Raw genomic sequence first — 72,089 nt, 5'->3', positions numbered from 1 at the left:
GGAAAAAGGCCCAATAGGAAGTTATAAAGGAAGAAAGCAGGAGAATGGAAGACATGGATTAGGATCATTTCTCTTTGTATCTCGATTGAAGGCTCAGGTGACTTTTCAACTAGTGAGCGTTATGGGTGAGATCCTCAGCCTAGATTTGGTGGGAATCCTTCTCACCCTAGTTGGAAAAACAATTTCGATGGTCCTTGAGATCACCCTAGTTAGTCCAATTACTATCGTTCTTAGAAAATAAGGACTAATCATATTAATCAATTTAGGGTTGCAACACTAGCTATATACATGGACGAGTTTATTTACTAGTTGTATGGGTGATCTCAATACTTTGTTCAGATTTGGCGCAGGGATCATTGATTATGTCACGTAGGGAGTTGGTGGGGCAAAAGCTAAATCTATTAACGGTGGAATTAACAGTTGATATAGAGTTCATTGTCTACTAGTTACCGAGATCAGCTTATTGTTGAGGTCGACAGGCCAAATCAGCACCAATAAGCCATAGTCCTCCATGCATTAGCCCATTGAGCCAACAATGGTAATTTTTATCAAATGGGAAGGGCCACTGGGTTTGTGATAATTACAGGTGAGAATTTCATAGCATTGTGGATTGAAGTTCGACGCAACAATGAATATACAAGGTGTGTCCATATAAATAAAAGGGCACATAAGCTGCAGAGGATCATTCTTTTACACATCCATGAAGCACGAGAATCAAGTCTGAGAGGTCATTCAACTGCCAAGTCTCCAATCTATTGAGAAAGAGGTAGAATGAATCATATGTGGTTGACTCCATGGACCACCATGTTTAAATAATTCCTATGCCCATTCATTGAATTGCATGAACATTTCAATTTTATATATGGTTATTAAGGGATTTAAAATCAAATAAGGATATTGGGTTATTATATGCCAATCCAAGGCTTCATATGTATGACTTCAATCCTTGTGTAGAGAATGAATAAAGTGGAATGGGAATAAAATAATGATTGGGTGTTAAAGGATTTAAGAGTATATCTCTTCTTATTCCTTTTTATTTGCATTCAGGTTTCTTCTCTTTTATAATATTTACATTTAGGTCTCTTACAGTGGTATCAGAGCCACATTCTTAGCCAGCTGTGGGATGTGAAGCTAAGGAACAGGTAGGATACAGAAGTCTAAATCAGATCTATAGGTCGTTCCAGAAGAGCAAGGGGAAATAATGAAAGACCGAGAGAATTCCAAACTTGAAAATGTTCTTGATAGGATCACCTCAACCCAAGAAGAAATCATGCAGCTTCTCACCAAAAGGTCCCATACTCAGTTTGGAAATTCTAACCATCAGAGAAATAATAGAGACAATGGTTCACATTTCAGTAGGGGTGGCCATAGCCCACACATTTATGGTAGCAGGCCAACTATGCCAACATTTTTGGATGATTCCTCCTGGGAGCAGGAATCTCTCTCACCCATAGCAGAAATAGTCACAACTTGGATGAGGGAATACCAAACATTACCTCTTGAAGTAAAGGTGACCTTGACCATAAATGATTATTATTTTCTGAGAAAACAATAGAAAAATGTAGCACATGAAATGATGGAACAAACACATAGAGCTACCTTGAAGGAGGCAGAACCCATGGATGCATGGATAATGGTAAGAAAGAAAAAAAAGTGCAAATCTAAAGTCGAAGACCCAGGAGCACAGCAAAATAATATATATAAAGATATGGAAAAGGGATCAACTCAAACAAAAGAAACAATTATTGTGGTTGGAAGTGAAGTCCAAGATCAAAGTATCAAGAGAAAAATTGAAGAAGCTACATATAGGATGGACAACGACATAAATGGCCTTGCATTTTCAACAACAATGGAGTCACTGCCTACGGATGACTTCAGTCAGACAAATGCAAATGTTGATCTAGGAAAGCATAAGAATTATGTCTATTAGAAATTATTAGGGACAGAAAGGTTATTGCATCTTAAGTTGAGCTCACAATATGATACACCAGAATTACATGACAAGGTAGCTCGATGCATATGTTTGCAATTTCCTGTGTTGAAGGTTCCAACACCCTTTGATCATGGAAAATATCCTAGCCCCAATCGTGTTTATGACCAAGGAAGAGAGGTAAATACTAGACAAGATAATTTGCCTCCTTTTCCCAAGTTAAAAACTATGCAAGAATTGTGTTTCCCAATGAATCACTCTTTTATAATTTTTTAGGGACCTATAGTAGAAACATCATTTGGATAGGAGTATTTGTGCTTGGCTAGCCTATTCATGGAAGCAGGGGATTTACAAAAGACCCTTTTTTATTATAAGGGGGCGATCAGGTTGAAGCCTAATTTTTTGGATGCTCAATTGAGCCAAGGAAATGTATTAAAGGTTGTGTTAGAGCTTCAAGATGCAATTTTGCAATACCAATGAGAAATCCAATTGCGTCTTGACTATGTGATTTCCTTTTGGTATTTGTACAATGCTTTTTATGAACAATATTTAGCATTAGCACACAACAAACAATATATCATCTTAGACTCCATTTTTTTTAGGCATACAATAAACTGGGCAATGCACTTAAAGATGCTAGGAGATTTGACAAAGCAAATGCTTGTTACCCGACCTCCCTTCAAGTTCAGGAAAATCATCCTCAGGATCTTAAAAAATTTGGGGGTATTTATAGGGAATGGAACATGGTAAATATGGTTGTTTCTCCTTTTTGTATGATTCAACTAATATATAATGCAAGGGATGTCAAATATTCTCAAACAATTGCCTTCAATTTTCCAAATGATGAGAAAATAGTAAATGAGAGGGGAACTGCCATGGTCATGCTCAAAAATGTTGCAGAGGCTGACCTAAGGTCTAATACAAATACATGCATTTATGAGGAACAAAAGAAATGTGTGGATTTTGAATCCATGTTCACACATATGGTTTGCCATGAACGTTATGATAGGATTGCGCCTCACACCATTGAGCGTTCCAATAGCAATCAGACACTTAAGAATGGAATAGAAAGAGAAATGCTCATAGATCAAGATGAAGATGCACTGAATGATTTGGCAAGATTCATGGCTAAAAATCAATATGAACGACAATACCTGTAGAAATCCTACATACATACACCACATAACCAGATTATATTAACACAACGTTGGTAACTGTCTTTCAGAATTTTATAAGGGAGGCTTTTGGTGACATTATTGTCTTCTTAACTAGGCAAGAGGGAATTGGGAGACTCCTACAAGAGCATGTTGCACATTTGTTTAAGAACATACCAAAATTATTTGTTGTTGTTGGAGCAGAAAATTTCCCAGGGATAAATGGAGGTCCTGCCAGGGTGATGGTTGAACTCATTTCCACTAGTTATGCTGTGTTTACAGATATTACTCGAAGGAAACATAGGCTGGTCATTTTCCATCCAAAGTTAACAATCGTGCAAAAAGAATCTCCAGAGATAGCACTAGACTTTGGAAATCTGAGTTCTGAAGTAGTCTTGCTAGCCAATGAGATTGATCCAAGTAGAAGGTCAAATGGAACGTTTGATAATAAAGATACTCAGATAAATAATCTTTATGTAGAAATTCTACCACCCCCGGTGGATGAGAATTTTCTTCCAGGGAAATTTGATCGGCTCAGTCCTATTGTTAGTATTAAAAGAAGGTGGTAAAGAATAGAGGAAGAGCGAAAAAGAAATGGAACTGTGATTTCGTTGTTGTCATGACCAGAGAAAATGGTAAGGCAACAAAGGATGAAATGCAAGAGGTTAGTTGGGGTGAATTGGTTACACTCCCTTTCCAAGAGGATGAGCATCAAAGGAACATGATTGACACCATGGCAATGTGTGTGCTTGATTGTAGTTGTGCATTTAAACAAGAAATAATGGGAAGGGGACATGACAGTCCATTGATCAATTTCTTATTTGACCATGGATTAAAGGAGCATACATACTATGTTTGGAAACTCTATTCATTTGCTCAGGAAAATCCACTTCAAAGTCAATGGACAAGGCCTTTCACCATGGTAACTAAAAGTGGACAATGGATACCACCACTTTTATCCCAATGGATAGGCATGAGAATTTCAAAAAAGGAGAAATATTCTAGTGCAACTTATGTTACTAGGAGGTCCAAGAGTGTTGATCCATAAAACTCCTCAATTGACAAACAAAATTCGGATTTGAAGACAAGTTGCAAGCTTTGACCCTAGAAAGGAATAAAATAAAGGAAGCTATGAATTTTTCCTTGGACAATGTTGATGTACCAGAGTTTGGTAAGACCTATGAATTATTATGGGATATATATACTTCCGCAAAGGTGGGAAAATTTCCATATCTAAATATTTCCAGTGAAGTTGGACCAAACAACAAAGATGAGATTGTATTAAATGGATTTTGTAAGGGTCAAGTTGAGGATAATCAAAAGAAACCTAATTCTAGGAATGTGAAGGCTTCTCTTTCTGAAGAAACTGAACTAAAAGGGAATGTTAGTCCACTGTAAAATGACACAAATATGACTTTTGAGAATGCCCCTACTTATCCAGAAGTGAAAAATCTTAGGTTCAACAAATCATTGATGAACAAGAGGGAAGATTTTCATTTGTGCTAAATGTTAGATACACAACAGGAATAATATAATCCAAATATCTTTGTAGTTCGAAACTTCATAACAAATCCATTGGGATATATATTATGTTGTATGTTTGAAGTTCGTACAAATATAATTTGGGAAGGTGTACTTTCCTGTATGGTCTTTCCTCATGTTCCTAGGAAATTCAGACATCAAGAAGCTTGGAGTGAGACAAAAGAATTAGTGTGTAGTGTTAAGCCTCATTGTCATGTTAAGAGTATTCCTAGGTGGATAGATTCCAACCAAGGCAACAAGGAATTTCAATTGCAGGTTAAATATGCTTGCATGCTTCACTTTAGAATAAAATCAAGTTCAACTTTAGACAATGCTATGTATGAATGTGTTACAGTCAAAGATATTATTTTATGTTTGGAAACAGTAACCGAAGACCAGTGGGAATAAATTGAGTGTGTAGTCGATGATGTTGTTGTGGTTAAATTTCAATCTGCACATGGATGGACCTTGTTTCATTGGACCGCAGATCATTGGGGAAATTCTACTATTCAAAGGGCATTATGTGATCATCATGACCAAGAGTTAGCTAAAGCAACTGCTTCAATGTGATCCAGGTGGATATTGGTGGCCACCCACCTATTCCACCTAGACTTCTAGTTGGTTTCATATAGTTCCTTGTTTATTGTAGCATTTACTACTTTTAGCAGTTTTTCAGGTCCCGAACTTCTGGAGTAGTTTTGACCCCCTTGTTGGGCAACAAATCCCCCCATAGTATGTTTTTGGGGATTGAAGCCTGAATTTTGGTCAAGTGCAATGTAAAGACCCCACGAAATGCAGGTGTGGAGCACAAGAGTCTAGGGTTGTCCGCCCTAAAATAATATAAATTAATATGTTGTAAGGTCGGCCTACCCATGGTCCGCAAACCATGGGATTGTATAAATAGAGAAAGGCTCTAAGTGTAAAGTCAGTCTTAGTTTTGGAGAAATAACATGTTCTTTCGGAGGATGAATTAGCTCTGAGTCGGTAAGTCCAAGTCTTGGGTTGTAGTGGTAGGAAGAGGATCTGCAGCTGAGTGCACAGAGGCCTAGTAGAGTCCGCAGCTATGTTGGCGGACCCCTGCAGTTGAGTGTGTAGGGCGGAGTTGGGATTGTAATTGGACAGAGAATTAATAAATATAAGCTTGATTACAAATATTGTGCTTCTGTTCGTAGATCTATGTGTCTAAGCTTCTGTTATATTTATGCATTTCTTTGCAGTTTTATGATTGCGCGCACTTGTTATGAATGTTGAATGATTAATGAGAATATTGGGTACACATAATTAAGTTAAGATCTATAATAATAACATAGTAAGGATAAAAGATTTAGAGAGCACCTCTTCGCACTCGTTACAAAGCTACGCAGAAGTAGTTACACAAGTTGCGAAGGGCGGATGGCTGCATGGAGCAGCGCTAGCGCACAAGTTTGGTTTGCGAACATCCTAGACTTCATCAAGACATCCATAGGGTGCGGAAACCTGGTTCTAGCACCCTCCCATACTACCTCGGGTGAGACCTTAGTCCGCGCACTGCGAATTATTGCCGAAAGGGCTGGTAGTTTCGAGATTTGTTTGGCTAAATCACTTCTGAGCCTGGGTCAGGCCCCAACAAGCCAACAAATGGTTCCATTGCCGAGACCGGGCTCTGCCTAAGGGATGTCTGATGTTGTGCCATTGGACCCCAATAAAGAAAGAAATTGAAGAGTGGTTGGACAAGAAGCTTCACGAGTTCGTGACATAGGAAAACAGAACTCTGCAGATATCCGAGAAAAGGTGGTTGGATCACTACGTATATACGGAAATCCACGAGATCTTCTTTGCATTCTTTCCTTATGAACTGTATAAGTGGGTCGTTAGGTTAGCCGACAACCAGGGAAGGTATAAGCTCGACCAATCGATAGTGTGGACTCTGGAATTAGTGTGCAGACTAGAGGCACTAGAAGTTAAGGTCGCGCAAGCTGTGGACCATTGGCTCGATCGGATAATGGGGGGTTTATCACTGAATTTGTGATAGACACGACTGTGAGCTATAACGAAGCAGAAAGACTTTTCCTCAAGGGACTATGAGGTAAGTACATTAAATCTTTGAATACTTGGATTAAGATGCTGTTATGTGAAAACCGGGTGATGAAAATATATTAATGTTTGGAACTACGCGGAGTGGAAATATCTATAGAGGTAGTATGGAATTAGGAAACAAACCCTTCATTTCACCTTCCCGAGAGAGTGAGGAAGAGCTCGCTCGAGTCTGTCTAAGAAGTGCGGTCAGTTTGATAAGGCAGCACATTTCGCAGTTACCACCTCCACCCACGCCACCTCCCACGTCACCGTCTTCACCCCCATCTTCACCCACTCCACCCCCACTAACCCCACAGTTCAACATGGAAAGTGTGATCAACCTACCTGTATTCAGAGGAGTAGGGAATGAAGATCCGAACTAGTTCTAGTTCGTGGTAAGAGCAGTGTGGGAAGCACAAGGGGTTATGGACGACAACATTAATGAGGCTACATTGGTGAGCACATTGCAGGATCACGCGTTAACATGATATATCAAGCACTCTAATGATCACCCTAATGTAGGAATAACAGAGATCCAGAATGTGCTGAACAGAGAATTTAGCTGACCGAAATTAGAGACAAAGTCAATCATTGGGTTCAAAGAGATCGTGATGCTTCCAGGCAAGACCCCCTGGGATCTGGGTCAGCGGTTGAAGAGTACGATCCACGAGGCTAATATGACGCTAACAGATGCACATCACCGCGCACGGTTTGTGGCATATTTGACACCACACCTAAAGATGACACTGTCACAACAGAAGCTTTCAACCCAGGCCAAAGCGTTGGAAATGGCGATGAGGTTGCATGAAACTTCGATATAAGATTTGGGGTTGGGAGTTAAACCAATCCACGCGGAACTACAGAATCTCTGTCTGGAGATGCAGAGCTTGAAGTAGAATAAGGAACTGCGGCTAGAGGTGCGCGAGGAAGTATGGTGTATAAAATGCAAATACCAGGGCCACGACAAGGATCATTGTCCAATATTCGCAAACTACTTGGCGGGACGAGGGCCAATGCTGTTGAGACCAGAGGCACAAGTAGGGCCTAGTGTGACACCCATGTTATGGTGTGCAATCTGTTAGATAGGAGGGAAACACATGACATATAACTATCATTTGCTGCAAAAGTATACACAGACTCCCCAGTAGTTGTTTTATAATTTCTGCAGATCAATAGGCCACGACGAGTGTACTTGTTGCAGCTACGAGTTAATGATGGATTGGACCCCAGCCTATAGAATGCAGACAGAAATGTGAGGTCTCAACCCAGCTGCGGGGATGGCTTGCACTCAATTTTAGGGGCAAGGTCGAGGACGAGGAGAAATGGGGCCAATAAGGGGCCGCTGACAGTTAATTTGTTACAATTACGGAGGACCAGGGCATTACGCTCATGATTGTACCAACCCAATGAGAATATCTTGTTCATACTGTGCCTAATTCAATCATGAAGCAGTAGATTGTCCTACATTGATCACACAGATGTGCGAGAAAGGGGTTCTCCAGCCTCCTTCGACTCAAAATATCCAAATGATGAGATCTAAACTATGCAAATAAGACCCAAATGTGAACATGATGCTTAGAAGCAGTGTGACCACAGGGGAGGATAAGGGGAAGCAACCCGAGGAAGATACATGGGTTTGCAAGGCTCCTACAAAGGAACCTGAGTTTGACCTAGAATGTGTAAAGGAGACATTCATGGAAGCTAAGAAGAGCTTCACAGAGGCCTCTACTTCAGGTAGTAAGGATCAACCAGAGCCAGGAGTGGAACCTTATATGCTTACTACCTTTTTAGAGACCTGCATGAAACTGTTGTGTGACAATAAGGCAGTTAAGGGCCTACAGGAGTTGATCACTAAGTGCGCGGGGTCAGGGGAACTGTGCGTAGTCCGGAAATTGGGGAAGCATGCATTGCACACTAGGAGGGAAATGAGATTAACAGTGCAGATTAGCGAATATGAAATGGATTAGGTAATCCTAGACCTGGGTTCGAACACGAATGTATTACCGAAGCAGACATGGGAACGTATGGGCAGGCCCACATTACAGTGGTCTCCTATTCAATTACGAATGGCGAACCAAAAGAAGATTTTTCCCATGGGAAGCTTGTAAGGGGTAACAGTTGATATCAAAGGCGCGAGCACACAGACAGGCTTTGAAGTAATAGAGATTGTTGATTACAACAATCCTTATCCCACGTTGTTAGGGATAGACTAGGCCACCGATATGAATGGAGTTATCAACCTTAAGAAGCGGAAGATGATCTTCGAGAAAAAGTCCCTACGCGTAGTAGTTCCACTAGACCCAGTCGAGGGAGCATGTTACAATGAACCAGTGCACAACGATGAAAGTGACAATGGGCTAGATTGTATTTACCATATAACGGCGCAAGACCAGGATCGAGTGAACCTAACTACAGATGGGAGAATCTCATGGGAGAATGACAATTCCTATACTTAGGATTCAGATGAAGAAGTAGAATGCTAGCAGAACCGGTTGCATGAAGTGATAACACTGAATTGCAACATGATGATTAGATCACTGCGGTGCATGATGACATAAGTAAGGGAACTGCAAACATATGATGGGGTAATAGCAATGGATGAATTCTTAGACAAATTTGAAAGTGCAATACCGGAATAGTAGTGGTACTGTGCGCTGGAATGGGAATTGCGTGGAACACCCGCATGATGGTGGAGTACACATCAGAAGACCATTGGAAATTGGTGCGAATATAGAAGACAGATGCACTTACTATTTGGGAGTCCTCAGCGTCGAACGAGAGTTGGGAAGCTAGGACAAAGTAGCTTGGGCACCCACATGTGCTGATCGGTGTAGACGAGTGTTGTGCAAGCACATCCCAGACTAAGGATTGAAGATCAAAACCAGGCACGGCAGCAGGAAAAGTGACAAATATTCCATGTCATAGCATTCAAAGAGCTATGCGGAATCATGAACAGAGTTTACTGGGTGAGGCGAACTAGCTGGGACCTGCACATACCAGCGGTTCATTGGGCCTATAGGGCCATAAGCAAAAACTGAAATGTGGAAATGACCCCAACACTGACGAGCTGAGATGAAACCATAAGAGCAGCGAAGAATCCCCATACAACAGCTCCCACAGTTGGGATAGTATACGAGGACCAAAACGAAGGGATTATGCAACCGTGTGAAGATGAATATATGTACATTCAAGAAGCCATTCGGTGAGGGAACCTTGAGCTTCACTAACTCGAAGAAGATCGGGTACAACTAAAGCAGAAAAGCATGTTAATGGACGCAGATATCAGAAAACTGGAAACCAAAATCGTGCAAGCATTACGTGTCGATAGAAGGACAAGACAACGTATGAGTAGCTGTACCACCGCACTAGAAGATTGCCGTCAAGAATTTCTAGCTATTCTACCATGGCTACGATCGCACCTTATTAGACAAAGTAACCAGGGAGGTGCACTGCATAAGGAGGAATGTGAGATGCTGACTGGCACAAGGGTAACTAAGGGAGGTCCGCAGACCGAGTTGAAAGGTGACTTGAAGCCTCGCATCAGTAGTGCAACCACCTAACTATCCGTAGGAAGCACAGTCTCAGTGCTCCAAGCAGTCGATAGAGAGCATGGGACTATAAAAGAGTCTGTATGGGAGCTGCTTGACAAGGAAGTTGCGCGGAGGATCAATATGATGCACAGATCATGTACGCGCACAAAGGGATGCATTGCTGCATGGGTAGGCTAGGAAGTGACCTTTGGAGTCACTGTTCATGACATGATGTCCAATTTAAGGCAACGAGGAGCGGATGGCGAGTAATTAAGACACAAAGTCAGAACTAGATTTGGGACTATTTGCCGCCAATCCTGCATTAATGAGCCGAATATGGGGGGAATGATCAAATTTGAATTCAAAAGGGCCTATAAATCACAGGTGGCTCTCCACCGAACAACCCTTAGCATTTTGGGAGTTCAGTTGTTGCACTATCAATTGGGTATGAACATAACGAATTTGGAGGCTGTGAGAGCAAGTCCATGGTTTGAAACATTGTCGAAGGAGACATAGGATTCCCTGATCAAAATGATGTCAAAAACCAAGGGATTCGCACAGAGCTCTACGTTGCCAGTAGGGGATGCACCGAAAATCCCTAAATCACCCTGGACGTCGAGGCCCAAAAAGGATCCACAAGCAATAGGACCGGTTCGTATGTCTTCGCGAAATCCGTGGTTTGGTAAAATAACTATGGAAGATAAGGGCAAGATGGTTAATATTGAGATAGATGATGAGGAGGAGGATCTTTAGACCTTTGTAGAAGAGATTGAACCAGATGAAGAAGTGGAGGAAGACATTCAACCAGTGTGCGCTATAGCAAAACTGCCCAAATATGTCCCCTCATGGAAAGGGAAAGCAAAAGTGCCCAAGGACGTGGATATCGTTAAGAAGGCACTTGAAACCCCACTCCTCCTAGATGGAATTTTATTTGAGGGTTCAATCTTGGGCTACATACCCACGATGAAATTTGAAGATTGGGACCTTGCGAATAGCAAAAAGTTCCCACATTTGAGACTATCCAACTTATGAAACAAAGCAAGGAGGGGTAGTTACAGCGCTGCAGCCACGAAAATGGTTGTGCAGGGTGGAGGACACCGGGCTACTCCACCTACTATGGATTCTGCATTTTCACCGGGCACCAATCATGATATTCGTCATCAGGCAACTGCTTTGCCTAGTGCATGAGGGGTACTTGTGGTTGGAGGAGCCGATTCCCATTATGGTGGAGCTAATTCATAAGACTTCAAACCTTCCCTATACTAGAAAGGACCCCGTGGAAACAGCTAGCCAAAGCGAAGACTTGGTGCTCGCAAAAGCCATGAAGAAGAAATACAAGTTGGAGAAGAAGCAGAGGAGCTATGTGATTACTAGCATTCAAGACAAAGGGGTGCACGTAACCACTTAGTTGCTGTCAATAAAAGTGATGAGAGAATTTCGTGGTAATGAGGTACTAGCAATGGTCATCGCACTAGCCGAACAATGCACCGAGAGGGTACAGTTCAACTGGGTGTAGTTCCTCTGCAAGGAGGTCCTAACGAATTGCAAGGAGGCTCAAGAGCAGGGTAAGACCTTCCACTACATGTGGTTGCCCTTATCCATCTTGTTGATTGCAGGGGAATTGCCGGAGGACAATCAGTTTCCTCCCCTTGACCAAGACTTGCCAGAAGCATTGAAATATACATCACTCTGGGCGACAAGGCATGCCATGTGCAACCGTGAGATCAAGATCTTTTGGATACTCATGGAGGCGAGTCTACAGATATGGATCCATAAACGACCATGCCTATCCCCCATGGTATACGACAATCTGCGGAGCTTTGTAGACTTTAAGGTGAATATGCACAATGTGTATATCAAGGCGCGAAAGGATCCAGAGCAGAACTAGATCAAACTCTTGTTCATCGCAATTGATGATGTTGTTTTCATGGTGCTTGACTTATGACCACCCGAATGGCATGCCTCGGATCTAGCAGCGCACGATGAGGCAGCGATACAATGATAGAAGGATTCCGCCAAGCCACTAGCGCAACAGAAGCAAAATGAGTAGTTAGCTAAGGAGGTAAGGGCTTCCTGCGAGGCAGCAAAGGCCGCTGCAGAACAAACCAAGGCTGCCGAAAAAATAGCAGTAGTTGGGGCCACCATGACACAGGAGGAAAGACGACCGGACGTGACCACAAGACATGGGATAGACGATACGACGGAAGGAGTGAACCCAACCACCACCTCTACACAATTGAAATAGCCACACATGACAAAACAAACAGGGCAACAGAAGAAGACCAAGGCTTCCAAATTGGATGGGGAGCCTATTACATTGACAGAGGGTGATATATACGACATCGGCAACACAATTCGTGAGGTCACCAAGGAGGTGCTCTAAGAAGCAATGACAGAGCAGCAGAATGTGTTGGGGGCACTCAAGGCACAACTGTAGGGACTTTAGGTGCAACTCCCATAAGAAGGAACAATAGCCATCTACAGTGCCATGGGAGCATCAGCAACAGAGCAATTGTTGCGGGCCAAAATGGCCAACACCATCGCACTGCTGGAAGGAGCACTGAAAACGGACAGTGTGGAAGATAGAGTCATGGTAGGACGGATCAAGGGACTTGGCCTAAACTTGGCTGCCCTTCTGCGAGACATTCTAAACCAGCTACAGGATAGAGTGACGACAGAGGTCCGTGTTAGGGAGGGATGCACAGTACAAATTCTAAGTGAACAACAAATCATAATTGAACAACTTAGCCTACAATGTGATGAAGCAGTGGCTCAAAACTAGCAATTGGAGCAGATCGTAGAGGAAACATGTCGCCACATCCTAGAACTGGAAATTGTGATAGATCTGCCAGTAGGAATGCGGATCCACAAATTGGCCAGTGGATTCCGCAAGGTGAAGGAGGAAGCTACGAGGATCCAGCTGGACCTCAACCTGCAAATTACTGCACTACGATTAAATCCGCAGCCCTCCACACCCCCAGAAGTTCGAGATCAACACACCAGCAATATTCGAAAAGGATTGGAAGAAATTGAACAGGCAGTGCAGAGCTGCACCACGTTGTTGGAAGAATCCTTCGGGGTCCTCACAACCTTATAAGAGGACCCCACCATATAGCGGTTGGAAACAGAGGCGCGGGAGCTTCAAATGCAATATGATGAACGGGATGGCACAGACAGTGGTCCTAACTTAGCAGCTCGCAAGGTTGCAATAGGCAAAGGCATTGAAGGAGCAAGTGGATGTAGTGTGCCAAAAGGAGGCAGTACTTAAAGCACATGTCTAACCTTGGATTGATGAGGTCTTCCTCATCACAACCGACATCAAAGGAAAACTCGCACAAATGAAAGTGATGTGTGATCTGAGGTATGGATTTGACCCTGACAATGAGCATTCGGCTGAGTGAGCAGAACGGACCTAGCGAATGGCAGAGCAGTGCACTATGGATCTTCGTGCAGCACAGGCACAACTGAATGCACTTCGTGCGAAGATAACCGTGCCATTAGAGTGACTCGGGACGAGTCACGATGATTGTGTTGGGGGCCTATTGGGTAGCGTATCCCCCCGTAGTATTTTTGGGGCTTGAAGCCCGAATTTTGGTCAAGTGCAATTTAAACACCCTGCGAAATGTGGGCGTGGAGCGCGAGAGTCTAGGGTTTTCCACCCTAAAATAATATAAATTAATATGTTGTAAGGTCGGCCTACCCATGGTCTGCGGACCATGGGATTGTATAAATAGAGCGAGGCTCTAAGTGTAAAGTCAGTCTTAGTTTTGGAGAAATAACATGTTCTTTTGGAGGATGAATTAGCTCTGAGTCAGTAAGTGCGAGTCTGGGGTTGTAGTGGTAGGAAGAGACTCTGTAGCTGAGTGCACAGAGGCTTGGTAGATTCCATAGCTATGTGCGTAGACCCCTGTAGTTGAGTGCGCAGGGTGGAGTTGGGGTTGTACTTGGACAAAGAATTAATAAAGATAAGTTTGATTTGGAATATTGTGCTTCTGTTCATAGATCTGTGTGTCTATGCTTATGTTATATTTATGCATCTCTTTACAGTTTTATGATTGTGTGCACTTGTTATGAATGTTGAATGATTAATGAGAATATTGGGTACACAGAATTAAGTTAAGATCTATAATAATTGCATAGTAAGGATAAAAGATCTAGATAGCACCTCTTCGCACTTGTTACAGAGCTGCACGGAAGCAGTTACACAAGTTACAAAGGGCAGATGGCTGCACCGAGCAGTGCAAGCATGCAGGTTTGGTTTGAAAATGTCCTAGACTTCATCAAGACATCCCTAGGGTGCGAAAACCTGGTTCCAGCACCCTCCCATAATAACTTGGGTTAGACCTCAGTCCATGCACCGTGGACTGTTGCCGAAAAGGGTGGTAGTTTTGGGATTTATTTGGCTAAATCACTTCTGAACCTGGGTCAAGCCCCAACAAGCCAACACCCTAAATGACATTTTTTTGAGGTCTGTAGCAAGCTCGTAACCATAGGTATGGGCTTGCCAGAAAACCTATAATACTTGGAGAGACCTTTCCAACAAGGTACTGTACATGCCAAATAGATATAATATGACCATGTTATGACCCCAAGAAATTGGATGCCCAACTAACCCCAATGAGGCCCACAAACTCTCAGTGTTCCATCTCCTAGGGTTAGGGTTTTGGTTGTTTAGGTTTTTCCCTTGTTTTTTAATAATAAGTAGGACCTTGAGCCTCGTTGTAACATGGTTTAGAGCCATGTAGCCACCACATTTCTTCTTAGAGATAAGCTACCATCACTCGAGCTAGTTTATTTCCATTCCATTTGTAAGCATATTTCAATATTTTGATATTAATGAAATTAACTATTATTTTTGTTGCATCTTTGTATTTATGGTTATCTTTGTAATTAATTGCATTCCTATTTACGTTGAGATCAGTGATATCAGACTGGTCTTCTATTTCTTTTTTTTTCTTTGCATGTCCCTGACGATGTCATGGTATAACAGATTAGGGCTCGAACCGATTGAACCTTTGCAAGACCAACCTTGCAAACCCTGACGGCCTCCCATGGCGAAAGAAAAGAAAGATGAGGGGGTAGGAGATCCTTACAAAATATTTCTCGAGGAATCCCTCAAGCGACAGAGGAATGTGATGATGGATAGATTTGCCCAGAACCTTTGATAGCTACCCATAGGTGACACATCTTCTTCCAGCAACCACTTTGGAGGTGCCACTCCTTTTAAGGTACAATTTAACTTTGATATTCCTATATTTGAGGGCCAAATAGATGCAGCCACTGTAGATAAATGGTTAAATCTATTGGAAGGATATTTTTCAGTTCATGACTTTTCCAATAGGGAAAAGATTATGTTTGCATTTCTCAAAGTCTCCCCTCACATCAAGGATTGGTGGGAAACCTACTATGAACAAAAGGACGAGAGGGAATCCTCACTATTTTCAGTTGCACGCACTTGGAATTCTTTCTGAGACGCCATCAACGAACAATATTACCTTGTCACGAGCTATGAAGATAAATACATAAAGTGGACCATGCAACAGTAGGGAAGGGACGAATATGTGTCAGATTTCACAAAAGTTTTCCATACCCTTCGTACAAAGCTGGGTATCAAGGATTCTGAGTGGCATTTGGTACTCAAGTACTATGGTTTTCTACACAAGTAGATCCAGGATGATATGGAGTTCCTGGACATCTCCTTGCTCAGCATGACGTATCAATATGCTGCCAAGAATGAGTAGAAGTTTAAACAAAAGAAGCGATACTTTGGATCTGCAAATTCGAAGCAAGGAAAAGGTGCCCCAAAACCATAGAGAGAAGGACAAAGCCAAGGTGGGGTGACCCAGGACAACTAGTTGAAGTTGCAAGAAAAGAAAAAAATCACGAAGACAAAGAAAGACATGGGAAAATGGTGTGAGTTCCAGAAAATCTCCACTCATAACATAAGTGAGTGTTGAGCCAAGTAGTCATTGGTGGCTGAGCTGAAGGCTTATGAATCAGATGCATGTTCTAACTCTAAGTCACAACCCGACAAGGGGAATGACAAAGGGAAGTAGTTCATTAATGTGGAGGCCAATGCCATCGTGGCAGCCACCAAGATCTAGAAGAATGAGCCTGAAGATCCAGAGGTGGGGGAACGCCTCTTCCACTCATATATATGGGTGAAGGGTTCCCCACTGCAGTTCATTGTCGACAGTGGGAGCCAAAAGAACCTCATATCAGTAGAGGTCATGAAGCAACTGGGCCTACAAACTACATCACATATGCAGTCGTACACCATCGGGTGGCTTCAACAAGGACGAGATCATCATTTAAGCGAGCAGTGTCACCTTCCCTACAACATCAAGACCTTCACGAATGAGGTACTATGTGATGTTGATTCTCTTGAATTTTGTGATGTATTATTAGGACAACCATACTTGTAGAAGTGGCATGTTATATATGAGTCTAGACCTCTCTTTGTGATTATTACTTTGAGAAATAAGTTTTACAGGATACCAGAGGTAGCCCCACCTACTGCCGTCTCTTTGATCACTACAAAGCAATGCAGTAAGATCATTTCCCAGAATAGGAAATTTTTGTTCCTTATGATTCGTCCTCAAGGCAAGCAGAAGGTTGTGGCCACAGATTCCAGATAGGGCTCCTTCGCATAGTAGTAGTATATGGACAAGGTCATGGAGGATTACAAGGAAATTTTCACCTCACCTACATGGGTTCCTCTGCATTGACAGGTCAATAACTCCATCGATCTTACCCCAAGCACACTACTACCCAATGCACCGATATATCGATGCTCTCTTCTGGATAATGATTAGATCAAGATTTAGATTCAGGGGCTATTGTAGAAATGGCACATTAGGCGAAGCTACTCACCCTATGGGGGCCCTATTCTATTGGTACAGAAGAAGGACGGGACATAAAGGCTCTACATTGACTATCGAGCATTGAACAAGATCACTATCCAGAATAGTTACCCATTCCCATATATTGATGACCTTCTAGACTAGCTCAAGGAGGCCAAATATTTCAGCAAGATTGACTTGAAGTTTGGTCATCACCAGGTGCCTATCGAACCCTCTGATGTGTCCAAGGAGGGCCTTTTCAAATGGTTAGTCATGAATTTTAGGTTGACGAATTCCCCTGCAACTTTCATGAGATTGATGGATGACATCTTGTGGCCCTTCACCAATGCATTCGTGGTGATGTATTTAGAAGACATATTGTTCTTTAGCCAGAGTGGCGAAGATAACCTCCACCATATTCGACAGGTCCTTCAAACCTCTTGACAACACAAGTTATGTGCCAATTTGGAGAAATGAACTTTTGGCATGACCGAGGTTCAATATCTAGGGTACATCATTGATGAGTAAGGTGTGCATGTGGGCCCATCCAAGATACAAATCATTTGGGATTGGTCAGTCCTAACCACTCTAATAGTGCTCCACAATTTTCTGGGTCTTGCCAATTTCTACCGCAAGTTCATGTTGGGATTCTCTCATATCACTTGGCCTTTAAGTCAAGTCACCAAGGGCAGAGAAAACTTAAAGTTGTTTTGGTCCAATAACCAACAGAAGGGGTTTGTTGAGCTGAAGCATCACATATGCTATGCACTAGTTCTCACATTACCAGACTTGCAAAAACCATTTGAGATTGAGACAAATGCCTCTGACTATGCTATTGGTGAAATTCTTACTCAGCGGGTGCATCTAGTGGCTTACCAAAATGAGACACTTCCAAACATAGTCCAAATGTATCCTACTTATGAAAAATAAATTTATTCCATTGTGTAGGCCTACCCTCAATGGAAGCATTACATTCTAGGGAAAGAAACAATCATCCACACAGACCACCGAACTCTGCAGTACATACAGACATAAGGGAAGTTGCAGAATGATTGCCATCAGAAATGATCCACATACCTAAAACAGTTCCATTTGAACAATAAGTGCAAGAATGGAAACACCAATAATGTTGCATACTTCCTCAGTTGACCACCGGTCATGACGATGATCACTATGCTCAACTCATGTGGGCACCAAACTTTTGGGTGGCCTCATCTTTTCAAGAGTGATCTAGAATTTTATAGCACATACTACACACTCTTGGAAGGTAAGAAAGTTCCAAATTTTCACCTCCAGGAGGCACTGTTATGCCACCTGGGACACATCTGTGTTCGTTCAAGCAAGCGTGCCAAGATGATTTAGGAGGCACACTATAGTCAGGTTGCTAGACATTTCAGAGTAGAGAAAACAGTGGCAATAATACATAAGATTTTTTATTGGTTGAACTTTTGTCAGGATGTTGGGAAGTACACTAGATCTTGCATTACTTGTGTCATTTCCAAACCAAGAATCAAGAAGAAATTCCTATATGGTCCTCTACCTAATCCTAATCAACCTTGCAAATCCATCTCCATGGATTATATGTCGGGCTTTCCTTCTACTAAGCATGACAGTGACTGCATTTTCATGGTCGTCGACAGATTCTCTAAGAAGACCATTTGGTGGCTTGCAAGAAGAGTATCACAACAAAGGCTAGTGCTAAGCTCTTATTTGAGCAAGTGTGGGTACACATTGGGATCCCACAGTCCATTATCTCAAATTTGGATAGTAGTTTCCTAAGTGCATTTTGGTCAAATCTCTAGTCGATGCTGGATACCAAAATTACTAAGTCCACGATTTTCCACCCCCAAACTGATGGCCAAACAGAGATCGTCAACATGATGATTGTACACATTATGCGCATGTACAACTCGAAGCATCCATGCACATGGGATTAAAGCCTTCCCTATATCTAGCACAACTACAACAAATCTCTCCATAGCTCAACATGCCACAACCCCTTTCAAGTAGGGTTGGGATTTCAGCCATTATGTCCTATTGATGTGGCATACAATTTGTAGCTACTCAAGAATATTTGGCTCACGTCCAATTCGAAGCTGACAGGGCTAATAACTTCATTGAGTGAATTCAACACATCCACTAGCAGGTCCATGATATATTAGATAGAGCCAATGCTAAGTACAAGCAGCGTCATGATCAACATTCAGTGTCGCACAAGTTCCAGGTGCACAAAAAAGTTTGGCTACATTTGCAGAAGGAGTACCTTATTCGACCCCACTGCAAGCGTTTTCCGCTCCAATATAGGCCATACACCATCACCAAGGCTATAGAGGGGAATACCTTTGAGCTCACCATTCCAAAGTTCCTTGGTCTACACCGAGTGTTCAATGTAGACTACCTTCGACCATATTTTCCACCATTACTAGAGACATCTGACATTATAAAACAACTTACACTAACAGAGCTAAACCCAAATTGCATGGAATAGGCCAAAACGGATTAGATCATGGACAAATAGATCAAGAACACTCACCAACAGAGGATCTAGCTATATCGAGTTGTCAAAGTAGGCCAACTCCTTCACCGGGGGAAGTGGTTCACTAGGGACCATGTTGAACAAAAATTTCCTCACCTCATGGAGTCGCTGCACGCAATGGGGACCATTTCTTCCTAAGGAGGGAATTATCCAGGTGGATATTGGTGGAAACCCACCTATTCCACCTAGACCTCCAGTCAGTTTCATCTGTTCTTTATTGCAACATTTATTATTTTTAACAGCTTTTTGGGTCTTGAACATCCAGAGCAGTTTTGACCCCCTAAACAACATTTTTTTGAGGTCCGTAGCAAGCCCATTGCCATAGGAAAGGGACTACTTCAAATCATGTAGTACTCAGAGAGACCTTTCCCACAAGGTATCGTACATGCCAAACAAAGATAATATGACCAAGTTACGACCTCGGGAAGTTGGCTACCCAACTAACCCCAACAGGGCCCACATACTCTTTGTGTTCCATCTCTTGGGGTTAGGGTTTTGATTGTTTATGGTTTCCCTTGTTGTTCAATAATAAATAGGCCCTTAAGCCTAATTGTAACATAGTTCAGAGGCATGTAGCTGCCACATCTTTTCTCAAAGATAAGTTACCATCGCCCAAGCTAGTTTATTTCAATTATGTTTCTAAGCATATTTGAGTATTTTGATGTTAATGAAATGAAGTGTTACTTCTGCTACATCTCTGTATTTATGGTTGTATCTGTAATTTGTTGCATACATGTTTAAGTTTGAATCACAATGAGCAGAGGAGATTCATCAACACAAGAGATTATAGATCCTGATATAGTTTTGCAGACTCTAGATCATGTTCCTCAGAGGTTTTCTTTACTCATTTGGAACACACAATTACAATTGGATAGCTTGGGACAAACAATCTTAGGTGGGGAGTACTGTAATATCCTTGACCAACCGGTTGCTAGAAGATAGAACCTCTGTTGGTCCCCTGTTCCCTTAGGCTAGTAATAAGGAAAATTTTGGAAGAAGGGTCCCTGGATTTATAACAAAAGGAGCAAAAGATGAAATTTTTGTAAACAAACAAGGAAGAAGTAGTATTTTCTAGTGGTATTCTAGTCCATGGTTTTTGATAGTAAATTCCAAAAACTTGGGAAAAGGGCCAATTAAGAAGCTATAAAGGAAGAAAGGAGGAGAAAGGAAGACATGGATTTGGATAATTTCTCTTTGCATCTCGATTGAAGGCCTAGGCGAGCTTTCATCCAATGAGGGTTTTGGGTGAGATCATCAACCTAGCTTTGGTGGGAATCCTTCTCACCCTAGTTGGAAACCCAATTTCGGTGGTCCTTCAAATCACCCTAGTTGATCCAGTAACTCTCTTTCTTAGAAAATATGGACTAATCGTATTAATTAGTTTGGGGTTGTGACAATGGCTATATGCAGGCACGAGTTGATTAACTGGTTATATGGGCAAACTCAACATTATGTTCAATTTTGGCGCAAGGATCACTGATTCCATCACATAAGGAGTTGGTGGGGCAAAGGATAAATATATTAACAGTGGAATTAACAATTGATACAAATTTCACTATCTACTACTTGCTGAGATCAACCTATTTTTGAGGCTAACAAGATAGATCAACACTGATATGCCATAGTCCTCCATGCAGTAGCCCATTGAGCCAACAATGGTGATTTGTATCACCTGGGCAAGGCCCCTGGGCTTGTGAGAATTGCAAGTGAGTAGGTCAGAGTGATGTGTATTGGAGTTTGAGGTAGCAATGACTATACAAAGTGTGTCCATACAAAGAAAAGGTTTCAGAAGTTGCAATGGATCATTCTTCTACTCAGTAGTGAAGCACTAGAATCAAGGGTAGAGAGGTCATTCAACTGCCAAGTCTCCAATTTGTTGTGAAAGAGGTAGAATGACTCATGTGTTGTTGACTCCATCGACTGACATGGTTAAATAAGTCTCATTCCCATTCATTGAATCACATGGCCATTTGAATTTAATATACGATTATTAAGGGTTCTTTAAAATAAAATAAGGATCTTGGGTTATTATATGCCACTCCAAGGCTTCATATGTATGATTTCAATCCATGTGTAGAGAATGAATAAAGTGGAATGGAAATAAAATAATGGTAGGGTGTTAAAGGATTTAAGAGTATATCTCTACTTTTTATATATATTTTCATTTAGGTTTATTCTCTTTTATCATATTTGCATACAAGTCTTTTACAGGAAGTATAATGCTGAGGGAAACAAACCAGATAGCATAACAATTTCTTAAATTATTTATCAAGCTAATAAAAGTAAGTCGTTGATTCTCTTTAGCAGTAATCAAACAGAGACAACACACAAAATAAAAAAATACACCACATGAGTAAACTACACTAATTGAAAGTTATAGAACATGAGATCAGGTCAGTGCAGCAAGTGCAATCATATCTCTTTAAAAAAAATTTAAGACTCTTTCACCTTAAACCCCTCAAAATGAGAAATGAGGTTTTTATACAAAATTAAGTTAATTGTTTTTGAGTAATTGTCTTTAAACTAAAATTAATGAATAATAAAATAAAGTAAACAAAGTCATCTCCTTGAAACATTTTTCCTTTAGCGGATTGCTTGGTCGCTTTAGTCAACTTCTTAGATGTGGTGGTTGGTGATACGCTCTAGGGAATCCTTTGCAGTTTTCTTCTTTGAGTTAGGAAAAATCGCCATGATAGCATATTCTTCTCCCCATTCTTTAAAGTCTTGCACTATGAACTATAATGCGGGGAATGTATATGTCACTGCACTGGCTGGTGCTAAAATAACATGTGGGTTGAGCCATTTCTTCAGCTAGCAATATGATCCCATTCTACTAGTGAATGCCATAGTACTTTATTAAACTTGTAGATAACCATAATCAATTGAGATTTCAGTTGGTAACCTGCAATAGGTAGGCATTTTATCAATTTGTCTAATATTGCTAATGTGTTGAAATATCTACACAAATAGTTTATCACTAATGGCACAAAAATAACTACTTCTTTAATGGATGAAAGGCATCCTATCTTGTTGGGTTACTTTCAATTCGTCCTGGAAGGCTTCTTCTCCAACTAGCCAACCTTCATGTCCCCCGAAATAAGGGATACTAAACCTTCTCAAATAATTCCATTCTACTCTAGAATCATCAATAGTATTTATGGCTTTTTGAAATTTTTCTTTCATTTCCAAGATACATTTATGTTTCTCGTTTACCATGGAGAGCGTGAAAATGCATTCATCTATGGAGGTGTTGAGGACTGAAAATGTCTTAGCTCAACACATGAGGAATTTCCTGGTCAAAGTCCTGATTAAACACTTTTCCATTGCTAGCAACCCTGACTGGTATTGTTGGGACTAGCGAACCCTTCACAAGATGGTGCTCCAAAGGATGGAGACTTGGATTTTAAAGAAAGAGAGTATTTTAAAATGGATTATAGAGCAAAAGACTTTAATCTAAATTGACTTGAATGCAGCTACATATTCCTACTTGTTTACAAATTTAGATACAAGTCTAGGCATAAATTTATGTTCATTGGTAACAAACATGGGTAACACATTCGATAACTAAAGGTGAATCGAAAGATTGCTATGAAAATCATGGCTGAAAATAAGACAAACTTTACAATTAGTTGAAAAAATTATGTTAATTAAAAAAATTTAATGAACATAATACATGGATCCAAAAGAAATGATAATTAAATAAGAGATTGTTAAACTTCCCCTGCGAGATGGTAAACTCTAGTCAAATGAGTTGAAAAAGAGTTAATGACCACTTGCGATATCCATGCACATATCACAAACAACATGTAAGTATGAAGAATAAAAATGAATAAAATTATTAATATATTTAAATCGATTAAAATTTCATCCATTTATTTAAATTTGACATGTACGTATATAAAAGAAATAAACGAAAGAAAATTTAAGTGATTAAAATTATTTCGCAAAGAAATTGCAATACCATATACATATGATAAAAATGTATAACAATATAAACGTATAACAAAATATATAAGCATATAATATTTCAACACACCGAGTTACAAATGAAAATTTAAAACAATCGACAACGACTTGCAAACATAAAATGTAACACAACTATGGTGAACCAACTATTGATCTCAGAGATGGGATTCTCGACTTTGATGCATGCAAATATTTGGATCTGGTGCTTTGGCCTATGCTTGGAATTTAAAGTTGACAACGTGGCAGACGACTCATACCAAATATAATGTGGAGGTCTCGCGAAACATTGGCATGGCACACGGTTGACTTTTTTTTATTTTTTTTTAATGCTTAGCGTATTATCCCATATGCACAGCGAATACGAATAAATACATTTTATATGTGCAGTGGGTTTCAATTTGTATCTCGTAAAAAAGAAAAATAAGGCCCGTGTTTGCACGGTCGTCCGTTTTGATTCGTGGTACTGTCAGAAATTTTTTTGGAACATGGCAGGTTGCGTAAGAGCGGGTCCCACTAGTGACATGTCATTGGGTGAGGTGTTGTTGACATTCGGGCCATGGACGCGTTTAGGCGTGATTGGGATTCAAGCATTCTTGTTTAAATAACAAGACTTTTAAATTATTTGCAAACATATAATGGCTGCAATATTTTGATATTATTTGCAAACATATAATGGCTACAATATTTCCATATGTATTTTTTATTGTATTTTATATATTTACCAAAATATATATATATACTTTACAATACAATATATTATCATGTACAATATTTATAACAACTATTTTAATATATAAAATATTCCTACATTATATTTGTTTAATATAATTATTTAAAATATAGGATCATAAACCAATCGTCCTTTCCAATGTAGAAATATACCAAGTAATAATGAGCAAATGCTAATAAACCAAACCAAACGCAAAAGAAAACAAAACATGAAGGAATGTGGCAATCGAAGGCGCCATACCACATTCTTAAGACAATTGTCATAAATGTCACATATGGAACAAGAGAGTAACCGTGACAACGTAATTGAAAATGAAAGAAAAACCTTATACAAAAGTAGCTAAACAAAGACAACACTATAGAAGGGTCTCCATTTATTATGAGACCAAAAATTAGGGGAGGGGTGTTATAGCTACATCAGGAGGGCAAGTTCATATCTGCGATCGTTTCTTCTTCTAATGAGTTCAAATAGTTTATGATTGGATCAATGTCTTTCAATCTTTTCTCAAGTAGAGGAGTGATATCTTTAATTTCAAGTTTAGCAATTTTTATTATTATTTTCTCACACTCTGAGAAGATCTTAACTTATGGCTTGATTTGTGAGATTTTTTCACTGATCTGCTCCCATATCTCGCTCTTAGCTTCTATCATAACTTGTTTACCTGTTAAAGTAATCTTTATAATTTCCTAGAGGGATTTAATCTCCTCTTTCTCCTATTTAATTGTGTTCTACATTTCCTCAATAACTTCAATCTTTATCTCTACTCGGCGTGACCACTGCTTTTCAGCTTGTTCCTTTTCCAATTCCAGATCTTTAAGTTTCTACTCCATCTGTGAGATCTTCGGTTCAAAAACATGTAATTTTTCCAAATCATCTATTGCAAATGCAATCTTCTTTAAAACAATATCCATGGTAACTTTATATTCTTCAATGTATTGAAGTGTCTTTTCTACCTTTCTTCAAATTCTTTGCTCAACATCTTGTCCTTTCTTCTTGTTCTTTGAGCTAAACATCCTTCATCTCAAGGGCCTTTTTTTTTTTTTTTGTAATTTTATTTCCATTTCCTCTTCCATTTTGAAGGCTTCTATCAAACTAGTCACATCATAGTCATGGATCTCCGCAACCGCTCTTAGGATTTCTATTTCCCTATCCTTTTCCTCCAATAGCTTTCTAGCAGTGTTTCCATCCTTAGGTTGGTTTGATTGGCTTATTAGCTTATCTTCTAATTCTTTGATTTGATTAGCTCTAGTTCTCAATGTCACTCTAGCATTGTTGAGCTCTTCTCCAACTTTAGCGAGCATTTCTTGTAGCTTCTTATTATTAGCATTTGAGTCTAACAACTACTTTGCCGCAACTTCTTTAGCTTGTTTGTGCTAATTGACCATGTCAAAATCAGTCACCCTATTTAAATTGATACCTAAGGAGGTTGTTCTAGAGCCCAAATAATTTTTAATATAATCTATTTCTAGTTGTATCACAATAAGATTAAACATGTTATTATAAAAGTTAGTGGAGATATAAAACTAGGACCTATAGTAGGAGTCATTTCCCCAAGAACAATCTCCTCTACAGTTTGTGCTTGTTGAGCTGGCAACATTAGCTCCCTCTTGACACCTTCTACATCATTCTCTTTGATAAAGTTGTTCTTGACTAACAATGTTTGTTCACTTGAATATTTTGGCTGAGATTCTTCAAGTGTTTGTTGGAATTCTTTAGATAACTCTTCTACATTTCTATCAAAGGACTCGACTTAATATTATACATTTTTTCTTATCTTAACTATGTGTACTACTTCCCCCATATATGTTAGAAATGAGGACAATATTGATAGGGGGGCTGAATCAGTATTGTAGGAATTTGAATAATTTCTTTCACTTGTAAAAGATACTAGGACACCAATTACTACTTCAACAACAATTCATATGATTCATGACAAGAAACAATCATAAGAACTCAAACATGACACATAAATTCTTCAAACTTCTCTTCAATTTACTTCACAAATGCATGCTTCTACTTATTGTTACAAAGTTCTCTAGATACAACCGGAAGGAAGCTACTACTCCCTCATTTATCAGATACAACCGAAAGGAGATACAACCCCTATGTTTATCAACTACTACTGAAAGGAGCTACAACCCATAATTTTTACCAACAACTATTAGAAGGACCTATAACCCCTGATTTTCATGCTACCACTTGCTTGAACACAATGATTCATCTTTCATACAATTTTCATACTCAAATCATGAAGGCCACTTCTTACATAAACAAATAATTTTCTCTTTTCAAACACTCACCACAAACATCATACCATCATATTCAACAATCTCTTAGCATTGATTAACTCACCAACCACACCAACACTACTAACACAATACCCAATCTTGCTCAGTTGATTTTGCTTATAAAGTAATTTGAGTTGATAATTTTAGTTATTGAACTTTGAGTTAAGTTCAACTCAATATCATGCATAAACCTTTTATTTTTTTCCATTGTCTTACTTCTATCAAGCCTTCTGAATGTTTTCTTCAAGTATTTTAACTCTTCTTAGCTATCTTTGTAAGAAAAACCAGGGTAAACTGCTCAATTTTTCTATTCTGGAATTTTTAACAGGCTTTAGCAGAGATTTTCTAAATTTGGCTAACTATTGGGTGCGGGATCCCCCAAGGGAATTTTTGGGACTTAGAGCCCAGATTTTGATCAAAGATTGTAATTCCGATGTAAAGACTCCACATTTTGTGGGCGCGGAGCACGTAGTTTGGAAAAGAGTCATAGGTTTGGCCGCCCTTAGTTTTTTTATTGTAATGTCGGCTATAGAGATCTACCCATGATCCGCGGACCATGGGATTGTATAAATAGAGCAAGGATCTAAGTAGATAAGAGAAATCAAATTGATAAGAAAAGATGAACATATGATGTATGCGAGATAGATCTGTGGAGTAAAGTCTAGTTTTTGGGTCGTAGAGTAGGAGAAGGCTCTGCAGCTGAGTGCGTAGAGGCCTAGTAGTCCACAGCTGAGTGCGTGGACCCCTGCAGCTGAGTTCACAGGGTGATTTTATAGAAATTTGAATAATATAACACTTATTCACAGAGATTATCCTGATTATACACTATTTGCGGAATGCATGCATAATACATAACCTCCTCTACCATTGATCATCAATTTGCAGAATTAAGAAACAATCGCATGCGCATATTGAAACATCAATCACACATATCAACACAGTATGTAATGGGGAAAGCATACAGCTGAAAACCCCCAACTATATATACATATTATAATGATAGAGAACATGTAACAATACATAGTACAATACTCCTCACAAGTACTCAATACTATCTCCACATGCTGCGCACAAACTAGCTCAGATTTGAACAAGTCACAAGTTCAAATCTCCTCCACTGTTTCCCTGCCTCTACTGCGCAATCCAAGTTGAGAATAGATCAGATCCAAGTTCGAATTCCCTTTTCTTGTACTATGCAATCCTCATTGTCAATCTCAATCAATGATTGTGCAAATCTCATGCACAGCTATAGTCACAACCAATAGTAGTCTCACCCTTTCACCCACCTCTAACACTTGTCTCCACTGAACTATCCATGAACTGAGTTAATTAATGTATTCTTTAGTTGATTTATGAGTTAATAATTAGTGAATTAATTAATAATTAATTCACATCACTCATCACTAGTGTATTTGGCAGTTAGACTAAATACAACTAGTTCAACTAAGTCAAACTGAACACAACTCCATCAACTCCTCAATCAACTCCACCAAACTCAATCACTTGAGTTCTAACTAAAGTCCATCATGCAATAGCTCAACTAACCCATAGGAAAAGTATATTTCCTTCTGGCAGTTGCATGTGCCACATCCATAGCTCGAACTGAAGTGCTGCAAGAGGATAAGATAATTTTTATAGTCCAAATATTATTAAGAGCTAATAATATTCTACTGTTCTATTTTTTTTACTAGTAGTCTAAAAATAGACTCCGCCCATATGTCTAAAAATAGAGGTCCATCTATTTTTACCAACATGACCAATCATCCATAAATAACATCCTGCAACTCATAGACCATGATCCATATGTCTAAAAATAGACTTTGCGCCAAAAATACCCTGCAGGCCCACTTAGTGAAGGTGACTTCTTTTCACTAAGCTCCATCATCTTGTTGCATTTTCAACACTCCCTCTCAAAAAGATATGGATTATCTGCAACCCCTATCCTGCCTCTGTGGTATTCGAATTTTCTCCTGGTGAGCACCTTTGTTAAGATATCAGCATCCTGATCCTTCGTGGGAATGTATGAAAGTAACATGATTCTCCGATGCACACAATCTCTGATATGATGGTACCTGATGTTGATGTGCTTGGATCTATCATGAAATACTGGATTAGCCGAGAGTTTAAAGAAACTTTGGTTATCACAATAAATCACAGTAGGCTCCAAGTGTGACTCGAACAACACAATCAGGATCTTCCGCATCCATATAGCCTCACATGCAGCCAAACTTGCTGCCATATACTCGGCCTCTGCTAAACTGAGTGCCACATATCTCTGCTTCTTGTTGTACCAAGAAACTGTTGTCAACCCGATACTAAAGATCCCTCCAGATGTTCTCTTTCTGTCCATTGGGCTCCCTGCCCAATCTGCATCCGTGAAGCCACATAGCTTCACCTCATCCTCCTGTTTGTACCACAATCCATATCCCGATGTGCCTATGAGATAACGCAATACATGCTTTCCTGCCTTCCAGAAGAGCTTGGTTGGCTTAACCATAGCTTGTGAACGCTGGTTAATAGCATAGCATATATCAGGTCGTGTATTGACCAGATACATAAGCGACCCCACCAACTGTCGATAAACAGTGGCATCCACTACCTCTGTTGAAGTAGCATCCTCCTTCCTCCAACCTCCAGGAAGAGGAGTATCAACAGGCTTGCAGCCATGCATGTTAAACTTCTCCAGTATCTCCCGGGCATACTTACCCTGAGAAACAAATAGTCCATCACTGTGTTGCCAAATTTCCAATCCCAGGAAATAATGAAGGAGGCCCAAGTCCTTCATCTCAAACTCTCTAGCAAGATCCTCCTTGCATGAAAGTATCAATAGCTCATCTCCCGTCAAAATAAAATCATCTACATAAAGTACAATGATCAGCAACTTACCCTCCACCACAATCTGGTATAGGTTAGGATCCGCCTCACTCTTGAAGAATCCAAGTCCGGTGAAATAACTGTCTATCTGTGTGTACCAAGCACGAGGTGCTTGTTTCAATCCATACAATGCTCTCTTGAGCCTGCAGACATGCGACTCGTTGCTAAAGATCTCGAAACCTTCGGGTTGTTCTATGTACACCTTCTCCTCAATGACTCCATTGAGGAATGCAGTCTTCACATCCATCTGATGGATGTGCCACCCCATCTGCGCTGAGAGAGCAAGAATCGTCCGTATGGAAGAATACCTTGCGACAGGTGCAAAGGTCTCCTCATAATCAATCCCCTCTATCTGTGAGAAGCCTCGGGCAACAAATCTTGCCTTGTACTTCTCCACACTCCCGTCAGCTGCCTGCTTCACTTTGTAGATCCATCTCGAACCCACCACTGATTTCCCTTCTGGTCTTGGGACAATCTCCCATGCACTATTTCTGACAATCGAATCATACTCTTCCACCATGGCATCTACCCATGCGGGATCCTCCACAGCTTCCTCGAAAGAGGATGGCTCAGTCACAACACATTTTCTCACAAGAGCCATGTATCCAGTGTACTGATCAGGTGACTGTCTCTGTTTGCACTATGCTATAGGTGGTCCTACTTCTCTGCATCTTGATCTAGTCGCTCAGCTTCTGTAGTGCGCTTTCGCCCTCTGATGATTGGCACTGCATGAGTGGTCTCTTCCACTCCATGAACTTCGTCTTGTGGCTGATCCACATCCTGAAGTTCATCCTTAGGAACTAATAGCTCCTCATCTGAATGCAAGTGTGGCTTCCTCGCAAGCGGACACTTCATGGCTTTCTCCTTCTGAAATTTGATATCCCATTGCACAACAGTCTTGTGACTGTCTGGCTAATACACACGATAGTTGTGGGGTGTATCAGTGTACCCCACAAATTTCCCAACCTCTGTGGTCGGCTCCAGCTTCTTCCTAGCATCCTTCGTCACATGCATGTAAACAGGAGAACCAAAAATCCTCAAATGGGAAATATCAGGCCTCTTACCAGAATAAGCCTCCTCGGGTGTACTCATGCCAAGTATCTTGTGAGGACAACGGTTCTGCACATATACTACAGTATTGCATGCCTCTGCCCACAAGTGAAGGGGTAGGCCCTGATCATGCAACATCGCCCGTGCAGCACCCACGATCGTTCTATTCTTCCGCTCAGCAACCCCGTTCTGCTGTGGGTTATGGGGAGCTATGAGCTCTCTTTGAATCCCTTTTGTGCTGCAGAAGTCCTTGAACTCGCCAGAGATGAACTCACCACCATTGTCGCTCCTAAGAGCCTTCACCTTCTTCCCCGATTCATTCTCGACTAGTGCTTTGAATTCACAGAACTTTGAGTATGTCTCGCTCTTCTTCTGCATGAAGAAGATCCAACACTTTCGAGAGAAATCATCAACAAAGATCACATAGTACTTGTGCTTTGTTGTCGAAGCTACTGAGAAAGGTCCACACACGTCTATGTGAATTCTATCAAGGATCGTCGTGGCGCGACTATCCTTCTCGTGAAAGGTGGCTTTCACAAATTTTCCCAAAGTACACCCCTTGCACTGATCTGACTGCGCAAGAGTGCCTTTAGGAAGCCCAGTAGAAATCTACTGCAGTATCTTCAAGGCTCCATGGTGAAGGTGGCCCAATCTCTGGTGCCACAGCTCGCCATCATCCTGGCTCACCAATCCTTCTACCTTACATGCCATTGCTGCGCAGCCATCTACATGCAATTGATAAAGGTTCTTGACTCGAACCCCTATCTTCCGGGTTTCTCCAGTTGTCTTACTGTGCAGGATAGCCTTTCCCTCGCTGAAGACAACATCATATCCCTTGTCTTCTAACATCACCCCAGAGATAAGATTCTTCTTCAATCCTGGAACATGCATCACTTCCTTCAATACGAAGCATTTACCAGACTCCCTCTCAAAGGAAATGGTACCGATACTGGTCGCACTGTATCTACTATCATCGCCCATCTCGATGTGCACTCCAAGATATTTCTCATCCAGATCAGAAAACAAACCTCGATCTCCTATCATGTGAAAAGGCGCACCAATGTCCAAAAACCATACCGTTCCCATCACACTTGATACGAAGCATGCGATCAGTGAAAAATCCAGCTCAAACTGTGAGGCTAAGGCCTCTCCTACTACAGATCCAGCAGCTTGCTTATTTTTCTTCTTCTGCGGACAATTTGTGGCATAATGTCCATGCTGGTGACAGTGAAAGCACTTCACCTTGGACATGTCCTGCTTCTTTCCTTTCACACTGGAATGAGAAGCTTTTTTGTTCTTCCCCTTCTTTGCTTTGGCAGCCAAAGCGCAATTTTCTTCATCAGATGCCTTTGATGAAGATCTGTCCCTGGTATTCCACCTGATCTCCTCTTGCAACAGATCAGACCAAAGTCTCTCCCATCCTAGCAATTTCTCCTGACCATTGACAGAGTCTTGATAGGAATGCCAACTCTTTGGAAGACCAAGGGGAGCCAGGCTCACCAAGTCCTCATCATCGACAGTCACCCCCACACTTCCCAGCTCATCCCGGCATTGGGTGAACTTCGTGAGATACTTGGGCATACTGTCTCCTTTCTCACACTTAATGTTTCTGAGTTTATCCTTGAGCACCAACTTCCTCTGGTCTCTCTTGCTTTGGAATAAATCTATCAATGCTTTCAACATCAAGTATGGAGAAGCCTTTCCATGCAGGCTAGATACAATGTGATCCTTCACGCCCTCCAACAGAATCCTTCGACACTTTGCTGTCTTCTTTTGCCAAGCCTCAACTTGAGCAACATTAGTAGGCTTTGGGACCTCAGCCTCTATGAACTCCTTCAACCCATTGTCATCTAACACCGCCTCCATCCTGTCTTTCCATGCAATATAATTCAAGCTGCCTTCAAGGGCATACTCTCGCAATCTGTTGAAAGACATTTCAACTTCGACACCAAGAAAACACTGCTACAAATTCGAATTCCACCAGCTCAAAACTCAACTGCTTCTGATCTAAACTTCATGAGAACAAAGTATTTCTCATACAGAGATTGGCTGTATGGGCATTTACCGGATATCTCACCTTCCAAAAGAAGGATAAATCCAGAGGCTACCTGGCCCGATTACAAACTTTGCCTGAAGAAATAAAAATGTAATCACTTTCTGAATAATAGATCTGATGATCAACTTCGCTCCGATACCATATAGAAATTTGAATAATATAACACTTATTCACAGAGATTATCCTGATTAAACACTATTTTCAGAATGCATGCATAATACATAACCTCCTCTACCATTGATCATTAATTTGCGGAATTAAGAAACAATTGCATGCGCACACTGAAACATCAATCACACATATCAACACAATATGTAATGGGGAAAGCATATAGCTGAAAACCCCCAACTATCTGTATATTATAATGATAGAGAACATGTAACAATACATAGTACAATACTCCTCATAAGTACTCATTACTATCTCCACATGCTACACACAAACTAGCTCAGATCTGAACAAGTCACGGGTTCAAATCTCCTCCACTATTTTCCTGCCTCTACTGCGCAATCCAAGTTGAGAATAGATCAGATCCAAGTTCGAATTCCCTTGGATTGTACTGCACAATTCTCATTGGCAATCTCAATCAATGATTGTGCAAATCTCATGCACAGCTATAGTCACAACTAATAGTAGTCTCACCCTTTCACCCACCTCTAACACTTGTCTCCATTGAACTGTCCCTGCACTGAGTTAACTGATGTATTCTTTAGTTGATTTATGAGTTAATAATTAGTGAATTAATTAATAATTAATTCACATCACTCATCACTAGTGTATTTGGCAGTTAGACTAAATACAACTAGTTCAACTAAGTCAAACTGAACACAACTCCATCAACTCCTCAATCAACTCCACCAAACTCAATCACTTGAGTTCTAACTAAAGTCCATAATGCAATAGCTCAACTAACCCATAGGAAAAGTGTATTTCCTTCTAGCAGTTGCATGTGCCAAATCCGTAGCTCAAACTGAAGTGCTGCAAGAGGATAAGATAATGTTTATAGTCCAAATATTATTAAGAGCTAATAATATTCGACTGTTCTATTTTTTGACTGGCAGTCTAAAAATAGACTCCGCCCATATGTCTAAAAATAGAGGTCCATCTATTTTTACCAACATGACCAATCATCCATAAATAGCATCCTACAACTCATAGACCATGATCCATATGTCTAAAAATAGACTTTGCGCCAAAAATAGCCTGCGGGCCCACTTAGTGAAGGCGACTTCTTTTCACTAAGCTCCATCATCTTGTTGCATTTTCAACAGAGTTGAGTCTGTAACAGAGGAAGTATTAATAAAGAGAAGTTTCCTATCACTTTTGTTATTTATTTCTTGTTTTATGCATCTGTTATCTTGGGTATGAAATTCACTTCTAATACTTATATGATGCGTGAATGTGTATAATTATATTGATTAAGTGAATGTAAGATAGAATACCTATTTACGCGAAGTTAACTAAGATCTATTAAGAAGATATGTAAGATACGCAGTGTAGTTGGGGAAATAATGCAGTTCGTTGCCCTAGCAACGCGAAAGCATCTCAGCCCCTGGTTAGGGTTGTGTGAAAGACGACTATAACAGATTGAAAAGGTATTGAAGGTTGGGACAATGTGCGAAATGACCTGCGCGAAAACAAATCTAGTTGGAATAAATTGACATCTTAGACATCTCAAGGGTGCAGAAACTTGGTTCCAGCATCCCCCCATACTGCTACGGGTGAGACTTCAGTCCGCGCTCCGTGGGCTGATACTGAAAGGTCTAGTAGTGTAGAGATTTGTTTGGCTAAATAACTCTGAACCTGGGTCAAGCTCCCATAAGCCAACAAATGGTTCCGTTGCTGGGACCAGAATCTGCATAGATATGTCTGATGTTGTATCATTGGAATCCAACTAAGAAGGAAATTGAAGGCTGGTTGGACAGAAGAATTCACGAGTTCGCAGTGCAGGAGAACAGGAACCCACGACTGTCAAAAGAAGAGTGGTTAGACTGCTACTTGTACACGGAGATCCATGAAATCTTCTTTGTGTCCTTCCCTACTAAGCTATACGAGTGGATCGCGAAGCTAGCAGATAGCCAAGGAAGGTGGAAACTTGATGGTCCTATTGTGTGGACCCCAGAGTTAGTGCGAAGGTTGGAGGCATCGGAGGATAAGATCGCGCATATCGTTGATCATTAGCTCGATCGTATTATAAGAGGATTCATTATTGAGTTCACGGTTGACACCTCAGTTAGCTACAGTGAGGTAGAGTGACGCTTTCTCAAAGGACCGCGAGGTAAGTACGTAAAGTCTTTGAATACTTGGATTAAAATGCTATTGTGCAAAAAGAGGGTTATGCAGTTACCTTGATGTTCAGGGCTATGCGAAGTGGAAAAGCTTACAAGAACGAAGGAAATAAGGGACCAGAAACTAGCCCCTTGATTTCACCTCCACGAGGGGACGAGGAAGAGCTCGTGAATGTCTCACCGCGAAGTGGGATCCATCTAATAAAGCAAAGAATTCTACAAATACTACCTCCACCCACACCGCCACCAACGTCACCATCATCATCTCCATCTTGACTCGTACCGTCTCGACCACCACCGCGATTCAATATGGCAAGCACAATGAAGTTGCCTGTGTTCAAAGGTTTAGGAAATGAGAATCTAGACCAATTCTGGTTCATGGTAAGGGTTCTATGGGAAGCGCAAGGAGTTACAAGTGACAATATAAAGAAAGCGACACTGGTTAGCACCCTATGGGACCGCGTGCAGACCTGGTATATTAAGAACTCCGATGATAATCCAAATGCGGGAATTGCGGATATCCAAGTAGCACTAAATAGAGAATTTAGCAGGCCAAAGTCTGAAGCACAGTCGATCATTGGATTCAAAGAGATCATGATGCTACCAGGTGAGACTCCTTGGTAGCTGGATCAGAGGCTGAAATGTACAATTCGTGAAGCTAATATGAATCTGACAGATGGAAAACATCGTAAGTGGTTTGTAGCTTCGCTAATGCCACATTTAAGGAGCGTGTTATCGTAGCAGAAGATAATGAATCAGGTGGAGGCCTAAATCCACACACAGCACCGACCAGGCCTAAATCGCCATGTGTCATTTGCAAAGGAGACCACTTTCACAGAGATTGTCCTTGCATCCCCCGGATACTAAGGGACTGGTCTCCTCGTTTGCACAATCTGGTGTCATCAACCTTTGGTGATCATGTTGAAAGCACACCGTCAACTAGTGAAAGTGAAGCCCCAGGACAAAAAGGGAAAGCTAGATTTCCCTGTAAATCGTGCGAAGGCAATCATGCCCTCCACCGTTGTCCCTTCTTAGATGAAGCTAAAAAAGTTTTGGATGATCGTCCAGTTTCACCGTTACGACTTCCTCCTGGATATAAAAAACTCTTGCTGAGTCCGTCAATAGTTGAGAATCCAGCTAGCCCGCTCAAGTGGTCGGCTGAAGTGCTTATCATTGAAGATAAACCAACTGAATCCATACCAGACGAAAGTCAAAAGGTCGAGGCGGCAGTTGACCCGGTCTTGCCTTCAGAGGTTTTATCTTCAGATGATACAGTCACTGAAGAGAACAAGGATGACACCGTCCAAATTCTCTTCATCAACACAGACTCTGATGAACATGGGGGCAATCTACCCATTCCTTTACCGCAGGAAGGAAGTTCGTCAGAGCCATACCCGGCCGTATACTCGGTCCCACCTCCAAGCAACCTAGTTGTCTCCTTCGACTGGAATCAACTAGGCAGACCCCGTTTACCAGCAAGCATACCATTCCGAATTATCATCCAAATATATAGAATGGTCATGGCTGGTACCATCATAGATGAGGGGGCTTCTGTGAGTATCCTTTCCTCTACTTCTTGGAAAGTGCTTGGTTTGCCATCGCTTTTGCCTGAGATGAGAAATCTGACAGGCTTTGATAAAGGAACTAGTCGACCTTTAGGGATCCTTCCTGATGTGCCCATAACATTGAGAGGGAAGAAAGTTCGCATGAACGTAATGGTAGTTCAAGGACCCTTGGATTATAACCTACTCCTTGGACGAGACTATATTTATTGCATGGGAGCCATCGTCTCCTCACTCTTTAGAGTAATGTGTTTTCCGCATGAAGGAAGAGTGGTCAAGCTCGTGGACCAGCTTTCATTTCCCGGATCATGCATAGCAAATAGTCATATACCATCCCTAAATGGTCTCTTCACGCAAGAAATGTCTCAATCCCCAGTCCGTCCTCCCGATAAGCGCGAGTAATTTCGAGGGATATGATTGAAACCCAGGGGGCATGTGTCCTGGTCTGCTTCGGCAGGAAAACTTCGGGTATAGGGTAGGTTTTCGCGGGAGAATATGACTAGTCTGTACCCCGTCTGCGATTGGAAGAGGGGTCATTCTAGAATAAGATTCTCTTGTCAAAGTTATGTGAGTTGGCGAGCGCCGCCACTCACCTTTGTTTATCTCGGTAGACATCGCCGAAGAAGTGTTTTGTTTATGCCGTAAATAGAACAATCTTTGGGTAACTGTAAGAGGTACGCCTCTCCCGATAGAACAAATGTTTTGTTTGCAAATTGAGGGGTAACCTTGAAACCATATTTTATACCTAGGGGCATGCAAACCTTTTGGAGTGCAAGCGAGGGGCGACTATTTATTTTTTAAATTTTTAGGACCTCTAACCCTTTAAACTCGTAGGATTATTCGTCACCTAACTTGCATAAAGAAAGGATGTGGGGAAAAAATATAAAAATTGCCATTTTTATATGAGACATTCTTATCATATGACTGGATTAATCGAGCAGTTTTAGCACATAGTTCAAGCTCGTTAAAAAATAAACATAAGATATGAGCAAATGTTTCCACCCGCGTTTAAGCTCGTTAAAAAATGAACTATTCCCCAGTAAATAACCATCGTGAATGTAACATTTCAGCCATTAAAGCCTTGGTCATGTTTGCACCGTCACCTCCACTTTTCCATTGGCCAATCATTCACCTCCATTTGATTGTTTACCCATTTTGAGGAACAACTGCGAAGAGTGATTTCACTAGCCATCCTTGTGACACTGCTGTGATTGGAAAATTCCAAACCTTACCTGGAATCAGTTGCTACCCATTTTATCACTCGTTCCTCAAAAGACGAGTCTTCTTTAAGCTCTTTTCAACTGACTCGTAAAATATGAAAAGATTGCCGAGTTTTGGCCTTCCAGCTCGTTAAAGCGACAGGAAGTGCTATCCCTCCTCTAGATTTTAATCTTTTTGGACCTGAGGGATTATTGCACAAAAAGATCGAGCGCTTGTTTTGTTCGGCTCATTAAAGCTAATCGAAAATTCATCCCTTCTGTATTGTTTTATACTTTTTCGGACTTAAGGGATTAGATGACGAAAAAGGAATTTTGGAGTTACCTTTACGTACCTTTTCAGACTCTCTAAAAATGAAAAGGACAGAGTTATCTTTGTCGTTAGACTCGTTAAAAATATTAATAGCGACAAACTTGTCTTTAGACGAGAACGAGTTTCACTATCGCTAGGCTCGTTAAAACATAGCGATGGGTTTGCCCGAAGGGCAAATTATAGAACAAGCATGTGTTATCCTCCTCAAGCTTGACAAAAATAAAGAGGTACTGGTCAGCAATGACTGGGGAAAAATTGGGAAGAAAACTCAAAGAATCTTTATTGGTAGCAAGTCGCTCTTGAACATGACACTTCCACTCCATGCCCGAGTCGGGTTGGGTTGTTTCATTCACCGGTCACATCGCCATGGTCACGCCATACCATCCACATTTGGGGTTAATGCTACCAATCCATCACATAAGTGTTGCCAACATGTTCAAGAGAAGTCATCCAGAAAGGCCACCTGTGTCCCACCCACTACCATACATTATACTCCATTCTTTCATGACCGCCATCCTGAATCGTATATCATCAGATCTTTTTCACCTCCATCAAAATCATTTGCTTCGTTCCGTGTCATTGATGTGGTATTCATTAAGGCCCTTCTGTGACGGATCACTTCTTGTCGACATCAGCTCATTATCCAAGAAGTTGATCTAGGAACACCCCATTCTGTACTTTGAAGCTTGCATGCCTCAATGGCAAGTTTCTCACTTCCGGCGACAGGTATACATCAATGACCTTCGACCAAAAGATTTTGCGTGGTGTTCGACGCCAAGTCCTTTATTCACACCACATGAATTGTACTGTAGTACCTTGAGGGTCATTATCATTATCGGTGATTCCTCTCGCGCTTGTTAACAGTTTACATCATTGACTGGTAATCAAGCGATGTCTTTCCATGTTTGAATTCAAAAAATTTCTCACATGGATCGACTTGTACTTCGAGTGAAGATCAGACGAGATTGAAGACCCCAGATCTAGTTTCATCCATCCAGGCTGCGATATATATTCAGGAAAATAAAGACATTGAAGTGTACAACATTGTAGCACAGATAATCATCCTACCAAAAGGATGATGGCTCTATCAGAATCATCAGTCTACCATCAGATGATTGTCTGTCCTACATACATGAAAATGAATTTATAAAGCTGAGCATGGGAATGCCCGGCTCAGCTAGATCATGAAAACAGTATGAAGATAATGTATTGTATTGTATCTTATTACAGGTCTCCTCCCAGCATCGAAAGGACTTCGGATCCTCCTAATAAAGCATTTCACCCGATAAACGGCCTCATACTTTAGGGGGCAACCGTTATAGACATTTTTGTGCCTTACAGCTCTAAGCATGAAATGTCCATAAACCAAGGGCTCCTAAGTCCCTAAAAGTGTTGTTCTAACTCCTAAAGGAACAAGGTCAACAAATTACAGCTTCTCCCAAAAGTTCTCCACCAGAAACTGCTCAGAATAAGTCAAATCAGGATCATTTCAGCTGCTCCACTAGCCAAGTGCGTTGCATAGCACCTAAGTCCACTAGCTAGGTACGTTGCAATGCACCTAAATGCACTACCAGGGTGCGTTGAGCGGGAAATGACAAGTGGCAGAGTCATTCCACGAGGTGGAGAGACAATGGAAGCTTCCAGAATCTTCTCCAATGACACTTGCCTCACTGATTTCGACCAAGGATGAGTAAGAGGCTCTCAGTCTCCAAGTGGAAGCAAGAACTAACAGAGAGAAGCCACTAATAAACTCATGAGCTGACTCATCCTCCTTGCATACATCTATATATGGATCCCTCATCCCAGAGATCCAGAGGCTGGAATTTTGCACATTGTAAGGAATTGCTGTTGGTTTTGAGATACATATCAGAGAATTGGGTTATCTATGCTTTGTTGGGGTTGAAGAAGGGATTTCTTTGCTGGGAGGTTGATGCTAGGTCAGGAATCATCGGTTGTAACTCCTCCTGGATCTTCTTGTATATCAATAAAACTATTTGAGTTTCTTCTCCATGCTTGTGTTTCATTGATGCTTGTTACATTTGTATGGTTAACTTAAATATGATCCTAAGTTATTTATGAATATAAACCCATGTCTTTGTATAGTTTCTTTCTTATGTGATCTTACAGGTACTTGGTGAAGCTGGGCAAGTGAGGGAGCAGGTAGCTAGGAGCTGTCGAAGAGAAGAGAGATTGGATCAAAGGACTAGCGCAAGACACAGGTTGGTTCATCCTATTCCTCTTTGTTTATAGTTCATAAAGAAGAATACAAAAGTAGTTTTCTCTGTTTGTTTCTAAGGTAGCTGTCACACCTTAGTGGGATAGAGTAGATATAAATGGACACTTTTCCCGATAACACCGATGCAGGATCCTAACTTAGGAGTTCAGAAAATCCACACATAGCTAAAGAATTTATGCCTTGAGGTGTAGAGTCTGAAACAGGACAGGACAGCTCGACCAGAAGTGCACGAAGAGGTATGGTGCATAAATTGCAAGGGTCAGGGTCATGACAAGAACCACTACCCGGTTTTCACAAATTACCTCGCAGGAGGAAAACCGATGCCCTTAAGACAGAAAGTGCAAGCAAGACCTAGCGTGGCACCTGCTTTGTGGTGCACGATTTTTCAAATAGTAGGAAAACATGCCATGAACAATTGTCACTTGTTACAAAAGTATATGCAAAATTTGCAACAATTGTTCCGCAACTTTTGTAGGTCAGTGGGACACGATGAGTGCACTTGCAATAGCTATGAGTTAATGATGGATAGAACTCCCACCTATAGAGTTCAGGCCGAAACACAGCCCCTTGACCAAAATGCAGGAATGGCACGAACAGGATTTTAGGGGCGCAAATGAGGCTGAGGCGAATGATGACCTAGAAGAGGTCGCGGACAGTTGATATGCTACAATTGTGGAGGGCCAGGATATTATGCCCATGATTGCATGAATCCAATGCGCCCGTTGTGTTTATATTGCACCTTGTTTGATCATGAGATAGAAGATTGTCCTACACTAATAGCTAGGATACGCAGCAAAGGAGTGCTACTGCCTCCCCTGACTCAGAACCTACAGATGATGAGGTATGAGTAGCGCGAGGGAGATCCGAATGTGAACATTGTGCTCTGAAGTGGAATCGCAATCGGAGATGACAAAGGCAAACAACCAGAAGATAGTACTTGGGTTCACAATGCTCTAGCGAAAGAAGCAGAGTTTGATTTGGAGCACACTCAAGAAACCTTCATGGAAGCTAGGAGGAGCTTCGCTAATGCCTCCACTTCAGGAAGCAAAGATAAACCAAAGCCAGAGATGGACTTATCTATGCTCACAATGTTCCTGAAAACATGTATGAAGCTACTACGCGACAATAAGTCGGTGAAAGCGTTATAGGAACTCATTAACAGATGCGTTGGGACCGTGCCAGGAGAACCATGTGTAGTTAGGAAGATCGAAAAACATAAGACAAGAACGGGAAGATAGATGAGACTAACTGTGTAGATCAGAGAATATGAGATGGATCAAGTCATCCTAGATTTAGGATCGGATGCAAATTTTCTTCCGAAACAGACATGGGAGCGAATGGGGTGACCTGCACTGCAGTGGTCTCCAATTCAGCTAAGGATGGCGAACCAGTAGAAAATAATACCCATGGGGCAATTATAGGGAATAACTGTGGATATTGAGGGAGCAAGTGCGCTGGAAGACTTTGAAGTGATAGAGATTGTTGATGACAGAAATCCCTACCCCGCGCTCTTAGGAATTGATTGGGCCACTGACATGAACAGGGTGATCAATCTAAAAAAGCGAAAAATGATTTTTGAAAAGAAGTCATTATAAGTAATTATACCCTTGGACCCTGCTGAAGGATCGCGCTATACAAATCCGGTGCGCGACTATGAAAGTGATGATGATTTGGATTGCATCTATAAGATAACAGTGTGAAACCAGGACTAGGTGAATCCCATCGCAGATGGGCGGATTGCATGGGAGTGTGAAAGCTCCTGTACTTCGGATTCGGATGAGGAAACAAAGCGATGGCAGAATCAGTTACATGAGGTAACTACACTGAATTGTAATATGATGACAAGGTCGCTGCGCTACGTATCGACAGAAGTAAGAGACCTGCCTACTTATGATGGTCTAAGTGAGGTAGATACCTTCTTGAATAAATTTTAAAGGGAGGTGCCGGAAAAGCAATGCTTCCAGGCCTTGGATTGGGTATTGCATGCTACGCCTACGAGATGGTGGGGTACGCACAAAGGGAGCTTTGACGATTGGCGTGAATGTAGGGGAATGATGCGCACATGATTTGGGAAGCCTAGGGTGCGACTGACAGATAAGTACAATGGATAGAATGGTCCATGCGTGCATCTGGCCAGGAGGATGCAAGCCTATGGAAAAGAGCCCCAACCTGCGCGAATGCACATGTACTCCACGCTAAAAGACTTGGTCAATAAGCATGTGTTGAGGGGGGGGGGGAGCTCGTAGATGGCTATTAATTTTGGGAAGACATTATGCAGGAAGAGCAATCGTGTAGAAGATTCTATGCGCAGAATCATTCACCAAGGTATGCAACACGCTTAACAGAGTATGCAATGTGCAGCGAAGTGATTGGGACCTGCACGTACCTGCAATATTATGGGCTTATAGGACGACATGCAAGAAACTAACGGGACAGACACCTTTTAAGCTTGTCTATGGTGTGGAAGTTGTAATGCCTATGGAATAAATCATGCCTAGTCTGTGCATAGCAGCGCTCATAGGTATGATGGATCATGGAGCCCTGGAGGAGAGGCTTGCGCAGTTGGAGGAGCTCGAGGAAGAACGATTTTTGGTTGGATTTCACCAACAGGTCCAAAAGAAACACGAAAAGGCTTGGCACGATCGACATATTAAGTTGCACACCTCCAAGGTGAATGCTTTGGTGTTGTTGTATGATAGTAAGTTCGATAAATTCCCAAGGAAGCTCAGAATGCATTGGTTGGGACAATATGTTATTAAGGAGATCATAAATGGTGGCGTGATGTAGTTGGTAAAGTTAAATGGAGAACTATTCCCAGGAAAAGTTAATGGAAATTGTTTTAAGACATACACAAGGAGCTCGGCCATTTGACTAGCCAACAGAATCATAGTCTTAGTGCTCCAGGCAGCTGAAAGGAGGCGTGGTACTATAAACTACTCTGCCTGGGAGTTGCGCGATGTCAAGACTACGTGCAATAGCAAAGTTTCCCAGGTTCCGCCATAGCGTGAGGGTAGTTGTGGTGCCGTGCGGGTCGGTTGGAAAGTGACCATTATAGTCACTATTCACGATGTGATGCTTGGTTTGAGACCAAATGAAGCAGGCGACAGGCATTTAAGGTGAACTTTATGGGATAAATTCTTGAAAATCTACCACCAATCAAGCATTAATGGATCGAATGTGGGGGGAATGGTCAAATTAATATTCAAAAGGAACTATAAATTGCAAAGGGTTGTCTAGCAAACAACACTTGGAAATTTGAGGACTGAGTTGTTGCATGCACAGACATTCATGAACCCAAACTTGTTTGATCTTCTAAAGGCGAATTCGTTGCTTGAGCAATTACCCAAGACGTTGAGAGACTTGTGGAATCGCACTATGGAAGCAACTGGAGAAGCCATGCATACCGGATTAATGACTGCTGAGGAAGTCGTGCAGGCCGTTACAGAAGTGGAAGCCCCAGAAAGTGTCGGGATAGTCACAGAAATCCCTAAATCATCATGCACACTGAGTCCCGAGAAAGACAAGCAAGCCATGGTACCGATGCGCGTATCACCTAGAAATTCACTGAGGACTAGGCTCACCATTTGAAGAAATCGTGGTAGAGGAGGAGGATGTAGAAATGGAGGTTGAGACCCAGGGTGCAGACCCTCTTACCAGGCTGCCCACATATGTTCCTTTGTGGAAGGGTAAAAAAAAGGTGCCCAAAGATATAGATGAGAGAAATATCTCTCTGCAAACTCCGCTACTCCCTGATGAAATTATTTTTGAAGGAGTGCACTTGGGATGAGTGCCCATGCTGAAGTTTGAGGATTGGGATCTCACAGACCACGAGAAGTTCCCGCATCTCGCGACCGCATAGCTCATGCGCCAGAAGAAAGATGCGTTGGCCGGAATCATAGAATTGGAGCTGTGTAAATGGCTGAGAGGTGTTGAGAAAGCAGGGTTGCTAAACCTGCTTTGGGTGTCGCATTACCATCGCGCCCCAATGACCATTTTTGTCATCAAGAAACTGCTCTGCCTGGTACATGATGGGTGCTTGTGGCTGGAGGAGCCCATCCCCATCACAAACCATTTGATTCACAGAATTACTCGGCTCCCTTGCAAAGGGGAGGACCCAGCAAACATCTCAGAGGGAAAGAGTGATGATTTGGCCATTGTGGAGGCCATGAAGAAGAAGTTTAAGCTGGAGAAGAAGAAGAGAGGGTATGCCATTTCCAGCATCAACAACCCTGCGGTTAAAGTCGTGACGCAGATATTGGCAGGGAAGGTTATGTGGAAGTGTTGCACGGATGAGGTGCCCGCGCCGGTGGTTGCACTAGTAGCGCAATGCGCAAAAGGGGTCCAGTTCAACTGGGCAAACTACTTATGTAGAGAGTTCCTTGAGAACTATCGCGAGGCATAGGAGCAGGGAAATTTTTTTCACTATGCATGGCTTCTGTTGTCCATAGTATTGGTGGCATGGGAATTGCCCAAAGATAGCCAGTTCCTGATGATCGCGCAGGACCTTCCAGAGGCAGCGAAGTATGCTTCGCTGTGGGCAACCAGGGATGCACAAAGGATAAGGGACAACAAAATATTTTGGGTGCTCATGGAGATGAACATCAAAATGGGGATTAATCACAAGCTGCAGTTATCGCCCACAGTCTACAACAGTCTGCAAAGCTTCACGGAGTTCAAAGCAGATTTTTACCATGTCTACATCAGGGCATAGAAGGACCCCATGAAGATGTGGCATGAGTTACCCTATCTGGTGACAAACGATGTTATCTTCATGGTCCTTGAGTCGTGGCCACCGGAGTGGCACACTCCAGCTAGCTCCACAATGGAAGCAGGGAAGTTCGCCGCACAGCAGAAGAAGGAAGAGGTGAAACTACAGATAGTGTGGTTAGTAGAAAAACGTAGGAAGGAAGAAGAAGTAGCTAAGGCCTAGGTGGCACATGACGTTGCGAAGTTTGCAGAAGAGCAGTAGAAGACAACAGAAGAAGCAAGCGAAGGACAGAAGTCGCCTTCACCTGAGCCAGAGACCAATATAGGGCAAGGTGGCATGAACCTAGAGATAGCATCCACTCAACTAAAACGTCCGCGCCCAAGAGAATAGGTAGGGCTGCGAAAGAATTTGAAGGCTTCAAAGACTTCGTTTGACCCAATCACCCTCATTAAGGGGTATTTACATGACATTGGCGAGATGGTGAGGGACGTCACTGCGGAAGCCCTCCAACAGTTTGAGGAGGAACACCAAATGGTGTTGGGGGCTCTCCAGGAATAGATACAAGAGTTACAGGTGTGCACTCCACATGCTGGCACTGTGTCAATCAGCCTCGCAGTAGGCACGTCCACGGCCCAAGAAATCCTGCACGTCTAGATGACCAACACCATAGTGCTGCCAGATGGAGCACTCGTTATAGAAAATGAGGCCAAAAAGCCTATGGTCAGCGGGTTGAAGGAATTCATATTAAACGTAGTTGCGCTCCCTCGAGAGACACTCTATATTTTTTAGGATGGAGTTACTGTAGAACTACAAACCAGGGAGGGTCACGTGCTCCAAGTAATGAGCGAGAAATGCATCAACATTAAAAAATTGAGCCTACAACGTGACGACATAGTGGCATAGAATAGACAAATAGTGTAGGTGGCAGAGGAAGCCTACCAGATGGTCCTAGAGTTGGCCATCCAAGTAGAAGAATCAATGGAAGAGTGCATCCGAAAACTAGCAATAGGGGTGTGCAAGGCAAAAGAGGAAATGGCCAGGGTTTAGCTAGAGCTAAACCTTCAGATAATAGAACTGCAATTGAAGGCACAACCTTCAACTCCACCGGAGGTTAAGGAACAACGTGCCATCGCGATTACAACAACAATAGTGGAGGTTAATAGTGTAGTGATAGACTGCACAAAGTTGTTCGAGCAGTCGTTCGAGGTTCTCACCACCCTGCAGGAGGACCCAAACATACAACACCTAGAGACAGAGGCACACGAGCTACAACAGAGATATGACGAAGTAAAAGGGACCGCGCAGATGGTTGCCCTTACACAGACGCTCGTGAGGATGCAACAAGCTGAAGTGTTCAAGGAGCAGGTGGATGATGCTCGGCATAGGGAAGCAGTTTTGAAGGAGCGCTTACATCCGTGGATTGATGAGGCATACACCATTAAGGCTCCATTAAAGCAAAGCTCATGTAGCTACAAGCAATGTAGGAAAGGATCTAGGACAATAGTTGAGCCAGAGCGGTCACTGAACAGTGCATCGAGGAAGTACTACAAGCAGTCATTCAGTGTGCTTCTGAGCTTGTGGTGATCTAGTCAGAGTTGGGAGGTCTTCGCGCAAAGATCTCCGCACCAATAGAGTGACTCAAGGGCGAGTCACGATGTTTGTGTTGGGGGCCTGTTGGGCGCGGGATCCCCTAAGGGAATTTTTGGGGCTTAGAGCCTAGATTTTGATCAAAGATTGTAATTCCGATGTAAAGACTCTACATTTTGTGGGTGCAGAGCACGTAGTTTGGAAACAAGTCATAGGTTTGTCCGCCCTTAGTTTTTTTATTCTAATGTCGGCTGTAGAGATCTACCCATGGTCCGCGGACCATGGGATTGTATAAATAGAGTGAGGCTCTAAGTAGTTAAGAGAAATCAAATTTATAAGAAAAGATGAACATATGATGTATGTGAGATAGATCTATGGAGTAAAGTCTAGTTTTTGGGTTGTAGAGTAGGAGAAGGCTCTGCAGTTGAGTGCACAGAGGCGTAGTAGTCCACAGCTGAGTGTGTGGACCCCTACAGCTAAGTGCGCTGGGCGAGTTGAGTCTGTAACTAAGGAAGTATTAATAAAGAGAAGTTTCCTATCATTTTTGTGTATTTATTTCCTATTTTATGCATATGTTATCTTGGGTATGAAATTCACTTCTAATACTTATATGATGTGCGAATGTGTATAATTGTATTGATTAAGTGAATGCAAGATAGAATATCTATTTACGCGAAGTTAACTAAGATCTGTTAAGAAGATAAGTAAGATACACGGTGTAGTTGGGGAAATAGTGCAGTTCGCTGCCATAGCAACACAAATGCATCTCAGCCCCTGGTTAGGGCTACGCGAAAGAAGACTATAATATATCGCAAAGGTATTGAAGGTTTGGACAGTGCACGAAATGACCTACATGAAGATAGATCTAGTTGGACTAAATCGACATCTCAGACATCTCAAGGGTGTGGAAACTTGGTTCCAACATCCCCCTATACTGCTTCGAGTGAGACTTCAGCCTGCGCTTCATGGGCTGATGCCGAAAGGGCCAGTATGTTTGGCTAAATAACTTCGAACCTGAGTCATGCCCTCATAAGCCAAAACTAACTATAAATTTAGTTATTCTACTAATTTTCCCTCTAAATTGGTTGTCCTCCACCAAACTGCTGCCACCTCTTTCATGCTTGTTCTATATCAATTTTAGTGCTTCGTTGTATATGGTATAAATTCCAAATTTTAGTGTTATCGACTCATTCATACTTAATATTTCAAATATAGGCCCAAGCACTTCACACTGCCAAAAAATAACTCTATCAGGCCCCTTTCACTATTTCCCTCAGGGTTGAATAAATATTTATGAACCTTCTGCACCCATAGTTTTCCATCCACATAGAACTTGGTGTGGGACCATTCTTTAACTCTCAACTTTATTTTCATGGCGCGCCTTTGAAAACACCTATGGGGTCGGACCTTCAGGATTATGTGCCCTGCGAGTCTACCATTACCAAATGAACCTTCCCCATTGGTCTTTTGATCTCTAACTGTATATTTTGTTGTGTCCTAGAGCCCTGTTAGCCCGAAGTTTCCTCTTTTATGCCTTTTAATTTTCTCCCAAGGCGGCACATCCGAGATTATGTGTCCCATGAACTCTTGTTATTTGTTTTTTTCTCTAATTGTAATTTACACCATGTACTTCACCTGTCCTGAAGTCAAAGCAACACACAATGTGCTCCTCTTCTTACATCTAGGGTCTAATATTTAGGATGATGTGTCCCTATGGGACCTCTACTGCACTTGTGGACCAATCAACAACTTGAAAGGGTGATCTTTATTGCCACTTGTGGTGCCATTGTATCCCAGATCCTAGTCATTCTAGAGAGACATGCATGTATGCTTTATAAACCTTTTGAGATGGCATCATGATTATGTCACCAATGCCATGTGCTTCCTTCTGACTTGTGCCACGTTTTACTCGGATTTGGCCCACTTGGGCACCTAAAATTTTCAAAATCACATACCATTTGTCACCCTTTTGTTAACATCATGTTGATGTCATCATGCCACTATGTATTCCATGATGTCTATATGAGCCAATACATTTATGCCAAGTGTCATCCATGTTGTCTTGAGTATGGAAGTAGAGGGGTTCCTAGGCCTTTGATTTTCAATGATTTCTTATTACAAATTTAAAGGGTCTGGGCCAATACTCTTCATTACTTCTTGTGCTACTTTTTGTGTCATCCCCAAGCTTCACCTTTGACCATAAATTCATAATTCTGGTGAATTTATCCTAGGGTGAGTTGTCCCATGGGGATATCCCACTCTACACTCTCCCAATCAATGTGTTTTTCTGCTTGCTGACTCCTCCTGACCTTAAGTCATCTCGGGATTCAAATTTTTCCTGCACCTTTGGTTCTTCTAGGGAATTCCTCTTGAGGATATGTGACTGTGGGACCTCCCTGCGCTACAAAATTCAACTCGTTTTCCTTTGTTGCATCTACTTCTCCATGTCTTCCTAGTGCATAGTCATTCTGGGTGCTCAAACTTTGTGTTGTCTTTTGCATCATCTGGGGAACCTTCTCACGATTGGATGGAAGTGGGCTCCTCTGCCGACCAATAAACTCTACTTTTGCATCTATTCTATCAATCACATTCACCTGGCTTCTTGGTTGGCGGCTCTACCAAAAGCTCAACAACCTTTGATTTTTGGCGCTTCATATATTTAACTAATAATAACTTATGATCCAGGATGCAATTTTCAAACTTCTATATGCCGCTGGAAAGTTGTTTCAAAGCTCTATCTAACTAAGAAAGTTACAAAATCTATTGAAATGATCTGATACCAAAAATGGATACAAAGTCTCTACATATTAATCATTCTTTGTCTTTGCCATACCTTTGCTAATATCCTCTCTTCTTGGAACCTTTTCCACTTTTTCCTTCATTTTTGTTGTATTTTCCATCAATGACATCATATTCTAACATTATCCCCCTTTGACATTGATGGAAACATCATGTAACCAAGAAAAAAACCATCACATAACTCAAGCGCAAAAGAAAAAATAAGTGTCCTTTATACTTCTTTTCTTCTCCTCTTGAAAATGTTTTCCCTCCTATGATGTTTCTCTCTTATACTGCAACTTTGATGTAATACTCCCCCTGTGTTTGTTTGAGGTACTTCTCCCCCATTTTTTGAGGTTCTTCTCCCCCTTTAACATCAATGGCAAAGAAACCAACATTCTTCCCCTGTTAACAATATCCCCCTTTATTTTGTTGATCTTGTGGACCTGACATCTTTCTTTTGATATGGTAAGTCTTTTGCTATCTACCTTTATTCCTCTTGAAGAAGATCTAGTGGAGGGAGGCTAGAGGAACTACTCCTAATATTTTCCTTAAATACTCAAATTTATCTCTTGGGAGAGGTTTTGTGAATATATTATCTACCTACTATCTTCTAGGTGCATGCTCCAACTTGAAATTTTGATTTGCAGCTTGCTCTCTTAAGAAATGGTACTTGATTGGAATATGCTTTTTCTTTCAATGAAAAAAGGGGTTCTTGGACATGTTGATCACACTTGTATTATCATAGATGATTGGTATAGGTTGACCATAGAATACTTGTACATCATATAAAGTTTGATTCATCCATAAGGGCTTATTGTAGCAATAAATTTTTGTTATGTATTCTTCTTTAGTAGTAGAAAGAGAGAGTGCAGTTTGCTTCTTACTCGACCATGAAACAAGACATTCTCCAAGAAAGAAAGCACCACTACTAGTTCTATTTCAATCATCTACATCACCTACCCAATCATCATCAATATAAATACTTAGTGAAAAATATTTACCTTGGGGATACCAAAATCCATAGTCTATTGTGGCTATGAGATATATGAGAAATGACTTTGCTACTAGAAGATGACTCTGTCTAGGTGCTGCTTAAAATATTCCAACAATACCAAGTTCCTACATCATTTTTGGTCTTGAGGCTGTAAAATATAGGAAGCTACGAATAATAGATCTCTATAAAGTTTGATCCACCTATGGTGATTCATCAGTCTTGCTTTGCTTCCAACCTGTAACCATTAGAGTGATTACCAAAGAACATTCCTCCATGCCAAATTTATTCAAAACTTCCTTGAGATACTTTATTTGTGAGATAAAATTCCTTTGGAAGATTGTGCAATCTACAAACCAAGGAAATAAGAAAGTTCTCCAAGCATAGACATCTCAAATTTGGCCTTCATATCAATTGCAAATTGGCATGTTAGTTGATTTAAATCACTGGAAAAAATAATATCATCAACATAGATAACCACCACTAACAATTTTCCATAATTAGATTTCACATATAAATTACTACCAGTTGCACTTGTTTTAAAACCACACTAGAGAAAATAACTGTACTACTTGGAATGCTAAGCCCATGGGCCTTTATTGCCTTGCTTAAGACCATACAAGGCTTTTTTTAGCTTGCAAACATAATCAAGATGATCTGATAATTGAAATCCATATGGCTGCTCAATGTAAACTTCTTCCTATAATTCTCCATTCAAGAAATGAGATTTGACATTCCTCTGGTATATCTTGAATTTCTTGAAACTAACAAATTCCAAAAACATTTTAATTTCCTCTAATCGAGCAATAGGAGAAAAGGTTTCATCAAAGCCCAAACCTTCAATTTGTGCATAGCCTTTGCAAACTAATATTTCCTTGTTTCTTACCACTTCACCATGCTCATTTAATTTGTTCCTGAAGACCCACTTTGTGCCAATAATATTCTTTTTTGCTAGTCTAGGAACAAGTTCCCATGTCTGATTTTTGTCAATTTGGTTGAGTTCTTCATGCATAGCTTTTCATCAATTATCATCTTGGCTATATTTTTCAATATCCTTTAGTTCCATCATCGATAACATGTCTACATGCACTTGAGTAGGGGGATTTAGAAGCTTTCTTCTTTTCTATATACCTGTATTTAAATCACCAACAATTTTATCAATTGGGTGGTGTTTTTGCACATACCTTGTAGGATCCTTAGATTGAGGATTGATAGGTTCTTCGTTGTCTTCATCTAAAACTGGATCATCAACCTTCTCCTAATTTTTTATTGGATCAATGGAGCTGGTATTTACTAGTTGATAGACTTCGGATTCAATGTGCCCATCCACTTAGACATCAATACAATCAAACATCCCCTTTGTATTCTTGTTGTAGAATCTATAGCCCTTGCTATGTTGTGAGTATCCAAATGATTTGTTGTTGAATGTTAGTTTTGCTATGCTAATTTCAACTTCATTATTAAAAACACTTGCTTATCATTCGCTTCATGTGCATAAATTTCCTTTATGGTGTTTGTGAATGAACCGGTAAATTTATGTCAAGTTTTATGTCAAATTCATGAGAAAAATAGCATGAAAGTAAAGTGTTGAATAGTATCAAGAAAATGTACATAAAACCATCAAAATGAACACTTAACACAATGTTTTGATGATGGAGTTGACCCCTCCTGGGCTACATCTCCTTGGTCCAACTTCCATGGCTTGGGCCTCTGTATTAGGTCAAAATGGAAAAAGTGTTGTGTAAAATGCTCTACTTCTTATGAAAACTACTTCAATGTGCTCATAACATCGAAATCATCTAGGAACACCATTTTCTGATCTCCATTTGGTTGAATTTTGCAAAAGTTATGACCAAAACAGTTTCTCCTAGTAAAACTCCACTAAAACTAGAGGAACTCCAGTTAGTCCTGCTAAAACTAGAGGAATCTCCAAATTTGGAGGACCGTCGAATTTGCCACCAAACTAAATTACAGTTTAATTAAATGTTACGCTGAGTTTAATTATGGACTAATCTACAGTTAGCGCTAATACTGTGCGGTTATGGCTAACTTCTGGACTCTGATTATCGTGGTGGAAGTCACATGTCATGGTATAAATGCCAACTGTTAAATGTTAACAGTTATGGTTGTGTTGGCGGCGATTATGGAAATTCGTCGGCTAGATGTTATCGTAAACTGGTCACATGGGAGGGGGCTACCTCCCTCCTCCCCCCAACCGCAATGTCATTACAATTTAAATATGTATTGCGATCATAAAGTGTTAAGAACCTAAGCGATGGTAGAACAGTGGAACGTTGGCTCTGTGCAGGCAAGGTCACAGGTTCGACTCCGCCGACCTTCCCATAAAATTTTACCATAGCATGCCGATAGATCCGACCTTTAGGGAGGGACACGTGGCAACCTTTGGGCTTGCCACTTGTACTGTCCTCATTGGTCCACCTCCGACCAATCAAAACGACCCAAATCACCAACCTAAAAACCAATATAAATGCACCACTTGGTGAGACCATATTGGACGCTAACCATCCCATTGACTTGCCCAATCACCTACCATGTCAGCAGTATGGAATGTTGAATGTGCAGTGATTGTACCTTCTTTTCAAAAATTCTTATGTTTGGCAAAGTGGACATAATGGAATATCTTCCTCATACGAATTTGGTTTTGAGTGAAACAAGTTGCGTTGGGATCGTATCACCAAGCCAAACGCGATTGTTCAAGTTTCGAGAAATTCTGAGAACTTTGATTTTTTGAGCTAAATACTGAGCACCTGATCACCAAGTAAAGTACCTTCATCAACCATTGCATCAAATTTACCAAGCCTGTCATCATTCCTTTTGATATAACACTTGCTTCCAAATAATCTATAATGCTTCATTTTTGTGGGTCTACCATACCAAAGCTCATATGGGATCTTATAATTATTTGGCTTGAAGTGTACTTTGTTGAGAATAACCATTGTTGTGTGAATGGATTTAGTCCATAATATCTATTGAACATTTCTTTCTCCCATAATGGCTCTGGCTAACTATTGAAATGATTTATTGCCCCTCTCTACTACACCATTATGCTATGCAGTCTCTACTATTGTAAATTTTTGTTTGATGCCATGTTGCTTGCAAAAATCATCAAATTATTTTGAGGTTAACTCATCTCCATTATCATACTTTATTCTCTTTATTTGACAGTTAGTCTTATTTTTAGCCATGGACTTAAAGTCTTTAAACTATTCAAAAGCTTCTGATTTTTCTATAAGGAACGCAACCCACATCATCTTGCTGAAATCATCAATAATAAGAATGAAATACAATTTACTATGGGTGTCTACATTCTTGAAGGTCCACATAAGTCCATATGTACTATTTGCAATGGATTCGTTGATGAGTTCTCTTTTGAATTGAATGGAAATCAAACCTTCTTATGCAACTAACAAGACTTGCAAATAGAATTCTCTACTTTTGAAATCTTTGGTAGATATCTCACGTCATTCTTCTTGCCCAATATAACTATCTGATCAAAATTTAGATGTCCAAGTCCTTTATGCCACAACTAGATGTCATCAATATTTGACAAACAAAATCTCTTTGTCTTCTCTTTTAGGACATAGACATTACTGTATGTTCTTACAAGTTTGGCTATCGCTTCTCTAGTGTTGAAAATACAGAAAAAAATTCCTAATATAATTTCCCCTTGATTAAATTAGGAGAAATTCTAATTTCAATTTCAGTAGAATACTTAAAGATAGTTAACTGAGGTGACATGGCTCTTTTCACTTGGTTAACTCAGTGAATTTGAGTTGGAGACACTTGAGTTCAGTTCTACATGATCAGTTGCTAATTTGTAGCAATTGATTTTAGTTATGTTGAGTTATTGTCAAAGTAACTAGTTCTCACTATTAGTAGAACTAGTGGAAGTTTAGTCAAGGGTGTGTAACTTTTTTTGACACTGAATAATCAACCAATTAACTGATTAATCAACCTAAATTAACGCATGCATGTAGAGAATTTGAGTTACCCAGTTGAGATTGGAGTTCAAGGGTAGTGTGTTATCAGTTTTAAACTAGTTCAAGTTGTACAGGTGGTGCATGTAGTCAAAGAAGGGCCTAAAGGAATTGTAGAATTCTCAATAAGGAATTTCCCTAATTAATAGGGGATAATTCCTCATCAAACAGTGCAAGGAAATAGGAGCTTGGTAGGTTTACAAATTTACTAAGTATTGGATTGAGTCAGTCTTTGAGATGGAGAGATAGATTATACTAGTGCAGGGGTTTCTTGGGCTTGAGTAATAATTGTATTTCTTCTCTATTCTTTGATTAATGCAATACAGATAGTAACGAGTTTTGATTAGTTTCTTTCCCCTAGATAAATATTTGTGTATGTGTGTCGAATCTTGATGCATGTTAATGATTTGTGTTCTCGATTGTGATTTGATTATCGTAGATGAGTAGAGTAGCTTCAAGTCTTATGATCTAGTAAATTTCATAAGCATTTTTTAATCTACAAATTAATTTATACATTGTATTAGAGCAAGAATCACAGTAGAGAAGATAATTTGAAGTTGTCTTTGCAGGTGGATCGAAATTGTAGGATCAATTATTTAGAGCTTAGTAGGATGGTTTATATGGAATAAGACTCAAGTATGCCCTTGAGGGAAGCTATAATTATGTGGCTTGGAGGGGCCACATGGAGGAAGTGCTGGAATATAATGTGTTGAAGGAATTCATAGACAATAACGTTTTGAATTCAACAACAACAGATGGTCAGGATCTAGCAGATTGGAAGAAGTGTGTAGCCAGGGCGAGGAGAATCATATCGGAGGGAGTACAATACCATATTGTCTATAATATCCATGGGAAAGAGACTCCATATGCTATGTGGAAATAATTGAAAAATCTATTCCAAAACAGTAGTGACCACAGGAAGTTGGCACTCAAGGATAGGCTTCGAAGTATCAAGATGCAAAAGAACAACACAATTCTGCAATACCTCAACAAGTTTACATAGTGTTGTGATGAACTTGGCAAGGTTGATGTTATTCTCCTTGAAGAAGATCTAGTATCTTTTGCCCTCTTGGGACTTCCCAAGGGTTGGAATAATTATCAAGATTCAGTAAATGGTAGAGAGAAACTACCAAGTTGGGAGTGGCTATGGTCCAATCTAGTGCAAGAATAAATAAGGCAGAGCAATAGAGATGGGACCTGATCCAAACAAGAGGAAGAGGAAATTGCATTAGTCAGCAAGGGAAATAAGGCCAAGGGTAAGAATTCCCAAGGTGAGGTTATTTCCATCCAAGAGGGAAAACATAAATACTTGTCCAAAATCAAGTGCTTTCACTACCATGAATTCAGGTACTATACCACAAAATGCCCACAGAAGAAGGCAAGCAAGAAGGATCTTGTTGTAGTTGCAGTGGGTGAATCTTTGGCTTAATATTTTGAGCTTGAATTCACTCTCATTGCATGCATAAAAAGCATAGTGATGGGGAGCATGTGGTATCTCAACAATGGTGCCTTGTTCCATATGATGGGGAATAAAAAAAAATTCAATGGCTTGGAGGAGAAAGATCTCCAGATGAACATTGAGTTTGGAGACGACAAAAGGTACAATGTGACTGAGATTGGTACTCTCACCTTTCAGAGGGATTCAGGCTCCCTTCTCATACTCAAAGATGTCATGTTTATTCTAGGTCTAAAGAAGAATCTAGTCTCTGTAGCTGTGTGGTCGTGGCTACAATGTGATATTCAGGAAAGGGAAGTCTTTCCTAAGACATATCAACATGGGACAAGTGAAGCAGATCGCGGTTCGTGTCAAGAACCTGTATGCACTTGAGGTAGAAGATGCATGCAAAGCCTTGAGTTTCAAGTTAGACATTAGATATTTGGTGGTTGAGAGGGAGCATGTTAGACATCTCAACATGTATCCTCAGAAGAAGCCTCAAGAAGTTGTGGAGCAGCCACAAATGGAGAAGTGGACAGGAGGTAGAGTGGAGACATCTACTCAACCAGAGACCTCCTATAGGGTGAGATTTCAAGCCAAGTGAGCAGAGGGATCACATGCAACTATACCTCCAGGAGTGAGGTGGAGCAATGTAGATCCTTTGTCTAGGAGTTACAGAAATTTAAGCAAGGTCCATTGAGACCATTTTCTCAAGGATCATTATCCTTGCTACATGGGCCCACAAAATTTAGTAATAGGAGGATCAATGTCAGTCAGATACTGAGGAGTGGAGACAAATGTTGACAGCAAATCAAGACACTCAGTAGTAGAGTCAACAACAACACATTTTTCCCAGTAGACAGTTGCAGACACAGTTTTCCCAATAGATAGTAGCAGAGAAGTGTTTACAACAACAAAGATATGTGTTACATGCAGTACATTCCAAAGGTGATAAATCAGGGTAGATATGAATCCATTTCTTGTTGAGAGGGAGTCTTGAAAATGTAGCAAGAAAATCCTAATTTAATTTTCCCTTGATTAAATTAGGAGAAATTCGAATTTCAATTTCAGTAGAATACTTGGAGGTAATTAACTAAGGTGACATGCCTCTTGTCACTCAGTTAACATAGTAAATTCGATTTGGAGACACTTTATTTTAGTTCTACATGATTTATTGCTAATTTTTAGCAATTTGTTTCAGTTAATTTGATTTATTGTCAGTGTAACTAGTTCTCACTGTTAGTAGAGCTAGTGGAGGTTCAGTCAAGGGTGTTTAACGTTTTTCACATTGAGTGATAACTATGTGTAAATTTTTTCACACTGAGTAATCATCTAGTTAAATCATCAATCAACCTAAATTAACTCTTGCATGTAGGGAATTTGAGTTACCCAGTTAATATTGGAGTTGAAGGCCAGTGTACTATCAGTTGTAAACTAGTTCAAGTTGTACAAGTGGTGCATGTAGTCAAAGAAGGGCCTAAAGGAATTGTGCAATTCTCAATGAGAAATTTCCCTAATTAATAGGTGTTAATTCCTCATCAAACAATGCAAAGAAATAGGAGCTTGGAAGGCTGAGAAATTGGTTATGTATTGGCTTGAGTTAGTCTGTGAGGTAGAGAGATAGATTATACTAGTGCAGGGGTTGCTCAGGCTTGAGCAAGCATTGTATCTCTTATCTATCCTTTGATTAATGCAATACATATAGTAAGGGGTTTTGAGCAATTTCTTTCCCCGAGATAAATATTTGTGAATCTACATTGAATCTTAGTTAGGGGAGTTTTGAGGTCTAAAATAGGCCTCCTAAGGAAATTATAAAATAATAGTGGAAATAATAAAATAAGATTAGATTATATCATCAAATTTTAGAGGGAAAAAATAAAAAACTATTTTTTCAAATCATATTTTCAACTTATCTCCCTATGCGTTTACTCAAATTTTTTGCGGAAACATTCATTGGATGAAAAATTTGATTCCTCATCCAAGGAGTGCCCATGTTGCATACTTTTGATGGATCCTACTACATGAAAAAAGAGAAAAAACATGAAAAACATGATTGCAATCACGCTTTTTTCATGTATTTCTCATTTTTCTTGTAGTAGGGTCCATCGAAACTATGTAATGGATACTCCTTGGATGATGAATTAAATTTTGCATCCAACGAGTACTCCCACTCGAAATTTGAGTAAACTCTTAGGGAGATAAGTTGAAAATACGACTTGAAAAAGTACTTTTATTATTTTATTATTTTTTAATCTTTTTACTTTTTTAGTCCAAAAATGGTGAATCATCCTCCATGGTTGACATCATCATCTTGAATCCTATTGGTTCTTATAAATTTTATTTTGGTTGTACATTTTTCTTAGGAGGCCCATTTTAGACCTCAAAATTCCCCTAATGGATGCATGTTAATTATTTTTGTTCTTGATCATGATTTTCTTTCCGCGGATGAGTAGAGTAGATTCAAATCTTATGATTTGGTAAATTTCATGAGCAATTTTGAATCTACACATGAATTTCTAGATCCAATTCCTGCAGAATCGATTTGACATTTTTTATCCTTGAAAATCACATCATAACCTTGATCACACATTTGAGACACAAAAAGTACATTATGCTTTAGCCGATAAATATACAACACATTCTTGGCTTTTACGTCTGCCACTTGATAGAATGAAAACTCTTTTTCTGACAATCTTACCAGGTGCATTATTTCCAAAAGTCACATTTCCTTTCTCAATTGGTTTCCATGTCAAAAAATTACCTCTGTCTCCTAACATGTGCCTGGAACAACCACTATCAACATAAGAATGATTTCCTTCATTCTAAGCATATAAGACAATATTACATTGCTCTATGCTTTCCCTTTCTTTCCAAACTTTGAGCTCCTAGCTTGTTTTCTCAATAATTGGACCAAGTCTTTTATTCTTAAGTCTATAATTAGATGCTCTTTGCCCAAAATTATGATATTTATAGCATTGAATCAAATTATTTAGAGTGAATGGATTAATGTACCTAGGTTTTCTCATCCTTTGTCTAATTAGCTGAATATTTGGCTAAAATATTCTTCTTCATGATTTGAGCTGCCTGTATGATAAATTCACCCTACAATTTGTTGCCTTGTGCCCATAATTTGTGCATGTAAAACAATATCCTGGAAATATTCCTTCATACTTGGGAGAAAATCAATTTATAAAGCTTTGTTGGGTTACCATCTGTGTATTTTGATTTTCTTCTCTAACATTGTTTGACTTTTCTTGAGTGAAATTACTCCTTTCATTTCATTGTTGTTGATTTGTCTCTTGCTACATATTGGACTATGTGTTTCCTTTGTCTCTTTTTTGTAGTGTTGACCCATATCTAGGTACTGTGTTGTCTTCATTTTTGGCTACTTGTACAAAGTTAATTGATTTATTTCCCCTTGAATCAACTGTTGAGATAGACTCAGCCTCAAATCCAAGATCAATTTTATTACATGAGACCCTCTAAGCATCAAGGAGCTCATTCAAACTTACTTTCAATCCCCTTTCCAATTTTTTCATTAAAAATCAGTTTGGTTATTTCCTTCTCTAGCTCTTTCCTTATCAAAACAAATTCTCCTTCTAGCCTCTCATAAGCTTGATTTTTTCTCTCTGAGTTGTTGATTTAAATTCTCTTCAATCTTCTTGCCTTCTTTAATATGTAGGAGAAAAGTTTCAATGGCTTCATATTTTTCCTTTATAAGCAATTCCTTTTGGGTTTTATTTTCCTTCCTCTTCCTTTCAATCTCTTCAAGGGCACTAACTATCTCTCCTTCTAAATAAATCTCGATCTCGTCTCCATAAAAATTAATAGATTTTATTTCAATATTGTCTAAGGCCATGAGCATAAATTCCTTTACACCTTCATCATATCTATCGTTGTCTAAATATTAGATACTTTCACTTTCATAGGAGTTGGCATCTTGGGTGTAGAACCTCTTCTTCTTAGGTCTCTTTCCTTCCTTTTGAATTTTCCTCAACTTCTCTCTAGGAGCATATTCATTTTTCTTCTTTTCAAGACACTTTGAAGCATAGTTACCAAATTTGCCACAATTAAATCATTTAAAAGATAACTTACCTTTGTAATTTCCTAAGCCTCTCTTAAGATTCCCCATGAACTTGGCTTCCTATTCATCTAATTCACAACATGAATCACCATGTTCTTCTGTGGGCTTCTTGTCTTCTTTGAAGGTTGACTCCTTTGCAATAGGATTGCGATTTGAAATTCTCTTCTCATAGGTCGTGAGAGTACCAAGTAGTTTGTCCAAAGTGAGAGTATTTAATTCAATCATCTCCTCAATGGCCAAAACCTTGGGATTAAAACTCTCAGGGAGAGATCTCAACAATTTTTGAACTACTACAATATCTTATAATTTCTCATCAAGACCTCTTATAGTTTTCACAGCTTCATCAACTCTTAGAAATTATTTTGCAACATATTCATCATCATGTATCTTCAAAGACTCAAATTTCATTCTAAAACCTTAAAGTTTGGCTTGTTTTACCTTGCCATCACCTTCATAGAAGCTTCTCATCTTGTCCCAAATAGATTTTGCATTAGAGAAATCCATGACCTTGACTAGTTATGATTCAGGTAGCCCAGTGTTAGGTCCCTATAATGCTAGTGATTCCCCCATTAATATTGTCATTGTGTCCCTTATTATTATTTTTGTGCCCTTATTGTCTCCATATTGTTATTATTTTGCCCCATAGAATCCCTCTATTGTTATTTTTGTGCCTTTATATTATTATTGTTAGGTCAGCTTGGTTATATTGTGACCCATTAGACTCCTATTTATAGAAAGGAGGTTTTGTCATTTGAATCATCCAAGAATTGTTCATTTATGTAATGTAAAGGAGGTTTCCCCCTCGAAGAGGTTGAATTCTAAAGCATTGATCTATCTTTTCTATCTTTTTGTGAGTGACCTGAAAATCACTCGTGAGTGATCTTAGTTAATTAATTAATGAATGAAGGTATTATAGACTCCCGTGCTGGTGTGTGTCTATGTTATCTTAGGCAATGGATCGATCAGATTGTGAAATACACAGACACTGGAAAAATGGAAACAGTAAGAGAAACACAGTAAGCAAATAAAAGAACACAACAAATTAATAAGGAGTTCACCCAATCCTCCTAGGCTACGTCTCTAGTCCAGTTTTCAATGGTGGCCTTCTTTGATTGTGTCTTTGAAGCAGAGTTTTTACAATGAGGAGCTTAGTTTCAGTCTCTTGAAATAGATAATGCTTAGTAGGGTGGTTCTTAGATTCCCCAAGCCACTAGAGTGCACAGACTCTTCCTTACCAAGTCTCGACCTCAATTGCTCTGAATGGGATGAGTCCAATCTGGTACTCAATTCCTGACAGATATCCTCACAGGGATCGCTTGAACCTCTCAAGCCTTCTGTCTACTCAATGCTGCCTTATTTTGCAGGTCAGCTCAGCTCTCTATTTTTCTGCCTCTTGCTTCACTGTCTCTTTCTTCTTTTTTCACTGTTCCCTTATCTGGTTCTCCCTCTTCTATTCTCTGTTTGTTCATGGCTTAAAGCCAATCTGTCTCATGACTGTTCGCTTCCTTTTCCACCCCTTCGGATCGCCTGCTACTGTTTTCTTGGAATTTCCTGCCTCTGCGTCATCGCCACTGTATAACGTCTCACAAGGAAGTGGCCACTTGTCCTCTCACGAACTATGCCATCTCTTCCTCAAACAATTCGGTATTTCGGTTACGTTGTGTAATGATTCATTCGCCAACTCAGTGGTTAAATCAGACTTCAGAGTTTTATATGCCGCTACTTAATTCTCCCTCCAGATCTAGTCATTCATTGGGCGCAATCTCCGCCATTAGATATGGAGCCCCCAGATCCTATGGTGTTCACTCTTATCACACGGTTGACTTGTTCGACCATTAGCCTGCGATGAGAGGTGGTTTTCTCTCTCATCCACCGGACACACGTCATGCAATGTATGGAATCACTCGTTCTCCTCCAAATCTTCTTACCACCCAATATGCCTCCGATATTCCACTAGTTTTGGAGCGCAGGACCTGCCTTTTGCTTTAGCGCTTTCACCACGGTTTCCCAGCTTCCCATGCGACCGAGTGCTCGGGGCTTTTCCTTCTTGAGGGGTTTTTCCTAGCAATGTGTGATTAGTGCTATTCGCACATCAAAAATGGCCTCTGTTTTCTGATTCGAACTTCCTAATTGCTAGTTTGCGTCCTGCATAGTCTCCATGGGCATTGGTCAATGTGCTTTGACCGAGGTCCTTGTCGTTCGTTGCTGGCTACAAACTGCCACTGTCCAGAGGTCTTCCTGGTAGCTCTTTGTTCACAAGTTTTTGAAGTCTATCCTGATTTGATACAATCATAGCACTTTAATAATTTTCATGGATCCAATTTGGATCAGTGAGCTGGTTTCATAACATTTGGTATCAGAGCTTTGGATTCTAGGGTTTCGCTGCTCCAAACAGGTCATCGTGGCATTTGCGCTATAACCTTTTTTTCTATGATGTCTCAGATGCTAAGAGAAAAACCCATTTGGGTTGAAATCGTTCCGAACCTCGGGTCTGAATTTCAGATCTTTTCACTCTATATTTGCGGAGATATGATCTGAGGAATTTGGCCCTCTTGCAGCCTTCTGAATTATATTCCAAACAAGTGACCTAGGGAAAATTGCCATAACTTTTGTTTTGAGCATCATATTGAAATTTCGTAAGAATTTACAGAAAGAGGATGGACTGTAGTTTCCTGTGTATATTTTTCAGATCCTAAGGTCAAAACAGTGACACGTGGCGCTTCATACAAGTTTGCTCTTCTGAAAAGGTATACAATGAGGTCATCTTGGGATATTGTGCATAACTCCTTCTTGGAGAATCTAAATTCAATCAGACTGGTGGTATTGGAAAGAGGACGCACAGGGATACTGCAGTTCGTAATTTCAGAACTGGAAGATCCAAAATTACGGAGATACATCAGATGCAATATCGAGCTCCTACAAAGTGAAAATAGGTGTGTAGATTTTTATAAATTTTTTCATAAGCTTGGTTTGAAAAATCAGTTTGAAGGAATTCAAAGGGAATAGTGAAGAATTATTAGCATTAATTAATTCCCTGAAGAAAGAAAATGGAAACACCTAGTAAGCAACCTGAAAGCTCTAGCATAACTCGTGAAGAACTAAATGCAACATGATATATCGAAATTACAAGACCAAGTACAACAAATTTCACTCTCACTAAGCGTAAATGAAGCCAAGATGAATGGCGTGGAAGCTAATATGAATGGAATGAAAGTTAAGATGAATGGCATGGAAGCTAAGATGGATGGCATGGAAGCTAAGATGAATGGCATGGACACTAAGATGGAAGCTAAGATGAATGGCATGGATGATAAGATGGAAGAATTGAAGATAAATTTGAATAAGTTGCTACAAGAAATGGTCACTAATGGTGAAAGGGTAGTAAAGGAAACTCATGATGAGAACAAAAGAAATGTTAATCATGATTTCATAGACTCTAATGTTGGATTGAAGACCCACCATATTCCAAAAATCGATATGAGGAAGTTTGATGGCAAGGATCCCGCAACATGGATACTACAGATGGAGCAATTTTTCGATCTCCATAATGTGCAAAACACACAAAAGGTACGTATTGCAACTTTATATTTGGAACCAAATCAGTTTGTATGGTATCAATGGCTTTGCTCTCGTAAACAAATTGTCACTTGGGGAATTTTTACGGAGGAATTGATAGCACATTATGAGGATACACAAAGCAACACCTTTTTTTAGCCAATTAATAAGTCTCAAACAAAAGTGTCCAATGATGGAGCACATTGAGGACTTCCAAAAATTGAACATAAGGGTAAAAGATATTCCAGAGGAGCATAGGATTGATGTGTTCATAGGGACTTTAAAGGATAATATCCAACATGAGGTTCGCCTTTGGGAACCTGATTCATTGGAGAAGGCATTCAGGTTAGCAAGAAAAATGGAAAGCAAAATTATGGCAACCAGGAAGCCTACCACTCACAACTATAAATATGGAAGTGTTGTTGCCCCTAGCCCTCCACAACCTATAAGGTTGACACCACAACAATTGGAAGAAAAAAGAGAAAAAGGGCTTTTTTACAGTTGTGATAGCAAATACACTAAAGGTCATAAGTGTGCTGAGAAGAAATTATTCTACATATATTGTGAAGAGGAGGAAGAAGAGGAACAAGAAATGTAAAAAGAAGAGGATATAATCCAGGAACAAACCCTGGATAAAGAAGAAATGAATCTGACCATATCTTGTAATGCATTGGATGGAATTACCACTCATCAAACTATCAAGATATAAGGACATATCAAGAAGAAAAAGGTAATAGTGTTGATTGATTTAGGAAGTACCCACAATTTTATTCATTGTAAGATAGCAAAATAGTTGAATTGCTTCCTATATGCAGCACCAGAGTGTCAAGTGATGGTTGCAAGTGGAGGAACCATAAATTGCTCTAGAAAGTGCCATAATATCAAGCTATCAATGGGAGAATATGTATTGAATAGCCCAATGCTTTCCATTCCAATGGGAGGTGCTGATGTTGTACTAGGAGTCCAATGGCTACAATCCTTGGGCACAATAGCTTTTAATTTTCAAGTACTTTCCATGAAATTTTCTGCGGAACGAAAGGATGTTGAATTAAGGGGTATTGTAGGGAAACTGGGAAATATAATCAACTCTAACGGTATCACAAAGCTTCTAAAATAGGAACAACAAGGTGTAATTGCATAGTTATGTTCGCTAGATGTTTCCACATTGAAATCATCTATTTCTCTAGATCTCCAAAAAGTCTTGGAAAATCATTCCAAGGTATTTGAGACTCCCAAAGGTCTCCCACCTATTCATGATCATGATCATTCTATTCATTTGATTCCAAGAAGTGTTCCTCCAAACATCGGGTTGTACAGATATCCCTATGCCCAAAAGAGTGAAATTGAACGTATGGTTGCAGAAATGCTAGAGGCTGGTATAATTCAACGTAGTCAAAGTTCTTTCACTACTCCAGTAGTATTGGTGCACAAGAAAGATGGATCATGGCACATGTAATGTAAAGGAGGTTGCCCCCTCGAAGAGGCTGAATTCTAAGGCATTGATCTATCTTTTCTATCTTTTTGTGAGCTAGTTTCATAACAGCCAGCAAGTAGGGCATTCATAAATCTCGAATTACACATAAACTCCATATTTTGATCTTTAGTAATCACAATTGGAGGCCTTTGATATTCTTCTTCCACTAAATCCCATACATCAGCTCCAAGTGATTAAATATAGGTCTTCATCCTTACATTCCAAAGAACATAGTTTGTTCCATTGAACATAGGGGCCTTGTTGGTGTATCCTCATTTATGGATTTCCATGGTCCTTTATCTTTCTTCCATCTATTAAACTAATCTAAAGTAACCTCGTTCACTCTGATATTAATTGTTATAAACTAGGAAATACTGGGAGGGGGGCTGAATGAGTATTGTAGGAATTTGAACAATTTATTTCACTTGTAAAAGATATGAGGACACCAATGACAAGTTCAACAACAATTCATATGAGTTATGATAAGAAACAATCATAAGAACTCAATCAAGACAAATAAATTTTTCAAACTTCTCATCAATTTACTTCACAAAGGAAATATTCCACTTGTTGTTACAAAGTTATATTGATACAACCAGAAGGAAACTACTAGTCGATTTATTAGCTACAACTAAAAGGAGCTACAACTCCTAATTTTATCAGCTACTATTGAAAGGAGCTCCAAACCCTAATACTAATTACTACTTGAAGGAGTTACAATCACTGATACGTGAGATACCATTAGCTTGACCTTGATGATTCATATTTCATACTCAAATCATGAAGGCCACTTTCTTACATAGTCAAATAATTTCCTCTCATCATCAATAATCTTTGATCATTGATCAACTCACTAGACACACCAACACCACTTATAGAATTTTGCAACCTTCCTCAACCGATTCTCCTTATAAAGTACTTTGAGTTGATAATTTGAGTTATTTAAAATTGAGTTATGTTTAGCTCAATATCATCTAAAAACCCATTTCTTTAGCCTTTGTTGTACTTCTATTAAGTCTTCTAATTATTCTTACCTATATCTATAAGAAAAACTGGGCTAAACTGCTTAATTTTGTTATTCTGGAATTTTTATCAAGCTTTAGCAAAGCTATTCTAAATCTAGATAACTCCAAATTTAGTTATTTTGCTAATTCTACCTCTAAACTATCTATCATTAGCCAAATTGTTTCCAACCCATCCAAGCCTGTTTTATATCAATTTTAGTGCTCTATTTTATATGGCATAAACACCAAATTTTAGTGTTGCAAACTTGTTCATACTTAAGCCTTCAAATATAGTCCCAAGTGCTTAACATTACCAAAACATAACTCTGCTAGGGCCATCGCACTATAGCCCCTAATGTATTAATAAATTTTTGTGAACCTTTTTCCCCCACGACTTTCATCTACATAGAAACTAGTGTGGTCCCATTCTTTAGCTCCCAACTTTATTTTCCTTGCACACCTTTGAAAACACCTCTAAGGTTGGACCTCCAGGATTATGTGTCCTGTGTGTCCACTGTTGCCAAATGTGTCTTAACCATTGGTATTTGAGCTCTGAATATATATGTTTTCATGTCCTGGAGCCTCGTCATCTTGGAGCTTCCTCTTTTGTGCCTTGTAATTTTCTTTTGAGGCAGTGCATCTAGGATGATGTGTCCCATGAGCTCTCGTTATTAGTTATGAGAATCCAACTTTAACTCCCACCATGTACTCCACTTGTCCCAGAGCCTATTCATCCCAGACTGACCTACAGTTTTCTCTTCTTTTTACCTCTAGGGTCTCCTCTCTACGATCACATGTCCCCGTGAGACCTCTGTGATGAGCCCCAAAAATGAGTAACTTATTGGGCTCATTTTGCCTACTGTTCTTCATAAATCCACCATTTTTAATATATTATGCATGTTTTTTGAGTATGTTTATGTTATTTGAACAAATAAGGGTGGTCACTTTACCAAGGAGGCTAATACGTGGTTATTTCAGGTTTTTTGGACAAATTTTGGAACAAAGCTGAGCAATTATGAGCCAGGTGATAGCCAAGAATGAGGGAGCAAGGGTGAGGATTCATAGGAAGGTTGTCTCTTGCATTAAATGGCCCTTCCTCGAAATCTCCACCCTCAACTCGGAGCTCAGCAGGCCACCAAAACGAATCCTAAAGACAGCCGAGCAGCGTTGTGAAGAGTGACTGTTTACTGGCAGTTTGAATAGTCGAGCCCCTTGAGTTAAGGAGGGATGCTAGGACCCTCGTAGGGCAAAAATAGGAAGGCTTCAACCTTCATAGTTTACTTTTGGAACTATTTGGTTTTTCACTATAGTGCTATCATTATCTCAGCTCATTTTTGTAGCTATTGCTGTATAACTTTCTTGTGACATGATTATTTTTTAGGAATGAAGAGCAACTTTACTTGGCATCAGTTCTAAGTTTATTTTAGGAGCCTGTAGCTCTTGGGGTTGGGCCCAACCCAAGTGCCAAGGCTTCCTTTATGTACTGTTATTTGCTTTTTATGTCTTTGCAAAATAATTTCTGTTAAGTAGATTAAAATCATGTTGATTATCTAGGTCATTGTTGATGATTAGAAAGGATTTTTATGTTCAGATTGAGTTGATAGATTATTAATAGGGAAGATATCTAGAAAAGGGTCATCAAGGACCTCTAATCTCACCTCTCCCTTAGTGGGATTATGAGCTGGGACAAAGGAGACCTTGCTGCCAACAAAAACACTGTCATTACCTCACCATGCAATCATTAGTGTTAGATTCTCATTTGCAGAAGTTGATACCAGTTGCGGTTAAGTGTTTAGATTCATGATTTCTCAGTTTGCATAACTATTTCACGTGATTTCATTGCAAATAAACTTTTGTTCATTATCTTTGCTGTTACTTAGGCCAGATTAGAATGAAGTAGCTAGGTCATCGGTTTTTCCAAGTCATTGTTTGTTCAGTTAGAGAAGCAACTTGCAGAGCACCTGTAACACCTCTCCATCTACCTGTACTCCATCAATCCCATCTACTCCATCCCCTACCTCTGATTCTTGCCTCATATTTGCTACACCTTGACCTAGTTTCCATATTTTTGTGCAACATTGCTCCACTCCTCCTTGAACAAATCCAGCCATCCTCATCTCTCCTCAGCTCCATCCACCAAGTCTTGGACCTCCTCACACCCTTATCCTACCTCCATACTCACTTCTCCACCTTTCTCTCTCCATCCACCCTCCAAAATCCCATTTCTGAACATCCTGTAGAAAATACAGAACATCCTGTAGAACCCCTGCAGACTTCCTGTAGAAGCTCACGGACGTGGTTTCTTGATAGAAAAAACTCAGTGAAACTCTTTGGAAGGGTGCTAGGGACCCCTTAGGCCCCCTTCTAACCTTCCCAACCTCTTGCAAGCATTTCCTCTCACCAATCCACCTCTGCACAGTCAAAACAGTCAAAGCACATGCATGATAATTCTGACAACTTATTCAAAAATTGGCATTATGATACATATGTTGTACTTGATGGCAACCCACTCATCTCAGATGATAAATTATAGTGCATCAAATTTCACGCACTTTCATGAAGATAAAAGTTTCTTTCATGTAGAGAAAAGTTCACGCACTTTCATGGAGATAAAAGTTTCTTTCATGTAGAGAAAATTTCACGCACTTTCATGAAGATAAAAGGTTCTTTCATGTAAAGAAAAGTTCACGCACTTTCATGCAGAGAAAATTTTCTTTCATGTAGAGAAAATTTCACGCACTTTCATGCAGAGAAAAGTTTCTTTCATATAGAGAAAATTTCACACACTTTCATGCATAGAAAAGTTCCTTTCATGAAGAGAAAAGTTCACGCACTTTCATGGTTGGCTCATGGTATTAGTCCGACAGTTTTTGATCCTATGGTTTTGGTCCGTGGTATTGCATCCAAAAGTGTTGACCCCAAGTATTGGGTTCATGGTATTGTGTTATTATGGTTTTGGACCGTGGTATTGTGAAAGGCCTAAGACTATAAAAGAGGAAGGAGATCATTTGGCAAGGAAATCAATCTTAATGAATTGAATATCTAATAAGTGCTAGGTCTGAAATATTCGTGATTGGGGTTATGGTGCAGATCTGGATCTGAATGAAGGAGGAACCGTAGCGCATAAAGAAGGATAAGTTCTATTGATGGGTCATAATCTTTAAGCTTGAATAATAGTATCTTTGTATAATTTTGATCTGTTATATGAGGCGCATGCTTGATCTATAAATCTGACAATCTGGGTTAATTAGTGTCTGAATATTTGAAAGAATGAATTATCCTTTATAGATCTATATGCAGGTTCAGTAAAGTGAAAGAGCGTATACACGCTGGTTTAGTGAATGAAAACGGCGTATACGCAGGTTGGTCCAAACACAGGAGCGTATGCACGCAGGTTTCAGGTTGTTGAAGTAGCGTATATCTTTTAAATTATGATCTAGCTGCCTCTGTTTATTGCTGTAGTATTCTGGGTTCAGAATTTTGTGTGTGGTTATTGTTACTGTGTTCTGGGAACAACTGTCAGAGAAGTGTTTACTTGATTCAGTGCTAATTGGGGAAAAGGAGATTGTTTGATGCAGATATACTTGATGATTGATTGATGTTCATGGATCTAGTCTAAAAATTTATGAAACGAGGTCCCTGGAATAAAGAGAAGGTTGTAGCCTTCAGTAGACCAGCACCTACACACTAGTATCTTGGCTAGTACAAGAGCTAAGGGGGTTGTAACTCCCTTCCAGGAGAAGCTAGAGAACGAGAGAGGGTTGTAGCTCTCTTCAGGTTGCAGCCTGCGCACTGGTAAAGGACTACGCCAGTACATTGTAAAAAGAAGTTTCTAATTAAAAGAAGATAGAGACAAATTGTAGCAGGTGGTTTTCACCCACATTGGGTTTCCACCTTATATCTTGTGTTCTTGTGTGTGTGATAGTCTTCAGATCTATTTTACTGTCTCTGGTTACTGGTTATTTTATTCTGATACACATATTAATAATCAATTTCTGAAAGATAAAGTAAATTATAAGTTTGCATTGTATACGCGGGTTTCCTTCTACATAGTTGCGCATATACGCGGTTTTAATTAACTGAAGTAGCGTATATTATCTGGATTTGAAAAAGGGAATATTTGACTTGATAATACTGATTCACCCCCCTCTCAGTATTATTTCCAACAATTGGTATCAGAGCAGGTCCTTCTAAAGAAGCTTGATCGCTTGGAGGAAGATCCATCATCATGAGCAACTACGAGAGAGAAGCATCTATCAGGCCACCGATTTTTGATGGTGTTAGTGTCAGTCTTTACAGCCTTCCTCCAGTGATCAAATGTGCTCTTACATAGTGATTTTGAAGTGTCAAGGTCAAATTTTGTCATTTCAGTGAGTCTTCAAGCAAAATTTGGTCACTAGGCATTAGGCCTAGGGTTTGCCCAAATGTCAGTCTATGTCATCAATCAGCTGAGCCTATCATCATTCAGAGGTTTGTCATCGTCATGTCAATGTCTAATGGGTCATTTTACACCATGTTCATGCTTCAGTTGTACCTAGGCAAGCTCATTTCCCTCTCCTAGGGTTTTGAAAGCCAATTTCTCTTGGGCGGCCAAATCATCGGCAAAACTTGTTTCCTGATGTTAATACACCTTCCCCTATCCTTCATGTACCTTATCAAACACTTCCCATCCCTTAGATCCGCCAAATTCCTCATTTTTGCACAAACCCTAGTTTCTAGCTACAACTTGGCAATTTTCTAGGTTTGGCCTGTGTTTTGCCCTTTTGGACCCCTTCCCCTTGCTCAATCTCTGAGATTCCACTTTCCCATACTTCCTAACATCCCTCCCCATTCCCAAAAATTTCCCCAAGAATTTAGAAGCCCTCTGTCCCCTTCATTCCGCTTCATTTCGACAAAATTCCTTGTTTCACACATCGGGACAAGTTTCACTCAAAAGCTGTTTCTGAGCAATAAAAGATGAATTTTTCAAAACTGAGAGAGGTGTTTGTCCACCACATGCCAAGGAAGAAAAACCTCCTTCATTTTTTACACAAGTGTCATGGTTTGAGAGAAATGTCAAGAATACCGTTGCCTCAGGAGAATCAAAGGCACCTCTGAAGTGACCTTGGGAAAATCAAGTTTTCTCCTAGCTTGGTTGGCCAAATGACTTTCTTTATGGGTAAATTGATAACTAGACACGAAGAGATTTCCAATGAGCTATCCTGCGCTCAATTTGGGGTTGAGGAAGGCATTCAAAAGTTGACTGCAACAGCACTCTTCCTTGAGGCAGCCTCGTTGGACACTTTTTGACCAGTCTTGGGAGATTTGCTTTTTTACAGGTCAAATCAACTCGAAATTGAAAAATTCCAGTTGGGTTGGAAAGTAGACTTAAATACCTTTCCAACGAGCCATCCTGTGCCTGATTCCGATGCCGGGAAGGCCCTCAAACAAGGCTGTGAACGTGTGCGACCAAACGGAGGTGCGCGACCAAAAACAGGCCAACGCACTGTGTTAAATTACACAGGCGCGACCAAACGGAGGTGCGCGACCAAAAACTCTGTCTGCTGTAAAAACTCACTCAAACGCCAAAATCACCCTCAAATTCTCTCAAACTGTTAAGGCAACTTTTTCCTAGTCCCTCCATTCATTTTCCCAAAGTTAAATTACATATGTTAACATGTCATTTTCATTAATCTCATTTGCAAGAAAAGCTCAAACCCTACCCCCAATCCTATGAAACCCTAACCCCTTCTAAACCATTTCAAAACCCTAGTTCCCCCCCATGTGTCATGTTCAAACCCTACACTAGTATATACAGCAAATTTACATATGTAAATACACAACAGAATGAAAAGAAACAATATAAAAAACAAAAAGAAAAAATGATAGCAAGGCATGCACACAAGAAATTGTAAAAACAGTGAAAATGTCATTTGCATAGCCTTATATAAAAAATAAAGAAAAGTGTCATCTTGCTGTGTATATGTCAAAGATTCAAAGCTGTGTTAAAGTCATCACAAAATTCATCAAAAATACAGCTGCATAATTGTCAAAGGAAACAGTTTTGCTGTGTTAGGGTTTCTCATTAGCATGGTATCATCTCTCTATCCATAAAACTCTGTTTTTCCCTATCCATTCCCCATATGAAAACCTAATTCAAATTTCATTTCCCTTCATGCAAAACTCCCTATGCAATTGAATTTCCATCCCCAATGTCAAAACATACAGTGAAATCCTAATTCCCAATGACAAATGCAAAAATGAAACTGCTAGCACCATGGAAAGATTGTTGTTATGAAAATTGTTTGGCAGATTTTGGTGATGGGTTTTATTGTCTCCTTAAAC

This window comes from Pinus tabuliformis, chromosome 3_2 (assembly GCF_031772625.1).
Source record: "Pinus tabuliformis cultivar Carrire ecotype Pingquan chromosome 3_2, CPIR1, whole genome shotgun sequence".
In the NCBI taxonomy this organism is placed as follows: domain Eukaryota; kingdom Viridiplantae; phylum Streptophyta; class Pinopsida; order Pinales; family Pinaceae; genus Pinus; species Pinus tabuliformis.
Note: the sequence above shows the minus strand (reverse complement) of the source record.